Source organism: Dendrobates tinctorius, unplaced genomic scaffold (genome assembly GCF_039654945.1).
Source record: "Dendrobates tinctorius isolate UK_male_01 unplaced genomic scaffold, ASM3965494v1 ptg000127l, whole genome shotgun sequence".
NCBI lineage: Eukaryota > Metazoa > Chordata > Amphibia > Anura > Dendrobatidae > Dendrobates > Dendrobates tinctorius.
This window is the reverse complement of record NW_027361795.1, coordinates 16370125-16442213: the sequence shown is the minus strand read 5'-3', so window position 1 is coordinate 16442213 and position 72089 is coordinate 16370125. Positions and strand designations below refer to the sequence as shown.

At 45.6% G+C, this 72089-nt stretch overlaps 2 non-coding genes and 2 pseudogenes across 2 annotated transcripts; 1 reads left to right on the top strand and 3 right to left on the bottom strand.

The window, feature by feature from the left end:
- Nucleotides 1-24072: 24072 nt before the first annotated feature.
- Nucleotides 24073-24219, bottom strand: LOC141047501 (U2 spliceosomal RNA; annotated as a pseudogene).
- Nucleotides 24220-24474: 255 nt separating this feature from the next.
- LOC141047502 (U2 spliceosomal RNA) lies at nt 24475-24655 on the top strand (annotated as a pseudogene).
- A 41061-nt stretch (nt 24656-65716) lies between these two features.
- LOC141047497 (U2 spliceosomal RNA) lies at nt 65717-65916 on the bottom strand. The gene has a single exon (XR_012219821.1). It is a non-coding gene; the product is annotated as a U2 spliceosomal RNA (small nuclear RNA).
- Nucleotides 65917-66347: 431 nt separating this feature from the next.
- LOC141047506 (U2 spliceosomal RNA) lies at nt 66348-66537 on the bottom strand. Its single transcript, XR_012219826.1, has one exon. It is a non-coding gene; the product is annotated as a U2 spliceosomal RNA (small nuclear RNA).
- Nucleotides 66538-72089: the final 5552 nt, after the last annotated feature.

Sequence of the window (72089 nt, the reverse complement as noted above, 5' to 3'; positions counted from 1 at the left end):
GGTATTATGTAGTGCTGTAATGTGTTGCATATAAAAGCTTTTAAATTGTATGTGTGAAATGAATGTAATTTTCATTACATTTACACATTTCTAGAGCTTCATAGAAGTAATTAACTTTAGGGCATATTTTATATTTGCTGGATATAGTATTACTGTTGCTGAAAAGTGTTACATAAAATAAATTATAATATTTAATTCCCATATTTTAGTTGTCATTATTTCTTGTGAGTAAATATTGCCCTATATTAAATGGAACCTGTCAGGTCTCCCATACCCTCGAATCCAGAAACATGCACGTATGTTTCACTTAATTCCCAGCCTAATCAGCCCTATTTAATGATATTCACTTACATCCGTGTTTAAAAAAAGTATTTATAAGGTCCGCTTTTCTTTTGTTAAATAGGCTTTTAACCAGTTGATGGGGCGTTAGCTTCTCCAGTCTGGTCATCCCTCTTTGCATGTTATCATGCCTCTGTGGTAATTTGCAAGAGCCAGCATCATCATCAGCTCCCAACAAATCTTGCACATGTAACAAGAAGGACCGGACCGGGGGTACCTCTATTGCGCTGGGTCCAGAACTGTCGGGGCTGTCGCCTTTGTTGTCCGGGGAAAAGCGTAGAAACCCAGACCGACCTTTGCACTCGACAGCAGGGAGTGTGGCTATGCCAAAAAAGCCTGAGTGTGCGAAAGAGCGGGGAGACTTGACAGGTACACATAGCACACAGCAGGGGAAGTTTGGTGCTCCGTCCTCTAAGCACCGTGACAGCGAAGACCCATGCTATAGAGTCCCTGCAACCACGTACAAAGAGATGTGCCATGTGCCCGTTGGCCCCTGCACTTGAAGGTGCCAAACGCTCTGGGCCAGTAAATACCGCATGCGTGCCACTAAAGAAGAACCGGGTGACTCAACATGAACTGTGCCCTTTCTCACCCGCATACATCTGTCGAGCTACGTTAAGCTCTGGCAATGTTGGAGATTGCATTTCACTCCGCACGACGAATCCAGGACCCACAAGGACTTGTCGTCACCGCCGGGAACTGGGTTATCAATGCCTTTAGGACAACACCGGATTCATAATGCGCTAACTGCCTTGGCGACAACATTTGAACCTAGGACTCTGCAGTTAGGAAGCCGTCGGACTGATAAGTTAATCCTAAATGAACGGTTGCTTTACTTATTACAATTGTTACCTCACCCCGCACACCCTTTGTGCTAATATCATCTGCTATACTCCTGTTTCTCCCTTCTCCCTGCATGGAGTACCCCCCCTGTTGAAGTAAAATTAACGTTAACCCTTGCTCTGACTCCTGTCCGTTACTGCATCCGGCAACCTGCTCACACTTGGCGTAGTTGGCAGGATGCAGTCCAACAGCATGGAGGCCGCAGACCAAGCAGTTGGGGGGGCCCAGGGTCCAGCATATCCCTGGGGTCGATGTTGAGCAACGTCCCGAAGTTTACTGGGAACAACACTATGCTATGGAGCTGGACTGAGCGGTTGAGGGGAATTATCAGGATGCACCCCATGACCCCTGCATTAGAGGTGGAGGTTGCTATGATGGCTTTAGATGGAGAGGCGAGGGATTCTGTCATGTTATGACCCCCTCGAGAATGAGACACTTTTCACAAAGTGTTACAAATACTGGAGGAAACACACAGAGACCCCACGAACGTAGGGGAGTTATGCATGCGTTTATTTTAATTCAAAGAGAGGGGGAGACGGTGACCCAGTTCATGAACGTGCTACAGGAGATCAACACTGCCATTACTAGAAAAGATGGAGTGGGCGTAGGATCTACTGACATACTACTGCGGGATCAGTTGGTGACAGGCTTGAGAAACGCGCTGCTGAAACAGACCTTGCGAGAGTGTTTTTGGGTAAATCCACACATGAACTTTTCAGAAGTGGGGAGCGAAGCGTGCACACGTGAGCAGGAGCACGGGGTGACAGTCCCGGCGGGAAAGGTCTGTAGTGGAGAGGTATCTGTGACAATGGCCACCGAACCGAGATAGGTGGAAGAGTTGCAGAAAGAAATCAAGGATATACGAGAAGAGTTGTGTGATTCAAAGAAGAATCCAGCAGCATCATCAAACCCACCCGGGGGTAGAACTGTTCCTGAACCTTGTCGTGAAGTGAGAACATCCTGTAGAGAAGAACTCCCTACATGCTACAACTGCGGTGAGATTGGACATTTGGCTTGGGGTTGTGTACCGCGAGGGCGGCCGCTTCAGCACCGTCCATTAAGCAAGGAGGCTCCGAGGCTGGGGGACACCACCCGGAGACTGAACAGTCAAGAAGGAGAATTAGAAGTCCCACAAATCTAGTTTCCATGTGTCTTCTTGCCTGGGCTGAAATGGAAGGTCAGGCCGTTCGCTGTTTGGTTGATACCAGCTCACAGGTGATCACGATGCCTGAAACATACTTCAGATGACATTTCCCCAAAGCGATGAGGCCTGAATGGGGTGGTCTGGATGCAAATCACCATCTGTGGTAAAGACCTGGGTTGGAAGGGAGTGATGCTGACCACCAGAGATGTACGTAATAGGCATGATGTCACTCTAGGGATGAACGTGCTGAAGGAATTCGGAAGTCTCCTCATCGAGTCCCCAGATGTGTTCCTGAAAAAGTGGAGCCCTCGCACTCCCCAAAGGAGAGTGTTACAGCAGCTAATTCATAAGGCCCAAGTCCAAGAAACCTCTAGTGACAGGAAGATGTTGGGAAAAGTGATAGTCCCAGCCGCAGCAAACCTTCTTCTGCCCGTCAAATCGTGCTAACTCTGCCTGTCTGGGCTTGCACCCCTCTGGAAGGAGTCAAGATACAAATAGAGCCAGCTTTTATGGAGCAACTACCTCCAGGGCTCCTCGTTGCACGGACGTTAGCTACTGTGCATGACGGGATGGTTCCAGTGTGATGTGTTAATCGGGGAGAAGGTAATCTCACCTTGCCACCCAGGAGTGAGGTAGTGCAAATTCTGGGCATGCCTGAAGAGGTGATACCACCATAGGCTGTTTAATTGACAGTTAAACAGGGAGATCCCATGGGCTGCTCCTATTGTTCTGGTATGTAAGAATGATGGAACTTTACATTTCTGTGTGGACTATCGTAAACTGAATGCCTGCACTGTGCAAGATTCATATCCATTACCAAGAAGTGAGGAATCATTGTCTGCACTGGGAAGCGCAAAATACTTCTTGTTGTTGGATTTAGCCAGTGGCTATTGGAAAGTCCCTATGATTGAGTACGACCGAGCGAAGACAGCCTTCATATTGGCTATGGGCTTGTTTCAATTCAACCGGATGCCGTTTGGCTTTGCTAACTCTCCTGGTACTTTCCAGCGACTCATGGAGAGGTGTCTAGGTGACTTGAACTTTGAGGCCACTCTCATCTATTTGGATGATATCAATGCGTACGCCGCCACATTCGAGGAACATCCTCAGAGACTGGAACTGGTGTTGAGCCATCTTCAGAGACATGGTGTGAAAGTGAAGCCTCAGAAGTGTAACCTGTTTCGCACCCAGATTGAGTATTTGGGACATTTCATTTCTGCTGAAGGGCTGAGACTGTCCCGTGAGAAAATTGCAGCAGTACAAGATTGGCCCACTCCGAAGACTGTGAAAGATGTTTGTGCCTTTTTGGGGCTCAACGGGTATTATCGGCGATTTGTAAAAAACTTCACTCGCACTGTAAACCCACTGCTGAAACTGTTCAAAGGGGTGCCGTCTGGTGCAAAAAAACAGGACTATTCCTTGGGGAGATTGCCAGGAGAAAGCATTTCAAGCTTTGAAGGTGGCTTTGACTGAAGCGACGGTGTTAGCCTATGCAGACTTCTCTCAACCCTTTATTCTTCACACTGAAGGAAGCCTGCATGGACTCAGAGCTGTGTTGTCCCAGATCCAACAAGGAAAAGAGTGAGTGATTGCCTACGCGAGCCGGTCCCTCCATGAACGGAATCCAGACAATTATAGTTTGTTCAAACTGTAGCTGTTGGCGTTAGTTTGGGCCATGACTGAAGTTTGCAGAATACTTATCTGGCTCTGAATTCCTAGTACGCATCGACAATAACCCTTTAGCCCACATGGAAAACACGAAACTAGGGGCTCTGGAGCAGCACTGGGTGGCTCGGATGGCGAAGTATCATTATAGAATCGCCTACAAAAGGGGAGCTGAGAATACTCATGTAGATGCCTTATCCAGAGTAATACATGAGAAACTTGGGCCCAACCGAGACAACAAACTGGAGGCTCAAGAGGTCCCTGAGATCCGTGATTCTGCAAGGACGTTGGTGGCTACGCAGGGACAGATACAGGCAGTGTCTCAGGAGTGCATACTGGAATGGTCCCGTGACAGTGGGTCTGATTACAATAGGAAGATGGAGAAGTCGCTCAAATGAGAAAGTGGGTAACTCTAAAACAACTTCCCAATCAGAGAGAGAGAGAGAGAGACACGCCTTGTCCACGGGTACTCTGCAGATCCTTCAGCAGTGGGAAAGGCTCCAACTGAAGAAGGGGCTGTTGGACCGAAAGATCAAATTACAACGGGAACTGGGTGTCACCTGACAGTTGGTGAACCCCGAGGCGCTGCTTCATAAGGTGGCCATGGAGGCACATGAAAGAGGAGCTCACTTCTGTCAAGAGAAGACCTTTCAGTGGCTGCAAAGGCTAGTTTATCATTCTCTACTGAAAGCCATGTGGAAGAGGCCTAAAAACTGTGAATTAGCTAAACCTCCAGAGCAAAGAGCTCCCATACAGGTCATCATGACTTCTGCTCCTCTAGAAGTATTGATGATAGATTACCTGATGATAGGTCCGACTCACCACGGATATGAGCATTGTCTGGTGATGACGGACCACTTCACTAAGTTTGCTGTTGTGACTCCAACACAGGATCAAACTGCCGAATCAGCAGCGCATGCCATTTGAAAGAATTTCATTCAAGTGTATGTCTGCCCGAAGAGAATCCACTCCCGATCAAGGCGCCTGTTTCCTAGGGCAAATGATGGAAGAACTGCATCGCCTGTACCAGATCGAAAAATCTAGGACAACACCTTATCATCCTCCAGGGAAATGAGCCTGTGAACGGTTCACTCAAACTCTAATCCAGATGTTAAGAACGCTAGAGGAAGACCGAAGAGTCCGGTGGCCTGAATTTGTAGCTGAGTTAGTGTGGGTGTACAATAACCGAGTACATTGCACCACCAGTTACACTCCATATACCCTGCTGTTCAGCCAGCCTGGAAGAGAGCTGGAGTTGGACCCAGAGGAGGACTACCCATGGATGGGGTGTCCACCTGGGTCCGAGAACATCGCCATTGTCTGCAGAAACTACATCGCCTGGTGCAGACTAAGTTTTGGGAACTTGAGCATCCAGAGACAGCTTCTCTGTGAGGGACAGCTCTCCAAGCCAGGAAGCATCCTTGGGACAAACTGGAGTACCGATGGGAAAAAACCCTGTATCAGGTGAAGCGGAGAATCAACCCTGAAGGGCCCGTCTATGAAATCAACCTGAAGAGGATGACAATGCCCCCACTCGAGTAGTTCACCAGAATATGCTACATCCCTGCTTGTCGAGAGATCCTGACCAAGTAGAAGAGATGTAAAGTGCTCCTGAAATGCTCCCTCCAGCAGTTGCTGATTGTGAGAGGAGAGGGACAGGTGCCTGAAGTTCCTGAAGTCCCTGAAGTGGAGGCTTCGTAGAAACGTGCGGGTCCCCGCCCTCATCTGTTCAGCCTGACTCGACTACTCAACCTGATTTGACTACTCCTTCTGACTTACGGCGCTCTGAACGGGCAACAGCCGGAATACCCCCCTACAGATACGATTAAGATCAATTTATTTGGCAATGAATCGTCCAAGGAATAGAAGAATGTCAACGCATACTACAAGAACTCTTGCCCATGGAATGGCGAGCAAAAGGAGAGGGGAGTAGAAGAAGAAGAACTGTCGGGGCTGTCATCTTTATTATCCGGGGGAAAGCTCAGAAACCCGGACGGACCTTTACACTCAACAGCAGGGTGTGTGGCTAAGCTTAAAAAAGCCTGAGCGTGCGAAAGAGCAGGGAGAATTGGCGGGAACACTCAGCGTGCAGCAGGGGAAGTTTGGTACTCCGTCCTCTGAGCACCGTGACAGCGAAGGCCCATGCTATAGAGTCCCTGCAACCACGTACAAATACTGTGACCAGAGACGTGCCATGTGCCCATTCGCCAACGCACTTGAAGGCTCTGGACCGGGTGACTCACAGTGAACTGTGCCCTTTCTCACCCGCATACATCTGTCGAGCTACGTTACGCTCCAGCAGTGTTGGAGACTGCACTTCAATTCGCACGTACACCCTGCTTCAGAGGCTCGATGAAGCTGTCAATTCTAGATTTGCAAGAAGCTGGCAATGTTTTTTCATGTACTGTTAATTGTGTGCCCTATGAATACATAAAATAAGATGAAAACAAAAGTATTTTTTATTATACCTTCTTTATGTATCATTAGAAAAAAATATTAATCTAGTTTTAGAAAAACAGAACAAATAAAAAGGTGACTAGTACAAATGTTACTTCCCACTGAGGATGTAGGTGAAGTATAAAAGTGAGAACTGTCAGTCCTTTTTGTTCTGGGTACTTAGAGCCCTAGTAACACAATAATTTTTCAAACCACTGATGAATAATCGATAGTTTCAAAAAATTGTTGTTATTTATCTCTGAACAACCTATGCAGCCTTTGAGTAAAACGTTGATCTCTGACCAATAGGTAACATAATTTATGCCTACCATTAGCTCTAGGCAGCAGTAGGTAAAGACAATTTAAATGTCACTTTGACACTTCCCTTCACTCTGCCATACAGAGAGCAACCTACTGCAAATTTATGAGTTAGCTTAAGCTCCCTCTAGTGATGACTGCAAGCGGCAGGAGACTTATAATTTAAAGCACTGGTCTTGAAAACAAATTAATTTTCATCCTTAATCCCTAACTATTTAATGCCATAATTGAAACTATTTTTCTAATATACATGAATTAAAAATTCTCTTTTGTTTCCTAATTACACTAGCTGCTTTTTTTCTACATTTTGGTCACTGCCACAGCCTCTGCCTCCTCTCTGAAAAAAAAGCATCATCATTGACCTGCGTTTCAGGGCTAGTTCCTGTGTAATGTGCACTATGCGATGTGCACAATGACAGTGCACAGATCAGCAGTTTCAAGCTGGCAACAGAGCGCACAGTCAGTGTGCATTGTCAGAACACCACGTGTCTAAAATGTATTTATTATATAAAATAAATATGTTGACTGCACATCTAAGATACCTAGTGTAGCCCATTTAGTGAGATACAGCAAAATGTCAAAATTTCTCGGCAGCAGAAAGCTAACAAAGCAATGAAAAATTTTCCTCACAGTTAAAAAGCTAAACTTCTCTGATTAGACATAGAATTAGTGCATTGCAGAACAGGGGAAAGTACAAAATACCTCTGTGGCTAAATAACAATGTATTGTTGCATCTTTACCTTACAACCATTTTTATAGACATACAGTACATAGAATGAGTGAATATTAGGGAAGACCACTGCTACAAAATACCTCTATTTCTTAATATCAATGTATCATAACCAGAGCCAGACTGGGATGAAATAGCAGCCTTAGCACACAAACCTTATGAGCCCACATACCAAAACATCCCCCGCTCATTGAGGCACAATGCAACATTCAGTAAATTCTACTTTATTTGGTCATGCCCCTCACCATGCCCTTAACCCCTTCACACCCGAGCCTGTTTTTGCCTTCGTGACCGGGCCAATTTTTTCAATTCTGACCAGTGTCACTTTATGAGGTCATAACTCTAGAACGCTTCAACGGATCCTACTAATTCTGACATTGTTTTCTCATGACATATTGTACTTCATGATGGTGGTAAAAATGTTTAGATATGAGCTGCGCTTATTTGTTAAAAAAAATCAAAATTTGGCGAAAATTTAGAAAATTTTGCAATTTTCAAACGTTTAATTTTTATGCCCTTAAATCAGAGAGTGATATCGCACAAAATAGTTAATAAATAACATTTCCCACATGTCTACTTTACATCTGCACAATTTTGGAAACATAATTTTTTCTTTTAGGAAGTTATAAGGGTTAAAAGTTGACCAGCGATTTCTCATTTTTACAACAAAATTTGCAACACCATTTTTTTTAGGGACCACCTCACATTTGAAGTGAGTTTGGGGGGTCAATATGACAGAAAATACCCAAAAGTGACACCATTCTAAAAACTGCACCTCTCAATGTACTCAAAACCACATTCAAGAAGTTTATTAACCCTTCAGGTGCTTCACATGAATGAATGGAATATGGAAGGAAAAAATAAACATTTAACTTTTTTTCACAAACATTTTACTTCAAAACCATTTTTTTTTATTTTCACAAGTGTAAAAAGAGAAAATGAACCCCAAAATTTTTTGTGCAATTTCTCCCGAATACGCAGATACCCCGTATGTGGGGCTAAACCACTGTTTGAGCACACGGCAGAGCTCAGAACGGAAGGAGCGCCGTTTGACTTTTTCAATGCAGAATTGGCAGGAATTGAGATCGGATGCCATGTCGCATTTGGAGAGCCCCTGATGTACCTAAACAGTGGAAACCCCCCACAAGTGACCCCATTTTGGAAACTAGACCCCTTAAAGAACTTATCTAGATGTGTTGTGAACACTTTGAACCCCCAAGTGCTTCACAGAAGTTTATAATGTAGAGCCATGAAAATAAAAAAATCATTTTTTTTCCACAAAAATGATCTTTTAGCCCCCAATTTTTATTTTCACAAGGGTAACAGGAGAAATTGGACCCTAAGAGTTGTTGTCCAATTTGTCCTGAGTACGCTGGTACCCCATATGTGGGAGAAAACTACTGTTTGGGCACACGGTGGGGCTCGGAAGGGAAGTACTGACGTTCTGAAATGCAGACTTTGATGGAATGGTCTGCGGGCGTCATATTGCATTTACAGAGCCCTTGATGTACCTAAACAGTGGAAACCCCCAATTCTAATTCCAACCCTAACCCCAACACACCCCTAACCCTAATCTCAGCCCTAACCATAACCCTAACCACAAATCTAACACCAACACACCCATAACCTTAATCCCTAACCCTAACCCTAACCCTAACCATAACCCTAGCCCTAGCCCTAGCCCTTGCCCTATCCCTAACCTGTGTACCTGCTTTTTTCTTTACTTTTTTTTATTTTTGTGACAAGATCGCTGCGCTGCGATCTGACTCATAGTAATGCCACTTCTCCTCTGATCTCACACTGACAGATGATCAGAGGTGAAGCAGCGTTACTATGTGACAAGATCGCTGCCTGGCACACAGTAACGTGACTTCTCCTCTGATCTCACAATGACAGATGATCAGAGGTGAAGCAGCGTTACTGTGTGACAAGATCGCTGCCTGGCACAGCTGTGCCAGGCAGCGATCAGCTGTGCCAGGCAGCGATCTAGTCACACAGTAACGCTGCTTCACCTCTTATCATCTGTCAGTGTTAGATCAGAGGAGAAGCCGCGTTACAATGAGTGAGATCGCCGGGAAACAAGCAGCTTTCCCAGCGATCGCTCCCATTGGCTGCTGTGACGCTGACATCATCAGGACCTGAACCAATCAGGTCTCGATGACGTCGGGGGTCCCAGCATGCATTGTGCACCGGGATCCCCGCTTTGTAAGGTATGTGGGGGTCCCGGGGGGCACAAAACCGCCGACAGTAGATAAACGTCGGCGCTGCACAAAGCCCAGCAAGCGCCAACGTTTATCTACTGTGGGCGGTTAAAGAAGTTGTTTGAAAAGACATGTATTAATGGAGCTGCAGTGTGCATGATCGACCACCACTCAATTCACACAGGTCTCATCAGAGCCCTGGTTCTGGGGATTGGGAATAAGATTCAATTACTGGGGGGCCCAGCTATCAGATCTCCAGGAATCAGAAAGTTATTCCCTCTCCCAATGATAAGGGATAACTACCAAACTTTAGATAACCACTTTAAACAGATTGTTCAGTATTAATTTTTATTTGCCCATTGGATTGCAGACATAGAAAACAGTAAACACACCAATATTGACCCTCTCCAAGCCCAATGCCATCTCGCCTTCCACAGGACAGAAGTGGTCCTATGCAGTATGCATATACTTGGAATAATACAGACACTGAGAATTACATCCTTACATCCAGTATACAGGACAGGAGAAATGGTACTGTGCAAAATATATATCCTGCATATTCACAAAGTAATACCGATACTGAGTATTACATCTAGTATACGGGACAGGTGAAGAGGTACTGTATGGTGTTTATATACAGAGAATTACACCCAGTATACAGGGCAAGAGAAGTGGTACTATGCAGTTTTATGTGACGGCCAAGCCATGAGCAAGGATAGTCAAGTAGTCCAAGGTCAGAAATCAGGAGGGTACATCATAAACAGAAGGAAGAGACAAAAGTGTAGTCAGGTAACGTTCCGAGGTCAGAATACCAGGAGGATAGCAGATCAGAGCAGAAGGAGTTAAACAGGCAGAAAGTCATAATGAGGTCCAAGGTCAGGCAATAAAAGATAAAAATACAGAACTCAAAGCACAGAGAAACCACGCTAAGCTGAATGTACATCTGGCAGAAATTTGGGAGAAACAGCTCAGTTAAGTAGCATGGCAATCACCTGGGATAATGAACACTTGGAGATAGTCAGCGTCTCCCAGTCTCAGATTGGATAGTCGAGCTGTCAATCAGCACACTGACAGCTCTGCATGTCCCTGTACCAGATTGGATGGCTGAGATGTCAATAACTGTATCTCAGACAGCCGTGACAGTATATATGCAGAATAATGCAGATAATGAGGATTATACCCAATATACAAGTCAGGAAAAATGGTACTGTGCATTTTATATATACAGATTAATACAGGTACTCAGACTTACACCAAGTATACAGGACAAAGAGTGGTACTGAGCAGGTACACAGTGGGGAAAATAAGTGTTCAATACACTGCCGATTTAGCAAATTTTCCCATCAACAAAGAATGGAGAAGTCTGTAATTTTTATAGTAGGTACACTTCAACTGTGAGAGGCAGAATCAAAAAATAAAAACAATGAAAATCACATTGTATGTATTTGAAATAAATAATTGCATTTTATTGCATGAAATAAGTATTTGATCACTTACCAACCAGCAAGAATGCTGGCTCTCACAGACCTGTTAGTTTTTCTTTAAGATGCCCTCCTACTCTGCACTCATTACCTGTATTAATTGCACCTGTTTGAACTTGTTATCTGCATAAAAGACACTCAATCAATCATAATCCACCCACTCCACCATGGCCATGGCTAAAGAGCTGTCTAAGGCCGGTTTCACATTCGCGCTTTTGAGCGCAGCGACGGCCTGCGCACGGCCGCCACTAAGCCCCGCCCCCTGCCCCGCCTCCACCAGTATCTCCGCCTCCGGGCACATGACGTTGCATGCGTCATGCGTCCCCTATCTTCATCACAGAGGGCGCAGTCCGTGCGCAGTCTGCGCACAGTCTGCATTTGGCGGCGCATGCGTCCTTTTGACGGTGCGCTGAGCAGCGTCAAACGCAAGCGGTTGCATTTTGGTTGTACTCGGCGCACCGTCAAAAGGACGCATGCGCCGCCAAACGCAGACTGTGCGCAGACTGCGCACGGCCTGTGCCCTCTGTGATGAAGATAGGGGATGCATGACGCATGCAACGTCATGCGACCGGAGGCGGAGATACTGGTGGAGGCGGGGCATGGGGCGGGGCTTAGCGGCGGCCGTGCGCAGGCCGTCGCTGCACTCAAAAGCGCGAATGTGAAACCGGCCTAAGGAGACCAGCGACAAAATTGTAGACCTGCTCACGAAGGCAGTTTGGTGAGAAGGCAATAACTGTTGGCACAATTATTAGATAATGGAAGAAACACTAGAAAGGTCAGGAATTAGCCCAGAAGTACACTGGAGGACCTGGTCAATAACCTGAAGGGAGCTGGGACCACAGCCTCAAACACAACCTGTCCTGCAGCTGCAATGCAGGTTAGTGCGAGCTCCACCAGATGGCAACTGAGTGGAGGGCTGCACACTCCCAGGGCAGGCCTGCAATGCAGCAGCAAGGCTACCACCACGTGGCAGCAGAACAATCAAACTAGCAGAATCAACAGCAAGCAGTCAAACGTGGTAACAGAGGTCTCAGCAAACACGTGGTCAGAAAATAAGCCAACAGGTCAGAAAACCAGACGGGAGCACGGTAACCAAGGGGAGAGGCCAGAATAGTCAGAGACAAGCCAGGGGGTCAGATAACCGGTACAAGCTAAACGATACTAAAATGGAGGACGGAAACACAGGTCAGGGGGCAAACCAGGCCATACACACAAAGCGGGCATGCATACAGAGAAACACAATCAATCGAGTAACCTAGGTCAGCTGTTCAGGCCGAGGGACCGGAACTATCATCGACACCGGACCTCGATCATGTGGCAGCTAAATAACCGCCCTCAGCCCAGAGAGAGACTGAGCAGACATGAAACATTTTTTAAAGACTGAAACACCGCCATCGCTGCGGGTGACCAATTCTTGATATCAGCCCCCTTTTGTGTCACATCTGTGAGAGGTTTAACTACCTGCGAGAACCCCTTTAAAAATTTGTGATAGTAATTTGCAAACCCTAAGAAACGCTGCTGTCATGTCCGCCATGTCTGTGTCTTGTCCGCCCTGTCCGCCATGTCTGTTATGCCACAAGTTGCCTGGAGCAGTGTGCACGCATGCCTTAAGTCATGGCTGCACTCTGTTGCTGGGTAACCATCCGTCTCTGTCTGACTCTGCATTCCGCTGTATTCCTGGAAACCCCTGATCATGTGACCTTTCCTATGTTCCAGCCCTGCTCTGGTTCTGCAATCCACTGTATTCCTGGAACTCCTGATCATATAACCTGCTCTATGGTTCTACCCAGGCTGTTCTAGCGATGCACTCTGTGATCCTGGAGGATCTGAACCCGAAGTCCCTCCCTGGTCTTGACCCGGAAGTACTGGTGCTATGGTGCTATTTCAGTCCGCACCTCCCTATGGTCAGGGCCTGAGTATTGTGTTGCTTCCCTGCATGGCTGCTTGGTCGCTCCCTCCATTCTGTGCCCTTGCACACTGCCCTGTCATGCGTCTCTGCACACGCTCTGTGCTCGTACTCCGTCTCTTGTCCCGTGCCTTGTCTTGTGTTGTCTCTCGTGCCATGTTTGTCCTTGCCTTGCTTTGCCTTGTAGTTCTTTCGTTGTTCTCTGCATTGCCTGTTTCTGCCATGTCTTGCCTTTGCTATGCTCTGCCTTGTGTTCCTTCCTATGTTCTCAGTCTTTGCTTGTTCTGCCTCGCTCTCTTTCTGTGGTGCTCTGTAGTGCCTCCTGTCACACGCACCATTCCTCCTCTCTTACCTTTTGTGCTCTCTTGCACATTTCTATGTCTAGTCCCCAGGCTCTGCCTTGGCCTGGCTCTTGGCCTACGTTCCGCTGCTAGACCCTGTCCTCTGGTGCTTTCTAGCACACTCCCTGACTAGTCCCAAGGCTCTGGACTTCAGCTTACGCTCCGCTGCTAGCTCCGTTCTTCCTCTGACCTGACTCTGTGCTTCTGCTTATGTTCCGCTCCATGTTCCGTACTCTGTCTAGCTCTGCCTTGTTTCTCACTTTGCCTTGTCTTGTTGCTTCGGGTGCCCTTTGCATGCGCCTGGCCTTCCTAGCCTCCTGTTTGTGCCTCAGCCATGCCCGCCCTAGCCGTGCCCGCCTGCTTGTGCCTCAGCCGTGCTCATCGGTCAGTGACAGCGGTGTCGCCTGCTATGCCTCAGCCGGGTTCACTGGAGTCTTGCCCGCCTGTCAGTGCTGCAGACCGATCAGCTAGCCAGTGCCCCAGCCATTCTCTCTGTGCTTCCTTGCACTTCACGCTGTTTCTGCACTGTGCTCTATGTGCTCTCTATAGCACGCGCTGGTCCTCGCCAGCCCCTTGGCATACCTCCCCGTGCTTCTGTAAAGTACGCGCAGGTCTTGCCATGTACCCTGTCATGCTATCTTGCACGTACAGGCCCTAACCCTGTTCTCGAACCCTGTCCCTCGCGTGTCTCTCTACACGCGCAGGCCTCCGTCCTTGTACCTGTCCCTGGCGTGTCCCTCTACACGCGCAGGCCTCCGTACTTGTACCTGTCCCTGGCGTGTCCCGCTACACGCGCAGGCCTCCGTACTTGTACCTCTCCCTGGCGTGTCCTCTACACGCGCAGGCCTCTGTCCATGTACCTGTCCATGGCATTTCCCTCTACACGCGCAGGCCTCCATCCTTGTACCTGTCCCTGGCGTGTCCCTCTACACGTGCAGGCCTCCTTCCTTGTACCTTTCCCTGGCGTGTCCCTCTACATGTGCAGGCCTCCGTCCTTGTACCTGTCCCTGGCGTGTCCTTCTACACGCGCAGGCCTCCGTCCTTGTATCTGTCCCTGGCATGCCCTCTGCACACGCAGGCCGCCGTCCTTGTACCTCTCCCTGGTGTGTCCTCTGCACGCGCAGGCCTCCGTCCTTGTACCTGACCCTGGCGTGTCTTCTAGCACGCATCCTGCCTCATATCCTGGTATGTCTGCCGGATTCCCGAAGCCTGCCGACCGCTGTCAGAGGTCTGGAACCAGATGCCTACATCCTGATGTTTGTATCCTGTCAGTTCTTGCCAGCTGTCCGGAGTCCGATGTCTTCGCACCCGCCTTGGACCCTGGCGTGCTTTCTTTTACGCACTCTGCCTTGGACTCTGGGGTGTCTCCGAGCACGCACCTTGCCTTGGACACTAGCGTGTCCTAGCACGCATCCCTCCTAGGAACTCTGGTGTGTCCCCTAACACGTACCCTGCCCTGGACTCCGGTATGTTTTCTGCACGTGTTATGTCTGGAACATTTGGCGTGCCCTTGCACGCACCTTGCCATGTTTCACCGTTTGTGCCCTGCATCTGATGCTCTGTTTCTGCCTCACCGTTTGTGCCCTGCATCTGATTCTCTGTTTTGCCTTGTATCTGATTAAAGTGTGTAACCACATTTGCTGAAGAAACTCTGTGACCTCGCTTATGTTTCATATCCTGTCTGTCCTGTTGCCAGACACTCAATAGTGTCTCCTTGACAGGGGGTGGGTTCTCACTAGGTCAGCTCGCCCTAGGTGGGTGGGTGTCACGGCCCAGAGGGTCCACTTTAAGAAGAAAAATGACTCAGCGTAATCTCACACTCGTCACAGAATACTCAGGCCATGGACTCCGCTGGTACCTTGGCCTCTCTTCTGATGAAGAATCTGACCTGGTCTATGTCCTCTGAACTCACTTGGAAAATGGTGGTACCCCAGCCACTCTTCTGATGTGAATCAGACCCGGCCCTTGTCCTCTGAACTCGTTTGGAAATTATGGCAGCCATAGTAAGAAGACTTTCCTGTCTACCCGCAGTCTTCCCCACTGGATCTCCGTGTCTTGTCCGCGGCTCCTGTATTTTGACCAGTGCAGGTGCTCGTTTCAGATGTCGGATCAACGTTGTTTGGAGTGGCTTGTACTAAACTCTGGTTTCTGCCGAAGAATTTTTTTTTCTTCTTTCCAGCCCCGGTAAGAGAGGGCTTAAGGAGAGGGGTACTGTCATGTCTGCCATGTCTGTGTCCTGTCCACCATGTCTGTTATGCCGCATGTTGCCTGGAGCAGTGTGCACGCACGCCTTACCTCATGGCTGCGCGTTGTTGCTGGGTAACCATCCGTCTGTCTGAATCTGCATTCCGCTGTATTCCTGGAAATCCCTGATCATGTGACCTTTCCTATGTTCCAGCCCTGCTCTGGTTCGGCAATCCACTGTATTCCTGGAGCTCCTGATCATGTGACTTGCTCTATGGTTCTACCCAGGCTGTTCTAGCGATGCTCTCTATGATCCTGGAGGATCTGAACCCGAAGTCCCTCCCTGGTCTTGACCCGGAAGTACTGGTGCTATGGTGCTATATCAGACCGCCCCTCCCTATGGTCAGGGCCTGAGTATTGTGTTGCTTCCCTGCATGGCTGCTTGGTCTGCTGGGTCGCTCCTTCTATTCTGTGCCTTTGCACTCTGCCCTGTCGTGCGTCTCTGCACACGCTCCGTGCTCGTACTCCGTCTCTTGTCCCGTGCCTTGTCTTGTGTTGTCTCTCGTGCCATGTTTGTCCTTGCCTTGCTTTGCATTGTAGTTCTTTCATTGTTCTCTGCATTGCCTGTTTCTGCCATGTCTTGTCTTCACTATGCTCTGCCTTGTGTACCTTCCTATGTTCTCAGTCTTTGCTTGTTCTGCCTTCGTCTCTTTCTGTGGTGCTCTGTAGTGCCTCCTGGCACATGCACCATTCCTCCTCTCTTACCTTTTGTGCTCTCTTGCACATTTCTATGTCTAGTCCCAAGGCTCTGTCTTGGCCCGGCTCTAGGCTTCAGCCTACGCTCCACTGCTAGACCCTGTCCTCTGGAGCTCTCTAGCACACTCCCTGACTAGTCCCAAGGCTCTGCCTTTGCCCAGCTCTGGGTTTCGGCCTATGCTCCGCTGCTAGCTCCGTTCTCACTCTGACCTGACTCTGTGTTTCTGCTTATGTTCCGCTCCATGTTCCGTACTCTGTCTAGCTCTGCCTTGTTTCTCGCTTTGCCTTGTCTTGTTGCTTCGGGTGCCATTTGCATGTGCCTGGCCTTCCTAGCCTCCTGTTTGTGCCTCAGCCATGCCCGCCCTAGCCATGCCCACCTGCTTGTGCCTCAGCCGTGCTCATCGGTCAGAGACAGCTGTGTTGCCTGCTATGCCTCAGCCGGGTTCGCTGGAGTCTTACCCGCCTGTCAGTGCTGCAGACCGATCAGCTAGCCAGTGCCCCAGCCGTGCTCTTTGTGCTTCCTTGCAGTTCACGCTGTTTCTGCACTGTGCTCTACATGCTCTCTATAGCACACGCAGATCCTTGCCTGCCCCTTGGCATACCTCCACGTGCTTCTGTAAAGTACACGCAGGTCTTGCCATGTACCCTGCCGTGCTCTCTTGCACGTACAGGCTCTAACCCTGTTCTCGAACCCTGTCCCTGGCATGTCCCTCTACACATGCAGGCCTCCGTCCTTGTACCTCTCCCTGGCGTGTCCCTCTACACGCGCAGGCCTCCGTCCTTGCACCTGTCCCTGGCATGTCCCTCTACACGCGCAGGCCTCTGTCCTTGTCCTCTCCCTGGCATGTCCTCTACATGCTCAGGCCTCCATCCTTGTCCCTGTCCCTGGAGTGTCCCTCTACATGCGCAGTCCTCTTTCCTTGTACCTGTCCCTGGCGTGTCGCTCTACACGCGCAGGTCTCCGTCCTTGTACCTGTCCCTGGCATGTCCTCTGCACGCGCAGGCCTCCGTCCTTGTACCTCTCCCTGGTGTGTCCTCTGCACGCGCAGGCCTCCGTCCTTGTACCTGACCCTGGCATGTCTTCTAGCATGCACCCTGCCTCGTATCCTGGTTTGTCTGCCGGATTCCCGAAGCCTGCTGACCGCTGTCAGAGGTCCGGAACCAGATGCCTACATCCTGATGTCTGTATCCTGTCAGTTCTTGCCAGCCGTCCGGAGTCCGATGTCTTCGCACCCGCCTTGGACACTGGCATGTCTTCTTGCACGCACTCTGCCTTGGACTCTAGCATGTCCTAGCATGCATCCCTCCTAGGAACACTGGTGTGTCCCCTAACACGTACCCTGCCCTGGACTCCGGTATGTTTTGTGCACGTGTTATGTCTGGAACATTTGGCATGCCCTTGCACGCACCTTGTCGTGTTTCACCGTTTGTGCCCTGCATCTGATGCTCTGTTTTTGCCTCACCGTTTGTGCCCTGCATCTGATTCTCTGTTTTGCCTTGTATCTGATTAAAATGTGGAACCACGTTTGCTGAAGAAACTCTGTGACCTCGCTTATGTTTCATATCCTGTCTGTCCTGTTGCCAGACACTCAATAGTGTCTCCTTGAGCCGGCCGTCTGGTCCAGCTGCCATGGTGGCTCTCCCCCTTGGTCTTGCCCATGACACTCCCTGTACAGGGGGTGGGTTCTCACTAGGTCAGTTCGCCCTAGGTGGGTGGGTGCCATGGCCCAGAGGGTCCACTCTAAGAAGAAAAATGACTCAGCGTAAGCTGACACTCGTCACAGCTGCAGACATTTCAAGTCTCGATGTTGAACCCAATCAATAATGGCCTGCACCTTCTTAGGATCCATGCGAAACCCCTCAGCAAACACAATGAACCCCAGAAAAAAGCAGTTCCTGAACAAAGAATGAACATTTCTCTAACTTAGCAAAGACACAGTTCTCCTGTAGCCTTTAGAGAACAGCCCGAAGATGACCAATATGAGCCTGTTTATTGGGCGAGTACAGAAGTATGTCATCCAAATACACAACCATAAAGCTCCCAATAAAGTCAGAGAACACATGACTGATGAAATTCTGGAAGACTGCTGGTGCATTGGTCAGACCAAAAGGCATGACTACGTTCTCAAACAACCCCACAGTGGTGAAAAAACCATTTTTACACTTATCCCCCTTCTGGACCAGGAAAAAGTTATATGCCCCCCCCCCGCAGATCCAATTTAGAAAAGAACTTAGCCACAGACAACTGGTTATACAAATCGGGAATAAGTGGGAGGGGGTAAGTATTTCTCACCGTGATCTTATTCAGCTCCCAAAAATCAAGGCATGGACTTAACCCATCATCTTTTTTTTTAGCAAAAAAGAACCCTGCCAGCACAGGACAAACAGAAGGACAAATGTGCCCCTTGTGGAGACTCTCAAAAATGTATTTCATAGCAGCCCGCTCAGGACCCGCGAGGTTATACAAGTGGGCCTTTGGCAATTTAGCACCTGGAACCAGGTCATAGGCACAATCAAATGAGTGGTGTGGTGGTAAAACTTCAGCCTCCTTTTCGGAAAAAACATCCGCATAGTCCTTTAGGTACTCTGGGATACCTTCCAGACCAATGGACGACAGACACAGTAGCAAGGCATCTTTCAGAACAATTAGTTCAATGTTTAATAATATCCCGGGACCCCCAGTCAATAATCGCGTTATGCCGTTGTAACCAGGAAAACCCTAACACCAGGCCAGCAGAGGTTATCCAAAACAAAACATGACATACGCTCCTGGTGTAAGGCCCACACCCTGAGGGTGAATTCTTCAGAAATAAAGTGTAGAACATCCTTAGTGAGAGCTGTAGAATCAATTGCCATTATTTTTATGGGAGCCTCCAACCTAAATGTCCCTAATCTACAGCTGGCCACTAGCTTAGAGTCAATCAGGTTCAGGAATGACCCACAGTCCACAAAAGCCGGAGTAGGAGAAAAAAAGTTCTCAACACCAAGTTCCACCTTTATCAGTGTCTTTGAAAATGAAGAAAGGGGTATCTGAGAGTCTGGGTGACCTGTTATGATTGAGTCACCGTAAGAGGCAAAAACAGAAATGCTAGCTAAGTCCAGAAAACCAGAGAGGTTGGCAGCTATCGGATTGCAGACCCCTGAACCTATCAACACAACTAGCAGTAGCCGTGGGGGGTTCCTACGATGCCCTAGACCCCTCGATCACAGCCGAAGAATTAAATAGCCTAAAGACAGAAAGGGAAATCTAAACTGCCCCAGAGCAGACCCCAAATCAAAAGGCAGCCCCCCACATATAATGACGGTGAAGCAAGAAGAAAGAACACAACACAGACAGAAAGATAGACTGAGCAAAGACGGGGCCCAAGCTAACTAGATAGGAAAGGACAGGAAGGCTGCTGTCTGCAATCCGTGAAAAACCCTATGAAAATAAGAGCCAACAGACTGACAGTGAAAAAGGCCCTGAAGACGCTAGGCTTCAAAAAGCTATGTCAGTACTCAGGAATATTCTGAAGACAGAGCAACCGGCAAAAGGAGATTCAGCTCACCCCAGCAGGGAATGGCAGAATCCAGAAAAGCAAGGCAAACAAAAACAAAACACAAATGCTAAAAGGCAAAGCAGAAAACTTGGCTTTAGAGGAGCAGGAATCAGACTGGTTTCCTAGAAGTCCACAGAGAAATCACCCGCAGGGCAGAAGGGCGTCGGCAGCCTTATATCCAGTCCGTGACTCCACTCAGCCAGTCATCATCATTAGACTCAGGTGCCTGATAATCAGGCTCATTACCTTCCTTTACCAGAATAGGGAGTTCACCAGACCTCAGTGACGAAGGGGAAAATGAACTCACAACAGTGACCTCCACGATGATCACCCAGACTCAGCCACTTGCTTGTCGGTGGGCAGGAGGGACAGTCCTCTTTCCAGTGTCCGGGATCTCCGCAGTAAAAGCACAGCTTTCCTTCACACCGCCGTCTCCTTTCTTTCTCCTTGAGGTTGATGGCTCCCACCTACATAGGTTCAGATGGTGGCAAAACAGCAGGATTAATAGGAAGTAATGACACCTCTCGCTATGTAATACCTCTCTCCCGTAGCCTCTGATCCGTACGGACAGCCTGTGTCATGGCCTCATCCAGGGAGATAGGTTGGCAGATGAAGAGCCAGGGCATCCTTTAGATGATCAGATAGTCCTCTATGGAACTGATACCTGAGTGCTGAGTCGTTCCAAGACACCTCCGGGGACCATCGCTTGAATTCTGAACAGTACCACTAGGCAGAGAGTTTTCCCTGAGAGAAACTCATAATCGTGTCCTCAGCCACTCTGACCCGATCGGGTTCATCATAAATCAACCCAAGAGCTTCAAAGAATCTTTCAATAGACATTCTCTCAGGGTCAGTGGGGGGGTAAGGAGAAATCCCAAGCCTGTGGATCCTCCCGAAGTAATGACATCACTATCCCCACCCGCTGACTCTCATCAACCAAGGACCGAGGCCTGAAGGAAAACAACAATTTGCAACTCTCCCTAAAAACTTGAAACTTCTACTTTTCCCCAGAAAAAGTGTCAGGGAGATTGACAGAGGGTTCAGGGGAAGGCAAAAACACATCAGGCACACAAGCACTCCGAAACAGTTTTAACCGTCACAGCAAACTCTCTTTGTACCTGCTGGTGAAAGACAAACAAAGCCTTCTGCTCCACAGATTCTGCATCATTTGGGTCAGGCTAGTCACCTGATCCATAAAAGTGCAGAGTGGATCCAAAGCAGAGAAAAAAAATAGACCTCAACTAGATTTACTGTGGGGTTGGTGGTAATGTCATGCAGCTGCAATGCAGGTTAGTGGGAGCTCCACCAGATGACAACAGAGTGGAGGAAGGGCTGCACACTCCCAGGGCAGGCCTGCAATGCAGCAGCAAGGCTACAACCTGGTAGCAGCTGAAAAATCAAACTAGCAGAATCAGCAGCAAGCAGTCAAACGTGGTACCAGAGGTCTCAGCAAACACATGGTCAGAAAACAAGTCATCAGGTCAGAAAACCAGATGGGAGCACAGTAACCAAGGGGAGAGCCGAAAGGGTAGTCAGAGACAAGCCAGGGGGTCAGATAACTAGAACAAGCTAAACGATACCAAAATGGAGGATGGAAACGCAGGTCAGGGGGCAAGCCGGGTCATACACACAAAGTGGGCACGCATACAGAGAAACACAATTATCACCCGAATAATCTAGGTCAGCTGCTCAGGCCGAGGGACTGGAACTATCACCGACACCGGACCTCTGTCTTGTGGCAACTAAATAGCCACCCTCAGCCCAGTGAGAGGTAAATACAATTAACCCCTGTCTGACCTGGATGGGATAAAGACAAAATACCACCCTGGATCATGACACAACCATTATTAACAGACTACGCCTCATGGATTAAAATCCTGTAGGGCACTCAAGGTTTACTTGCTCACGCCAGGGCTGTTTGAAGTTCACCAATGACCATCTGGATGATCCAGAGGAGGCATGGGAGAAGGTCATGTGGTCAGATGAGACCAAAATAGAAGTTTTTGGTATCAACTCAAGTCAATTTGTTTAGGGGAAGAAGGATAAGTACAACCCCAAGAACACCATCTGAACCGTAAAGTATGGTGGGGTAAACATGATACTTCGTGGGTGGTTTTCTGTAAATGGAGTAGGACGACTGCACTGTATTGAAGGGAGAATGGATGAGGTCATGTATCACGAGATTTTGGTCATCAACTTCCTTCCGTCAGTAAGATCTTTAAAAATGGGTCATGGCTTGGTCTTCCAGCATTAAAGATGAGCGAACCTTTCAAGGTTCGGTTTGGTTCATTAAACATCTTTATGTTTGCGGAATGGTTCATCAAACGTACCAGAACCTCACTGAATTCAATGGGAGTCAAAACCAAACAAATAGACAACACCTTAAAGGGTATAAAAGGCTTTCTAAACAGCTCAAATTAGGGGAAGACACCAAGAAAAGTGGCATCAATTATCTCAGAGTACAACTAGTAGTATTATTGCACAGCATGGATGCATGGGACAGGGTCAGCATTTCTAACAGGTGGATGATTGACAAATGTAGGCCTGGTGCTCTGAGATGTCTGCCAAATTCAACCAATACACATGAAGACCCAACTTGGAGTCCAAATATTTACAAAAATTATGTTCAGACACCAGGAAAAGTGGAATCAATTGACCCACAGTAGAAATTTGATAATGGCACAGCCACAGTCAGACAAGGGCCATGCATGAGGTATCAGGGTTTGGGTCAGCATTTAGAGATTTGAATTGAAGTTTCAATTAAGACAATGTGGGTGACGGCACGGTGTAAGCCTTCTTTTCTGGGAGCCCTGATAACTTGTAAAGGGGTGACCCTGTTCATCATGTGACTGCTCTAGTCTGAACAAGTACATCTGTGTCACATGCGGCACACTAAAGTGTTAGTACCCTACTGCTATTTAATGTGTGTTATTTATTGTGATGTGGTGTATTTAATATGTCTAAGATTAGGGATAAGATAGGGCATAAGTTAGTATAGAACAACAGTGGGGTTAGTTTGTAGGATCGTGTGCTGACAGGGGGGTGGTCCCTTTCCGCTGCGTGAAAAGACTGGAGTCAGAAGCAGATGGAAGTTCAATCAGGTCCTCTTTATTGGGTGCCTCCTCTGACATCCACAGCAAACAACAGCTCCTGCACACTGGCCTGGGTACCTATCACCTCCTCCATTTCCTTCCCAATGCGATGGCCCTTTAGGTTCCTTCACTGTGCCTGTATAAGTCACCGGCCACAGCACTTCCCCTAGTCGAGCCCGTCCATCTGCTGCGACACCGACTGCCTCTTCTGTGTCCAGCTGTCTGGTACCCCAGGTGTCCTCTGTCTGCAGCTGTCCTGTCAGGGCCACCCCTGACTGACTGACTCTAACCCTGGGACTCTCCCTCCTTTTATTCTCTTTCTTTCGAATTCCCTTTCTCAGTACCAATAACTCCGCCCACCATGACTTTGTGTTTCCTAGCTTCAGCTGCTGTTAGGTCCTTTGCTCACTGTCCTGTGTCTCCCTTTAGTGGTCAAACTCAGTACTCCACTGTCTCTGGCTAATTCTATCTGCTTTTCCCACACATATATGCAAGTTACAGTTTAAGCATTGTACACTGCACATATACAGTGTATATATATATATATATTATATATATATATATATATATATATATATATATATATATATATTTAAAAGTAAATTTCAAAATTTAAAAGTTGGCAGGCCACAAAAGGGTGACAATGTTTCAAAATAGCCATCAGTGAGTCAGGAATGTGTTGGAAATTAAATAACTTAACTACCCATGGGATATTTGAATTAAGGCGGGAAGTAATGAGGGCAAGGGGCTGCAGGCCTTGTAGCAGGTGGGTGTGCAGAAATGTATCTATCCAAAGCGAAACACATAACTGCAGCTTATCACACCTGTACCTACCAAGCAGCAAAGGCCGAGATAGATAAATATTTAAATTACAGATTGAATACAAGACAATGCCTTCCATATAGAGGTGAATAATACTTGACGTAGCAGAGTTGGTCAAGTTAAATCAAGCCAAAGGAATTTGAAACGTGCAATATGGACCAAGAAAAAACTAATGCAGAGCAACCAAAGTTGAAAAAAGCATTCAAATATTGCTTTGAAAAGACAACTTGTTTTGGTTTCAATTCAATTCAGTCTGTTTTTAGAAACCGGTTTAGAGAGAGCGCACCATCCCCGCAGATACTGCAATGAAGGGGCGATACATGGAGTGAATAGAGCAAGCTATTTTTCCATCTCCCTGCTCTAAAAATCCATTTAATATATGGGGACGTATCAGATATTAAACTGATAAGAACGAGAGTGGTTCGCCACCCACCCCCCCAACTGTATGCTGAGGCTCCCTGTGATAGAATGTATTCTATTCTTGGAACACTTTGAAGCGTCACAATGGGCCAATTAAAAAATTGGATCACGTGTCACAATGGGCCAATGGAACAATTGGATCACGTGTCACAATGGGCCAATGGAACAATTGCATCACGTGTCACAATGGGCAGCCCAGAGTATTTAACAGCTGCGTGGCAGAAGCCAGCTTCAGTCTGCTGAGGGAGCCTCAGCAGAAAGTTGAGAGGTGGTGGGGGGAACCACGCTCGTTCTTATCAGTTTAATATCTGATACGTCCCCTATCTGGGGACCATATATTAAATAGATTTTTAGAACAGGGAGATGGAAAAAAACTTGCTCTGTTCACTTCATGTATTGCCCCGTCATTGCAGTATCTTCAGGGTTGCAGTATCTTCAGAAAAAAGCAAAACAAGCTAAGCCACAGAAAACCAGAGTGGTTGGTAACTATGCAGATTGCAGATCCCTGATCTTACCACACAACTAGCAGTAGCCGTGGAGCGTGCCTACGATGAACCTAGATGCCTCGTCACGGCCGGAGGACTACATAAGCCTAAAGCAAGAAAAGGGAAAACTAACTGCCACAGAGCAGACCCCAAAGGAATAGATAGCCCCCACACATGTATTGACGGTGAAACAAGATGAAGGCACAAACACAGGCAGGAAAATAGGCTGCGCAAATGATGGGGCCCAAACAAACTAGACAGGAAAGGAAAGGGAAGACACTGTCTGCAACCTGCAAAAAACCGTACAAAAATAATGTCCAACACTTCTGATAGAAAATTAACCCTGAAGTCACTAGACTTCTCCCACTATATCAGCACTCTGAAATATTCTGAGACAGAGCAAAAAGAGACCGAACTAGTAAGGGACAAAAAGCCAATTGGCAAAATACAGATAAATAAGAGTGAAAATTCAGTTCAGCCCCCAGCCGGGGCTGGCAGACCACACAAAAAACTAAATAGACCAACAAAATCAAGTGTGAACATTAGCAGAAAAACTTAGCTTTAGATGACTGGAACAGAGCTGAAAACCAAGAGCTGACAAGCCAGAAGGAATCACCAGCAACTGAATAGGGCGTCAGCTGTCTTAAATCCAATCTGAGAATCCGGAGATCCAATCGTCATCCTCATTCTCAGGTGGCAGATCTCCACTGATCAAACCAGCTGCACCACCTCCTGTCACCACCAGAGGGAGTCCAGAAGGGGATCTCACAACTGGTGAACCAGAGAATGAACTCACAACAGTACCCCACCCTTGAGGAGGGGTCACCGAACCCTTATCCACGCCACCAGGCCGATCAGGATGGGCCTGGTGAAAAGCACGAACCAATCTATTGGCATGAATATCGGAGGCAGAGACCCAAGAATTATCCTCCTGACCATTACCCTTCCATTTGACCAAATACTGGAGTCTCCATCTAACCAAACGAGAATCCAGTATTTTCTCTACCTCATATTCCACATTGCCTTCGACCAACACAGGGCCAGGAGGTGCTGCCATAGGAACCACTGGCTCAACAAACCACTTCAACAGAGATTTGTGAAATACGTTATGGATCTTGAACGTAACTGGTAGAGCCAATCGAAACGAAACAGGATTAAGAATTTCCAAAATCTTATAAGGACCAATAAATCTTGGCTTAAATTTAGGAGATGAAACCTTCATAGGAATATTCTTAGACAACAACCAAACCATATCACCCACTTTAAACCGGGGACCAATGATCCTATGCCGGTTGGAAAATCGCTGGGCCTTTTCCTGAGAGAGTGACAACTTATCCACCACTTGGTCCCATATCTGCTGCATTCTTTTAACCACAGTGTCCACACCTGGGCAGGACGAAGATTCCACTTGCCCTGAAGAGAATCGAGGATGAAACCCAAAATTACAGAAAAAGGGTGACATCAAAGTGGCAGAACTAGCTCTATTGTTTTGTGCGAATTCGGCAAAGGGCAAAAATGAGACCCAATCATCCTCATCAGCAGATATAAAACATCTCAAATAAGACTCCAAGGTCTGGTTTGTTCTCTCAGTCTGTCCATTGGTCTGGGGATGAAACACGGAGGAGAAGGATAACTGAATTCCCAGATTGGAACAAAAGGCTTTCCAGAATCTGGAAACAAACTGGACTCCTCTGTCGGACACAATGTTCTCAGGAATCCCATGTAACCGAACCACCTGTTGCAAAAACAAGGGCACCAACTCAGCAGAAGATGGCAACTTTGGGAGTGGTACAAGATGGACCATCTTCGAAAATCTATCACAAATCACCCAGATAACAGTCATTCTCTGAGAGACAGGAAGATCAGAAATAAAATCCATTGAGATATGGGTCCATGGCCTCTTGGGCACCGGCAAGGGCATCAGCAACCCACTAGAACGAGAACAGGGTTTAGACCAAGAACAAGTCCCAGAGGACTGTACAAAATTCCTGACATCACGAGATAAGGCAGGTCACCAATAGGACCGACTCACCAAATCTCTGGTACCAAAAATACCTGGATGACCAGCCAATGCGGAGCAATGAATTTCAGACATCACTCTCTTTCTCCACTGGTCAGGAACATACAATTTTCCCATAGGGCAACACTCAGGTTTATCCTCCTGAAATTCCTCCAGGGCGTGTCTCAAATCGGGCGAAATGGCAGAAAGAACTACCCCCTCACCTAGGATGGTAGTAGGCTCGGTTACACTAAGAGAATCAGCAAAGAAACTCCTAGAAAGGGCGTCTGCCTTAACATTCTTAGTGCCCGGAAGATAAGAGACCACAAAATTAAAACGCGTGAAAAACAAGGCCCATCTAGCCTGTCTAGGATTCAAGCATTTGGCCGACTCCAGATAAATCAAATTCTTGTGATCGGTGAGGACCACAACTTGATGTCTAGCTCCCTCCAACCAATGTCTCCACTCCTCAAATGCCCACTTCATGGCCAACAATTCCCGATTCCCCACGTCATAGTTGCGTTCAGATGGGGAGAACTTTCGAGAAAAGAAGGCACAGGGATTCATCTTAGAAGTCACAGGGTCTTTTGGGGACAAAACAGCTCCTGCACCAATCTCAGAAGCATCTACCTCCACCTGAAATGGAAGTGAGACATCAGGTTGCCGTAAAACTGGAGCTGAAGTAAATCTCTGCTTAAGCTCCTGAAATGCTGAGATAGCCTCAGGGGACCAATTCAGCACATTAGCGTCCTTCTTGGTCAGATCAGTGAGTGGTTTGACAATACCAGAAAAATTACCTATAAATTTACGATAGAAATTAGCAAAACCCAAAAACTTCTGGAGGGTCTTCAAAGAAGTAGACTGAACCCAATCATAAATGGCCTGTACCTTGGCCGGGTCCATTTCAATAGTCGATGGAGATAAGATAAATCCGAAAAATGAAATCCTCTGTACACCAAAGAGGCGGGGCGTGTCCTGCTGGTGGATGGGGTGAGACGTCCATTGCAGAGCTCCTAGGGACTTCTGAAGAAGCGAAGATTTAAAGCGACTATCTGGAGGCATCCAGTACTGGAAAATCCTTCCTTGGACTTCAGGCGTCCCCTGGACCGTGGGGATATTTCCCTATATTCACCTATTTAACGGAATATAGAAGAATAGGAGTGCGGCCTGCAGTGAGGAAGCAGCGGTGAAGCCTGAGTCTCCGGTGATCCGGAGCAGATAACAAGTCACCCTGTTTTAATGAGGTCAGACTGACTGGAAGAGGCCTCCTCCTAGCCTACAAGATCCAGACTCCCTCCTTGAATAACTTGAGATCCTGCAAGTCGGGTTTTGCGACTTATCTAAGTTGTTTTAAGAGAAAATCATCGGCGGTGGGGGGAGCTAGGGGATCCGGCTCCTGAATGACAACCGCTGCTAAATCCAGAACCCGCTGTGAACTTCAGCTTGCTACGTGTACCTGCAGTTTGAGACTGCACAGGAGCCTGTTCCCCTGGATCTGGACTATCCCTCTGAACAATTCAAGACCGGGCACGCCGAGATCTGGTGAGTTTTCAGAAAGTTCTACACTAAAATCATCGGCGGTGTCAGGAGCTGGAGGAGCCGATTCTTTGTATCGGTTCATATACGACAACTGAGGCTGCTTCTTGGATCCGCTATGGATTTTTGGTTGTAACGGACATCTATGTTGGTAGATCACTTGGGAGCCTGTCCCTTTGGGTCTGAACAACCCATGGGAGAGATTTAAGACTGGGCACGCCGAGAACTGGTGAGTTTTTGGAATGTTATACATTAAAATCATCGGCGGTGTCAGGAGCTGGAGGAACCGGTTCTTTGTGCCGGCTCTTAAACGAAGGCAGTGGCTGTTTCTTGGATCCGCCATATTTCCTGGGCAACCACGGGCATCTGCAACTCTGGTTCCAACGGGAGCCTGCTTATCCGAATAAAGATCATCTCCCTGAACAATTCAAGACCAGGCACTTTGAGATCCTTTAAATATTCAAAAAGTTCTTTGCTAAAATCATCGGTGGGGTAGGAGCTGCAGGAGCTGATTAATAGCTGTGGCCGCCGCCCCCTAGATCCGCAGCTGAAGTTTGAAAACAGTGGACATCCCTGACTTTGGATCAGGTGAGTGCCTGTTTCATTGAACTTGGACCTTCCCTCCGAGTGTTTTGAGCTTGGGCACGCCAGGCTCCACCGATTTCTCGGAGAGTTCTTTATTAAAGCCATCGGTGGTGGGAGGTACTGAGAGAGCCGGTTCTTGACTGTCGGCGGCTGCTGTTTCGAGACCCGCCGTGAGTTTCTGCTGCAGCGACCACCTGTGGATTATTACTGTGGATCTGACCGGTTCCTCTGGGCTCTTTGGAGACAGGGGCGCCGGGTTTGATTACCTCTTGGTGAGAAACAGATTGAAATCGTTGGCGGTGGAGGCTCTTGTGGGAACTGGCTCTTGAGCCATAGCTACACCGGTTTCCTGGATACGCAATTTTTTTTATGCTTATTGTGGATATATGCTATTCTGAATTAGGAGGGATACCTTTCAAGAATTGGGGCCTTCTGCTATGGGGTTTGGGATTTGATACTCAGGAAAATCATTACAGTCCTTAGTTTTGGGGAATTGTTTTCCCTAAATGAGAAAACTTTCAGAGTCATTGCATTTATTGATACTATTTGTGACCTTGAGTCTTAGGTTGTGCCAGGGACTAAAGAGATTATTTTAGACTAATTTTATGTTGGATACTTCTCTTTTGGGTTGGGATATATAAAAGTACTATTTTCTCCCACATAGGTTAATCAATATTGTATTTGGCTCATATTTGTTTCTAAAAAGCTTTGGTCTATAGATTCATAGTCTTTGAACCATTTTATTTTAAAATTGAGGAGCTTCCAGGTAGAGTAAAACGATTTTGTTCGCTTATTTGGGAGTTTTTTTTTCAACACTGCTGTTTGATAATTTTAAAATGAGTCAAAGAAATACTAAACCGAAGCAACAAAGAGACAAATCTAGATCAAGGACAGACACTACTAAATTAGATGAGGCTCTACTTGTTAACCCCCCTTCTTCCCCGAAATCTCCTAGAATTTCAATTGATCAAAAAGGAGATGTGAATACGTTACTGCTACAAGAGCTTGATAGTATTCAGATAGAGATGGATATCTCAGCTGTCAGTAAACAAAAGGGGGTAATAAGGGAGGTAAATCCGTTTTATCTGAATCTGATGAGGAATTTTATGAAACTTCTCCTTCTGAAAGTCCTGATAAAAGCAGACCCAGGTTGGAAAAAAACAATCCACAGGAAGATGACTCTTAAAGAGCTAATTGTGGCCATGGATAAAAAATTAGAACTTACTCTTAGTAAGCATACTGAGCTTTTACAGACTAATTTAAAGGTGATGAATACCAGAATTGATAAAAACGAAAAAAAGATAGAGACTTTGGAAAAATCCTCAGTTTCTATGCAAAAGGAACAAACGAATACTCAAAGAGGTACAATTTTTGCGTAACAAGGTGGCTGACCTTGAGGATCGTAGCAGAAGGAATAATAAAATAAGGGGTATCTCGGAAAAAATAACTCAAAATAATCTACAAAATTATGTCAAAGAACTTTTGATAAAAATGTTACCCTCTATCCCGGATATGGAATTAATGATAGACAGGATCCATAGACTCCCCCCGCCCACAATCTGTACCATCTGAACTTCCTAGGGACACAATTTTGAGGTTCCATTTTTTCTCAACTAAAGAAAAGCTTCTAAACTATCTTAAAATTAATAAGCAGTTTCCTCAACCATTTGACCATATTAAAATATTTGCTGATCTCTCTAAAGAGACAATCCAATTAAGGAAAAACTTTAATGAGATCACTACACTTCTACAAAAAAAAGGGATATTATACAGGTGGGGTTTCCCAGTTAAACTCCTGATTAATCATGAGGGAAGAGTTGTTTCAATTCTTTCTGTCAAAGAGGGTATGTCCTTTATTGCAACGCTGAATAAAGAAGGGGGACCGCCTGGATGAATGCAAGGATGTATATTTTGTTATGTCTCCATATTTTAACATGCAGAGGCCCTGAGAGGCTTTCACAAACTTTCCCAGTTTAGGAAGAGTATCTGCAAGTTGCAGAGTCTTCCTCTTTATTTGTATTTTGTATTTTACATATTTTGTACTTTTGTATTGTTTGTATTGTTTATATTTATGGTTAAGATTTTATCGTTTAATGTGAGAGGGTTAAATAGCCCAGTCAAAAGGTATTATACATGGAGGGAGATTAGAAACAGTAAGGCGGATGTTATTTGCCTTCAAGAGGTTAAGTTGGCGAAGGTAGGGCATCCCAAGATCGAAAACAAAAACTTTCCGCATATTTTTAAATCTTTAAACGAGAAGAAAAAGGCAGGAGTACTTATTTTAATTAGAAACACAGTCGCATTTGAACTCATCAGCGAATACTCTGACTCTGCAGGAAGGTACTTAATTTTAATTTGCTTGATTGATAATCATCTTACTACAATAGTAAATATTTACGCGCCCAGTGATGGGCAAATGCGTTTTTTTATCGATCTAGACAAAAAAATTGAAGAGATTAAAAAAGGCACCACTGTTCTAATTGGAGATTTTAATATTGTCCCAAATGGCTTAATTGATTCAACATCTCCCACTAGGTCTTCATTTCCGGAGCTTAAACAATGGCTTAGTAATCACGAATATCTTGATGTCTTTAGATGTTTGAACACATCTTCTAGAGAATACACCCATTTTTCTGAAGCACATAAGACCTTTTCCAGGATCGACCTTTTTTTGACAGATTCTCTCTCAATTTCAAAGTTTAAAAAGATAGAGATTCTACCCAGATCTTTCTCAGACCATTCCCCGATTGTTGCCGAGGTAATTTTGGGAAGTTGGACTAAACCATGCTTTTTATGGAAGTGTGATTCTGTGCTTTTTTTTAATCCAAACTCAAAAAAAGAAATTGAAATAGCTCTAAAAAATTATTTTGCAGAAAATGACATTAACAATATGAGTCCTTTTACGATTTGGAACGCTCATAAAGCGGTAATTAGAGGGGTCATGATCTATTTGACTTCTTCCAAGAAAAAGCAAAATAGGGAAAAAATTTACAAATTACAATTGGATCTTAAAAATAAAGAAAAAAATTTGCAGAAATCATCTTTACCCCCACCTAATATCCATTCAGAAATTCTTCAATTAAGATTGGAATTAAGGTCAGCTTTATTCAACGAATATGATAAGTTTGCTAAGTCCATGAAATCTAATTATTACTCGTCATTCAATAAGCCAACAAAACTTATGGCCCAAAAATTTAGAGCAATGAGAATTAAAAGTAAAATTAATAAAATAAAACACAATGGATCTCTCTTAGAACACCCTAAAAAAATTGTTGATGCTTTTGCAACTTATTATTCCTCGATTTATAACCTTAAATTTAACACAGATATTCCACAACCTGATAGTATGGAGATAGATAATTTCCTTTCCCCTTTGGATCTACCAAAAATTAGCCAGCAGCAATTGACTAGTCTTGAAGCTCCATTTTCAGCGTTTGAGGTTATGGAAGCCATCAAGTCACTTAAAAAGAAAAAAATCACCTGGCCCTGATGGTTACTCCAACGAGTACTACCAAGCCTTTACCTCTATTTTATCTCCATATTTATCACTAATGTTTAACGAAGCGATTCGGGTTGGTGAATTTCCACCCGAGATGCTACGAGCCAACATAACTGTAATACCTAATCCTAAAGGAGATTTAGAGTTGGTAAAAAACTACAGGCCTATTTCCTTAATAAACACGGATGTAAAAATCTTTTCAAAAATTATAGCAAGTAGGTTAAAGAAAATTCTCCCCGATACAATTCACAAAGACCAACTTGGCTTTATTGAAGGACGTCAGACTAGTGATGGCACAAGGAGAACTTTTAATATTATAAATTTTATCAAAAAAAAGAAGATACCCTCTCTCCTCCTAGCTCTCGATGCCGAAAAGGCGTTCGATAGAGTCAATTGGGATTTCTTAGTGGCCACTTTAAGAAAATTCGGTTTTAATGATAATGTAATAAAAATGATTATGGCATTGTATACCTCTCCATCTGCAACGGTTTATGCTAATAACCATATTTCTAAACAGATTTTAATCACTAATGGGACTAGAGAAGGGGTGTCCTCTGTCTCCCCTTTTATTTGCTTTGGTAATGGAACCGCTTGCAGAGGCTATTAGTATAAAAAAAAAGAGGTACAGGGGATTCAAATAGGTGATAATCAGCTTAAAATAGGCCTTTTTGCAGATGACGTAATTCTCAGTTTGTCGGATCCATTGAATTCTATAAAAGCTGTTCTGCCAATTTTTGAAAGCTTTTCTAGAGCTTCTTACTATAAAATAAATGAGGCTAAATCCAAAATTTTAGATTTTTTTTAAATGACTCAACTGTTTTGGGTATTAAAGGTATTTCCCAGTTTGAATGGGAAAAAGAGGCCATCTTGTATTTGGGCGTTTCAATTACTAGGGACTTTCGAAAGACGGTGGAGCTTAATATGCAAAATATAACTAAAATTACACAAAACAAGTTAAATAGTTATTCAAAACATGAGATTTCCTGGTTAGGAAGAATCGTTCTATTCAAATTATTTCCTTTACCGAAACTCCTTTATATTTTTAGAGCAATCCCACTTTTCATTCCTTTGAAATATTTGAGAAAGCTACAAACTATTATTAACAAATTTATCTGGAATGGAAAAAGAGCCAGGGTGGCTTCTCATATATTGATGAGAAGTAAACAGGACGGCGGATTAGCTCTTCCCAACTTAGTTAACTACTATTATTCTAGTTTGATTAAACAATCCCTTTTTTGGATTAATACACATAATATCCCAGCATGGGTAGAAATTGAGAGATTTCAAGTAAAAAATATTCCGATGCTAAGGTCGATCTTGGATTGTCTCACGTCTTCAACTCCAATGCAATACGATTCCCCAACAATCTCAGCTACTTTGGGGGCATGGAAACAATTGGCTAAGCCTCAAATTCACAAAAATAAAAATCAGAGATATGAGCAGCTCAAGGATGTTTCTTTGAGTTTTTTTTTGGATTACTAATTAACAAAGAACTACCGACTTCTTGGAAAAAATCCAATATTAAAATAGTAGGTGATCTACATAATGGTAAAAAATTTAAAAACAACAAAACTCTAGTCTCTCAATTTGGATTTTCTCCTCCAGATTTAACTCTTGTATCTTTACTGAAGAAACAGATCTTGAAATTCTTGAGAAAGAAATCATACATTACTGAGGCTACTAGCAGATTATTATGTAACTATGAGAATAAACTTTATTGGAAAATGAGTAATATTTGCGAGCTTTTAAATAACTCTGAAATCACAGAGAAAACATTGTTCATGTTAAATTGGGAGAAAGATTTAAATATACAGATCCCTCTGGAACAGTGGAAACAAGCCTTTCAACTCACGTATTCATCAAACATATGTGCTTCCTTGCATGAGTCATTTTACAAATTAGCTTCTAGGTGGTATTTTACCCCTATGAAACTAGCTAGAATCTTTCCAGGTAGGTCTCCTGACTGCTGGAAGGAATGTGGTTTTCCAGGTACCCTGCTACATGTATTTTGGGAATGCCCTAAGATTAAAGCATTGTGGTTAGAAATAATCAAAATAGTTGAAACATTGACCAAACAAAAAATTTCTATATCTCCACAAATGGCATTATTATCTATAGATATTGATGTACTCCATCCTTCTCACATTCATACGGTTATCCATTTATTTTTGATAACTAAAAATGCCATTGCGTCTTTGTGGAATGAAAATGCAATTCCTAAGGTGAGCGACATTTTGGACAAAATGTCGCTGCATTACTCGTATGAGAAAAGTCATGCTTTGGCGAACAACTATTTTGTAAAATTTGACAAAAGATGGAGATCTTGGGCGGATTTTGCCTCTGGTAGAAATATGTCTTGAATAGTGTTGTGCATTCTGATACCGCAAGTATCGGGTATCGGCCGATATTAGCTCTATCGGAATTCCGATACTTAGTTCCGATACTTTTTTCATATCGAATACCGGAATCGGAAGTTCCCATAATGCTAGGAGCCCGCTCGATTTGATTCAGCCAATGGGGATCCTCAGAAGTGTGGGCACATCCTGTTAGGCATGTAGGCATGTTAACTACTGGCATGGCTGTGATTGGCTGCTGAAATGATGTCATGATGCACTATAAAAAGCGCTGAAGCCGCCATTTCTGGTCACTCTGCTGTGAATTCAGTTAGGGACAGGCTGCTGTTGAAGACTGTGAGGGACAGTTAGAAATAGCGATTCCACAAAACATATAGTGCTTAACCCAGGCTACATAAACCACCACTGTAGCTTGCTTTTCCCTAGCAGCGCTGTTTTCACAGCTGTCTGCAAGGGCTGTGTGAGTGCAGACCCACGCTGTGTAGTGTGTCCTGCAGGCACGTCTGCTTGTAGGCCGCCCAGCGTGTGTCTCTGCCTCATACACATTTTTCTTTTATTGCTGCTTTTTTTTTCTCCTGTATAATGTGCTTCCATACGTATCCATATACGTTGGTTGCAAACACTAAAGGAGTGGACAGCGGAGCCTTTCAGCAGCCTTTCAGTGCTATAGCCCATTTCTCTGCACTGTTTTTGGCTGTCTGATAGGTCTCTCTGTGTGTGAGTGCAGCTCACGTTGCAGTGTGTTCTACAGCCACCGCTAGCTGTAGTCCGCTCAGCGTGCGTCACTGCCTCATACATAGTCCTTTTTTTGCAGCTAATTTAGCCAGATTTTTGCTCCTATATTAGTGTGCTTCCAACCGCATCCATTGTCATTGGTTGGTTGCAAACACTATATAGGATTAGATAGAGGAGCCTTTTTGCTGGCTTGTGCCCTTCAGGGCCAGCCAGGCTAGTATCACCCTATTTTTTGGAGCCTCATCAATTGCATTGTAGGTTAGCTTCCTGCATTGTAATCGCTCCAAAAAGTTTGTGATACTATAGCTTTCAAACTTTGGTCACATCCTTTCCTTCCCCCCCCCCAAAAAAAAAGAAATAAAGTTCACCAAACACTCCACTTTACAGTTGTCTAGGCCACATTAGATCATATTAAAGTGTAGTACACACACTCTTAGCCAAATTAGTGTTTCTTATACTGGTTAGCAGGTGTTCAGGAATAAGAACACTAAGCCACCCCTTTTTTACTTTTCTGCCTATCTTTATCAGTCTACCAAGATGAAGAAGGCAGGGAGTAAGGCACGTGGTCGTGGCCGTGGAGTTTCAGCAGGGAGAGGACGGGGGGATTCAGCAGAGAGAGGACGTGGGGATTCGGTGTCTGCTGCGGCCACCAGTGACCCGGCATCCCCCACTTTTACGAGGCAACAGTCCTTCATGCGCAGCTTTGTAGGACCTCGCCGTACCCCACTGCTGCGTGACGAACAACTTGAAGCCGTTGTCGGATGGATGGCAGCTAACGCATCCACTTCAATGACTTCCGCATCCTCCCAAGGCCAGAGCACTGAAGAGCAACCATCTGTCTCTTCACCACCTGCCAAATTGCCCAGGCAGTCTGAGAGCCCTGGACAGGAGCCATCTCAATCTTTACTTCTGCTCTCAGAATCTGTTGACTTGGAAAGAGGTGGCCAGCCAAGCAGCATTCTAGAGTGTCAAGAAGAGGGAGTATGCAGTGATGCGCAACTGCTTTGTCCCTCTGAATCTGAAGAGGCGGGTGGGCCAGTGCCTATTGTCAGCACACCTCAGTGCTCATCTGATGATGATGAGACTCAGTTGCCAATTTCTGGTGCGTACGGTGCTGGCGAGACAACCCAGGACCAGCCGGTGCTTGAAGAGGGGAGTGGAGATGATGAGGTCCTTGACCCATCATGGCGTCAGCCACAGGAAGGTGGTGGGAGCAGCTCTGAGGAAGAGATTCCCCGAACGGCCAAAAGAGGAGGGAGAGGGCGGGGGCAGACTTGGTTGCCTGTAGCCTCCACTTTGGCACCCGTGAGGAGCAATCCTCTTCCAAAACACAAAACGGGCGCTCCCAGGACTTGCAGTGCGTGGTCTTTTTTTGACACAGTTGCAGATGACATTTGCTTTGTCAAATGCAAGCTGTGTCATCAGAAAGTGAAACGAGGGAAAAATGTGACCAACCTCAATACCACAAATATGTGGAAACATGTGCGTACCAAGCACGAGGTGGAGTTACACAGACACACTGAAGATGTAGGCCAACCTTCAGCAGCACCTACCACCTCTTCAGCTCGTGTTGGGGCCTCTTCCTCCAGCTCACACACAGCTGGTTCGGCTTCCTCACTGGAACGCCATGGAAGAACCACTGCCACTATTGTCCAGAGACCCAGTGAAGTTCCACCCACTGAACCACGTTCGCAGTCATCAGCACACTCCCAGGCCACTCACCAGCAATCGGTAGCACAGGCATGGGAGAAAAAGCGGCCATACTCGGCAAACCATCCCCGAGCACTGGCTCTGAATGCCGGCATTGCCAAACTACTGACCCTTGAGATGCTGTCATTCAGGCTGATGGAGACTGACACCTTCCGGAACTTTATGTCATTGGCAGTTCCACAATACAATGTGCCCAGCCGCTTTTATTTCAGCAGGCAAGCTGTCCCTGCCCTGCAAAAGCATGTGGAGGGAAAAATTAAAAATGAGCTACTAAATGCCGTCAGTATAAAGGTCCACCTGACCACCGATGCGTGGACCAGTAGCCATGGACAGGGACGATACCTTTCCCTCACTGCCCATTGGGTCAATGTTGTGGAGCCAGATACAGATCTGGAGAGTGGCTCTGTACGTATTCTGCCAACTCCAAGGATTGCAGGAATGCAGTCTGTACATATTGAGTCCTCCTCCTACTCTAGTTCCTCGGAATCAGCACTGCGTGAGCCTGTTAGGCCAGATATGAGCACAGGTGTGGCCAAACGTCAACAGGCCGTCCTTAAATTAATTTCTTTGGGGAATCGGAGCCACACAGCACAGGAGCTCTGGAATGCCATCAAGCAGGAGAGCGATGTGTGGTTTGTGCCAGCGAATCTCCAGCCAGGTTTGGTAGTGAGTGACAATGGCCGAAATCTAGTGGCAGCTCTGGGCCTAGGCAACCTCACTCACATACCATGTCTGGCACACGTGCTCAATTTGGTCGTGCAGAGCTTTCTGAGGGACTATCCGGATCTTGATGCACTGCTGCACAAGGTTCGCCTAGAGTGTGCTCACTTGCGGCGTTCCAGCATGGCAAGATCGCGCATTGCATCTCTGCAACGCCGATTCCGCCTGCCAGAACATCGCATCATATGTGACCTCCCCACCAGGTGGAATTCAATGTTACATATGTTGGAGCGGTTGTGTGAGCAGCAGGCAGCAGTAATGGAGTACCAGCTGCATCAGGCGCAAACAAGTCGCACTGTGCGCTGGACACACTTCACCACCACTGAGTGGGCCACTATGAGGGACATCTGCTAAGTTTTGCGTGCCTTCGATGACTCCACGCGGATGGCCAGTGCAGATGATGCACTAATCAGCATGACTGTCCCCCTCATCTGTCTGCTTCAAAAAACCTTACAAGCACTAAGTGAGGAGGTTTTTGAAAAGGTCGAGGATGAGCAGTCAGAAATGCCATCTGCTTCTGGCAAGTCTGCGCAACGTGCTTCCACACAAAGGCCCAGGCAGGGGACACTTAGTGAGGAGGATGACGAGGAGTCAATGGAGGAGGAGGAACACATCTCTCCAGAGGAGGGAGGTACACAAGGCTCTAGTAGTCAGTGTGTACAGCGAGGGTGGGGTGATGCTGAGCAGGCAGAGATGCTGCCTCAAGCTGGGGACAGCGTTTCCGGTCCAGTTGGCAGTCTGCAGCACATGGTTGATTTCATGCTGCAGTGCTTGTTAAATGACCGCCGCATCGCCAACATTCTCCACACGGCTGATTATTGGGTGTACACCCTCCTAGATCCTCGCTACTGGGACAACTTACAAAGCCTCATACCACAGTTGAACCGGGAGCGAAAAATGCGGGAGTACCAAGAAACACTTGTGCAGGCCATCATGTTCTCCATTCCCCCCACAAGTGTTGCTGGTAGTGCTTTTCAAAGCAGCCATGTGGGTAGAGGCAGTGGAGGAAGCTCTGCACAAAGAGGTAGCAGAGGCAGTGCCGCAGGACAAGGCAAGGCCAGTATGGCCCAAATGTGGAAAAGTTTTGTGGGACCGCCACAAACGGCTACACCATCACAGACGGCTCCAGTCAGCAGGAGGCAACGTTTCCGTCAGATGGTGACAGACTACTTGTCGTGCCCTGTTAGTGTTCTCCCAGACGGCTCTTCCCCGTTCAAGTATTGGGTCTCTAAGCTGGATACATGGCCAGAGCTTAGCCAGTATGCATTGGAGGTGCTGGCTTGCCCTGCTGCAAGTGTATTATCGGAACGTGTCTTTAGTGCTGCAGGTGGCGTGATAACAGACCGTCGCACGCGACTATCCGCCGATAATGTTGACCGGCTTACTTTTGTGAAAATTAACAAGGCCTGGATCTCACCTGAATTTGCCAGTCCTCTTCCAGAATAAATAATTGGCTGGCAACAGGATCCAGGTCTCCTGTTGTGTTCATGTTTCTATGACCTGAACTTTATTTCCTGGGCTACAGCAACGCCCGTTGTTGCTCAGAAGTGCTGTCCACACAGACAAAACACTCGCTCATGTGTAAGTGGGGTTCGGTAACGTCAGCTGATCCCCTGCTGTGTGTATGGCAAAGTGTCCTGCTCCCTCCACAGTCAAACAACCTCAGATTTACACCTGGCTCCTAGTAGGCCTCGGCCTGCACCCTGATTGTCCCTGGGCTCCAACAACGCCAGTTGGTGCTCGGAAGTGCTGTCCACACAGAAAAACACACTCGTTCATGTGAAATTGGGGTTCGGTAACGTCAGCTGATCCCCTGCTGTGTGGAGGGCAAACTGCTGCTGCCTCCAAATTGTAACTACTTCAGATTTAAACATTCTCTGATTTGGCCTCTGTCTCCACTCTGTCTCTAGTATTTCCCCTGACCTCCAACACCGCCAGTTCCTGCTCACAGTTGCCGTCCACGCATTCCACACGTGTTCCTGTGTTACTGGGGTTCTGTAACGTCAGCAGATCCCCCAATATGTGTCCGCCACTGTCTCCTGCGCTGTCCACCTTCCCACTGCAAGCGGTGGGAATGTGGACAGAGCAGGAGACAGTGGCAGACACACATCAGGGGATCTGCTGACATTACAGAACCCCAGTAACCCAGGAACACGTGTGGATTGGGCAGACGGCTGCTGTACGCATAAACTGGCGGTGTTGGTGGTCACGTGAAATCCTGGAAACAGAGTGGAGACAGATGCCTAATTGGAGCACGTTGACAGTCTGTTGTAGCCTACAAACAATCAAAAACTGCCACCAAGTAGGCCTCGGCCTGCACCCTGGTTCTCCCTGGGCTCCAACAACGCTAGTTGGTGCTCGGAAGTGCTGTCCACACAGAAAAAAACACTTGTTCATGTGAAAGTGGGGGTCGGTAACGTCGGCTGATCCCCTGCTGTGTGGAGGGCAAAGTGTCCTGCTCCCTCCAAAGTCAAAATACCTCAGCTTTACACCTGGCTCCTAGTAGGCTTCGGCCTGCACCATGATTGTCCCTGGGTTCCAACAACGCTAGTTGGTGCTCAGAAGTGCTGTCCACACAAAAAAAAACACTTGTTCATGTGAAAGTGGGGGTCAGTAACGTCAGCTGATCCCCTGCTGTGTGGAGGGCAAACTGCTGCTGCCTCCAAATTCAAACAACGTCTGATCTTAAACTGCCTCCAAGTAGGCCTCAGCCTACAAAATGACTATCCCTGGGCTCCAACATCATCAGTTGTTGCTCGGAAGTGCTGTCCACACAGAAAAAAACACTAGTTCATGTGAAAGTGGGGGTCGGTAACGTTGGCTGATCCCCTGCTGTGTGTATGGCAAAGTGTCCTGCTCCCTCCAAAGTCAAAATACCTCAGCTTTACACCTGGCTCCTAGTAGGCCTCGGCCTGCACCATGATTGTCCCTGGGCTCCAACAATGCTAGTTGGTGCTCGGAAGTGCTGTCCACACAGAAAAACACACTCGTTCATGTGAAAGTGGGGTTCGGTAACGTCAGCTGATCCCCTGCTGTGTGGAGGGCAAACTGCTGCTGCCTCCAAATTCAAAATACCACAGCTTTACACCTGGCTCCTAGTAGGCCTCGGCCTACACCATTATTCTCCCTGGGCTCCAACAACGCTAGTTGGTGCTCGGAAGTGCTGTCCACACAGAAAAACACACTTGCTCATGTGAAAGTGGGGGTCGGTAACGTCGGCTGATCCCCTGCTGTGTGGAGGGCAAAGTGTCCTGCTCCCTCCAAAGTCAAAATACCACAGCTTTACACCTGGCTCCTAGTAGGCCTCGGCCTGCACCCTGATTATCCCTGGGTTCCAACAACGCTAGTTGGTGCTCGGAAGTGCTGTCCACACAGAAAAACACACTCGTTCATGTGAAAGTGGGGTTCGGTAACGTCAGCTGATCCCCTGCTGTGTGGAGGGCAAACTGCTGCTGCCTCCAAATTGTAACTACTTCAGATTTAAACATTCTCTGATTTTGGCCTCTGTCTCCACTCTGTCTCTAGTATTTCCCCTGACCTCCAACACCGCCAGTTCCAGCTCACAGTTGCCGTCCACGCATTCCACACTTGTTCCTGTGTTCCTGGTGTTCTGTAACGTGAGCTGATCCCCCAATGTGTGTCCGGCACTGTCTCATGCGCTGTCCACCTTCACACTGCAAGTGGTGGGAATGTGGACAGAGCAGGAGACATTGGCAGACAAACATCAGGGGATCTGCTGACATTACAGAACACCAGTAACACTGGAACACGTGTGGATTGGGCAGATGGCTACTGTATGCATAAACTGGCGGTGTTGGTGGTCACGTGAAATCCTGGAAACAGAATGGAGACAGATGCCTAACTGGAGCACGTTGACAGTCTGTTGTAGCCTACAAACAATCTAAAACTACCACCAAGTAGGCCTCGGCCTACACCATGATTGTCCCTGGGCTCCAACAACGCCAGTTGGTGCTCGGCAGTGTCTTTGGCACGGGTACTCCCTGTTGCCCAGCCTGTTTTCAGCACGCCTGCTGTTTCCGGATAGTGTCAAGGTCACTATGCCACCCATCCGTTATCCTGTCGTCTTGCGGTCGGGTTAGCCGACTCTACGGTGCCTGCAGTTTAGGTGACTCCTATGTGGGCTGCGGGAACTGGCACTGAAGGCTGGATCCGTAGTGCCAATGGGACATGGACCCCCTGTAGGACTGTGGGTTTCGGTAACTGCGGCCGGCTTGCGGCCTGGCTACTTTGCTTTGAATGGGTACCTTCTGCTACCCACCCGGGTTCCAGCACTGTCTGCTGGTTCTCGCCAGAGCCTTTGGCCTAGGTGCCTCCATCTCGGTATCCGAAGTCCAGCACCGTCAGCTGGTCCTTGGTAGTGCTTTTTAGCACAGGTACCTTCTGCCTAGTAACCGTGGTCCAGCACCGTCAGTTGGTCCTCGGTAGTGCCATTGGCTCTTGTTCCTTCTGCTACCCATCCGGGTGCCAGCACCGTCTGCTGGTTCTCGCCACAGCCTTTGGCCTAGGTGCCTCCATCTCGGTATCCGAGGTCCAGCACCGTCAGCTGGTCCTTGGTAGTGCTTTTTAGCACAGGTACCTTCTGCTTAGTAACCGTGGTCCAGCACCGTCAGTTGGTCCTCGGTAGTGCCATTGGCTCTTGTTCCTTCTGCTAGCCATCCGGGTGCCAGCACTGTCTGCTGGTTCTCGCCAGTTTCTCAGCCTTCTTGTACCTTCTGCTACATTTCCAAGATCAAGCTTTTTGAAATTGTCTTTGGTAATCCTTATTGATCTCCATGACGACGACCCTGATGACGACGACCCTGAAGACCACACCAAAGAAGACCAGAAATATGACCCTAAATAATAAGACCAAGAGGACAAAGAACATGAAGACAACCACCAAGATACAGAACAAAAGACAGAAGAACAAGAAGCAGAAGAAGCAAAAGCAGAAGAACAGAAAGCAGAAGAACATTAAGCATAAGACTAAAAATCAGCATAGAAGAAATCAAAATTATAAGCAGAAGAAGACTAAGCAGTAAATGGGGGTGAGTCCGTTCCTCCTCGTGGTGCCCCTGGAAAATGCCTGCTGCTGCAGGCCAAACTGAACGCGGACAAATCCTGTTGTAAATCTTTAGTGACAGGCAGAACGTAAGGTGTAATCTTATAACTTTTATAGATAAGTACTACAGGAATGCCTGTCACCATAAGAAAATGAAGACAAAGAAGAATAGGAAGAAGATGAAGAAATAGCATATTAAAATTGATAATAGCTGAATAAGAAGAATATGAAGAATGGAAAAAAAAATTAATGGGAAGAAGATGAAGAAGAAGAAGATGAATAAGGTGAAGAAAAAGTTGATGAAAAAAATGCTACTGCTGCGGATCATGAAGGAGAAAGTGTGGGAGAAGTACAAAAGAACGTGAAGAGCATGGAAGTTGTGAAACATACATATCTGACAAAATATAAAAAAGGTTAACATAGTCAATATCTTTTTAACTCCGAACGTACGGAAAAAAAAAATTGGAATTAATGCTATGCCATGTGATTTGAATAAACCACTATGCTTTTAATGTCTCCTCCACCTCCCACAATACATTCTACATGATTCTTATTTGTTTTCAATTATGTAGAATTAGCCAAAAAGGAAATAAAGGGCTTTTTTTAATTCCGATACCGGAAGTCCCATTGACTTGAATGGGACTTCCGGTATCGGAATCGGCGATACCCGATATTTTTTTCGTATCGGGCGATACCATCCGATACGATATTTTTGGGTATTGAACGGTATCGCTCAACACTAGTCTTGAACTCTGTTTGTTCTCCTTCCATGGTATAACTAACAAAATAATATAACAAATTTTAAACTTGATTGAACAAATATATCCTCTCTAATGGATACAGTATTGTGATATTTATATTACTGTTAGTGTATTACTATATCTCATTGGATGTCAGTATATATAAATATATTACTGTTAGTCAGTTTAAATACTTAATTTTTTTAAGATAGCCCTACTGGTTATTTTGAAACGATCTATTACTGTTAATTGTAACCTACTGTAATATGATGATGACACAATATTACTGTTAATATTTAAAATTCAATAAAGTTTGTTGAAAATGTACACCAAAGAGGCATTTCAATCCCTTAACAAACAAGGAATTCTCCCTCAAAATCTTGAACACAGTCCGGACGTGTTCCACATGAGAATCCCAATCACTAGTATAGATCAAAATATCATCCAGATAGATGATCAAAATCTTATCCACAAAGTCACGGAAAATATCATTCATAAAGGCCTGGAAGACAGAAGGCCCAAAAGGCATCACCAGGTACTCAAAATGTCCCTCCGGAGTATTAAACGCCGTCTTCCTTTCATCCCCGTGCTTGATGCGAATAAGATTTTACGCCCCCCTGAGGTCAAGCTTAGTAAACCAGCAGGCACTCTTAACTCTGGAGAATAAATCAGACATCAGAGGTAACGGGTACTGATATTTAACCGTCATCTGGTTAAGGGAACGATAATCAATACACGGTCTTAATGAACCATCTTTTTTGGCCACAAAAAAAAAGCACCTAAAGGTGACGAGGATGGTCTAATATGACACTTCTCCAATGACTTCTTAATATAGGATTGCATAGCATCATGTTCGGGTACTAATAAGTTGAAAAGCCGACCCTTGGGAGATTTACACCCAGGCATCAACTCAATTGCACAGTCATAACTCCTATGAGGAGGCAAAGACGCAGACTTGCTCTCACTAAATACATCAGAAAAATCGGCTAGATAATCAGGAATATCATGAGACTGAGGAGAGGTGGAGAAAACAGGAGCGTCCCCTAAGAACACACTGACAACCCCAACTCACCACAGACCCAGATTTCCAATCCAAAACTGGATTAAGAGTTTGCAACCAAGGAAAACCCAGAACAATAGTATCATGCAAATTATGCAGCACCAAAAATTTACAATTTTCTTGGTGGTCTGGGGCAACCCGCATCGTCACCTGGGTCCAAAACTGAGGTTTATTCTCTACCAAAGGTGTAGCATCAATACCGCTCAAAGGAATAGGCATCCGCAGAGGTGTCATGGAAAAACCACAACGTTTAGCAAAGTCCAAATCCATCAGATTCAACGTTGGTCCTGAATCCACAAAAGCCTTCATGGAAAATGTGGATAAGGAGCAGATCAGAGTAATTGCCAAAAGAAACTTAGGTTGTATACTGCCCACAGCAAATGTGTGTGCAAAACGTTTCTCTCGTTTTGGGCAGACAGAAATAGTATGAGAGACGTCGCCACAGAAAAAACACAGCTTATTATGCCTTCTAAACTCCAGATGTGTGACTGTGCCAAATTTTGTGGCTGTAGCTGCGACAGTGCGGATGCCAATCCCGGACATACACACATACATACATACATACACACACTTGAGCTTTATATATTACATATCTAATACATAAAGCTCAAGTGTGTGCATCTATGTATGTATGTATGTGTGTATGTCCGGGATTGGCATCCGCACCATCGCAGCTACAGCCACAAAATTTGGCAGTGTCACACGTCTGGACCCCGAGAGTTTCATAGGCTATGTTGTGAGACGAAATTTTAACCCCGCGCGTTCCAGTTCACCAAACAATTTTGCCCCTATCTACATAATGGGGAAAAAGTGTGTGTGTATCAAGCCCCATCCCTCATTATGATGTCATAATGGTTGCCATGGCGACTCTGATGTCATCATAGGTTGCAAGCCCTGCCGCTCATTATGATGTCATAATGGTTGACTATGGGATGGAGGATGTGTGATGGGTATATGGGCACTGGACTATGGGATGGAGGATATGTATGATGGGTATATGGGCACGGGACTATGGGATGGAGGATGTGTGATGGGTATATGGGCACTGGACTATGGGATGGAGGATATGACATAACCGTCACCATTGCAACCTATTAAGAAATCATCATCAACATGGCAACCATTGTAACAGCATCTTCACCATTGCAACCTATTATCACATTAGCACCAGGTTTGCGTGTGCCCTGGGCCAAAGAGTGTCAGTGCGCCCCTTTAACACATACCACAATTCATAATGATCTGATACAGCACAGAAATATAGGTATAGTACTATGAAAAATACTTCACTGCTTACTTGACATGACTGATATTATCTATTTTAAATTTTACAATAGCTCAAAAAATGGACAGTATATTACTCCATACAGTATTATGGCCACTACGTAGTTTGCCATACAGAATAATGAGCCCCATATTTCTCCATACAGAATAATTGGCCTCCATATAATGTTCCATACAGTATATGATGCACTCCACATAATGCTACAGTATATGTTGGTCCCCGTGGATGATGCTCCACTGTCTTATGGGCCCAAATAATGCTCCATAGAGTCCATATAATGTATAATGGGCCCCATTTCTAATGCTCCAGTGTATAATAGGCCCCGTAAATGCTGCTCCAGTGTCTAATGTTCCCCATTTGGAATGCTCCAGTATATGTTGGTCCCCATGGACGATGCTCCAGTGTGTTATGGGCCCAAAAAAAATGCTATATATATTATGGGCCCCATTTCTAATGCTCCAGTGTATAATGGGCTCTATAAATGCTGCTCCAGTGTCTGATGTCCCCCATTTGGAATGCTCCAGTATATGATGGGACAAATGGATGATGCTCCAGTGTATGATGGGCCTCATATATCATTCTCCAGTGTATATTGCTCCCCAAAAAATGCTCTTAACATTTAAAAAAATTAAATACCTCTCCTCGCTGGTCACTGCTCTACTCTGGACTCCTCAGCATTGCCATTTTAAAGCTAACTGCACTTGTACTGTTTCAGTAGAGGGCATACAGACGTGATTTCATCGCGCTCTGTAACCTGAATGTCACTGCCTGGAAAGGCGGAAGACGTCACAGCGGTGGAGCAGGGAGAGGTAAGTTTTGCAAGTGCTGTGGCCCTGAGCAAGCATGGGGGGGCCCACTTGTGGGCGACAGCACTGGCACAGGGCCCTTCATATTATGACAGTATGTCTGACGGCGAGTGGGCCCTCCCACCGGCAGCGACACTTTTGCATACTGTGAGGGGGCCTGTGGCACTGCTGTTGCCCACGAGTAGGACCCCCCCACCTGCTCAGGGAACCGGCACTTTTATCTGCACCTTCCTCTGTGTCACTAAGTAAGGTGGTATAGTATGCGGGAAGGGGCACCCGAGTTTCATCAGTGTCACATTCTGGCTATATAGAGTGCGAGAGGAATGTAGTGCTGTGGGTGAATGTACCAGCGGAATCATCAAGCAGTGGCTGTGCATCAGTGCACACCATCTCTGATTCATGTTGGACTAGGGAATTCAGGATTTGACTTGATAAAACAGGCATGGCATGTGAAAAGAGCTCCATGGAGTAATCTGAAGTGTGGGCTGCCGCATCCTTCACTTGTAGTGGGGGTGAAGGAGACAAGGAAAGGGGTGGTTCCTGACCAGAAGCCTGCACTGATGACTCTGTGCTTGCAGTTTTTGTAACTTCAGAAGTAGAGGCAATAGAGCTGGAGGCTGTTTCGGTAATGTAAGCCAAAACCTGTTCCTGATGCTCTGGCTTTAAAAGCAGTTTACCTACTCCCAGAAAAGGGAGCCTTAAAGGCCTTCTTGTGCCAGCTGATGATGCAGGCTCAACACCTCCCCTTCCTTAGCTGCTAATGTGCTTTTGGCAACACCTCCACCACCTTCAGTACTAGCTGGCCCCCACATTTACGGAGTGTCACACACACACGCTCACTCTGTTGAGATGTGACCGTAATAAATAAGAACACCAGATATCCGATACTGTTTGAGAATCAGACAGCAGTCAGTACGGTTTAAGGAGAAATGGAAATGTCCGTATATGTATTTATGGAGTGTCACACACACGCTGACTCTATGTAGATGTGACCATAATAAAAACACCAGATACCGATACTGTTTGAGAATCGGACAGCAGTCAGTATGGTGTATGGAGAAATGGAAATGTCTGTATATGTATTTACGGAGTGTCACACACACACGCTGACTCTGTGGAGATGTGACCGTAATAACTAAGAACACCAGATATCCGATACAGTGTGAGAATCGGACAGTAGTCAATACAGTGTAGGGAGAAATGGAAATGTCCGTATATGTATTTATGGAGTGTCACACACACGCTGACTCTGTGGAGATGTGACCATAATAACTAAGAACACCAGATATCCGATAATGTTTGAGAATCGGACAGCAGTCAATACGGTGTATGGAGAAGTGGAAATGTCCGTATATGTATTTATGGAGTGTCACACACACACGCTGACTCTGTGGAGATGTGACCGTAATAACTAAAAGCACCATGTATCCGATACTGTTTGAGAATCGGGCAGCAGTCAGTATGGTGTATGGAGAAATGGAAATGTCTGTATATGTATTTACAGAGTCACACACACACGCTGACTCTGTGGAGATGTGACCGTAATAACTAAGAACACCAGATATCCGATAATGTTTGAGAATCGAACAGCAGTCAATACTGTTATGAATGAGTCACCGAAGCAGGAAAAAACAAAAATACAAGCTAAGTCCAGAAAACCGGAGAGGTTGGTAGCTATCGGATTGCAGACCCCTGATCCTATCCACAACAACTAACAGTAGCCGTGGGGGGTTCCTACGATGCCCTAGACCCCTCGATCACAGCCAGAGAACTAAATAGGCCTAAAGAAAGAAAGGGGAAATCTAAACTGCCCCAGAGCAGACCCCAAAGCAATAGGCAGCCCCCAACATATAATGACGGTGAAAACACTAACACAGATAGAAAGATAGGTTGAGCAAACGATGGGGCCCAAGCTAACTAAAAAGGACAGGAGAGAAAAGCTGTTGTCTGCAATCCGTAAAAACCCTACCAAAAAATGTCCCAACTGTCTGATAGGAAAAACAGGCCCTGAAGTCGCTAGGACTTCAAAAAGACTATATCAGCACTCAGGTAAATTCTGAAGACAGAGCAAAGAGACAAACTGATCAGAGACAAAAATGGAACTCAGCACACCCCCGACCGGGGATGGCTGAACTCCAAAAAACAAAGTAAACAAAACAAAACTAATAAGTTCAATAGCAGAGCAAAAACTTATCTTTGGGAAGCAGGAATCAGACTGGTCTCCAAGAATCCAGCAGAGAAATCACCAGCGACTCAGAAGGGCGTCGGCTGCCTTATATCCAGTCAGAATTTCCTGTTACCCAGTCATCATCTACCAGATCAGGTGTTTGGTAATCAGCCTCACTACCTTCCTTCACCAGAAGAGGGAGTTCATCAGACATCGACGGTGAAGGGGAAAATGAACTCACAACAGTACCTCCCCCTTGAGGAGGGGTCACCGAACCATCATCCACGCCACCAGGGCGATCAGGATGGGCCCGATGAAAGGCATGAACCAATCTTTCAGCATGAATATCGGATGCAGGGACCCAAGAATTATCATCCTGGCCATAACCCTTCCATTTAACCAAATACTGGAGTCTCCGTCTAGCCAGGCGAGAATCCAGTATCTTCTCAACCTCATATTCCACATTACCTTCAACCAATACGGGGTCAGGAGGTGCCACCACAGGAACTACTGGCTCAACAAACCTCTTTAACAGAGACTTATGAAACACGTTATGGATCTTAAATGTAACAGGAAGAGCCAATCAAAAAGAGACCAGATTAAGAATCTCCAAAATCTTGCAAGGTCCAATAAATCTAGGTTTAAACTTTGGAGAAGCCACCTTCATAGCGATATTCTTTGATGACAACCAAACAATATCACCCACCTTAAACTGGGGACCAATGATCCTATGCCGGTTGGAAAACCGCTGGGCCTTTTCCTGGGAGAGAGACAACTTATCCACCACTTGCTCCCAGATCTGGTGCATTCTCTCCACCACAGTGTCAACACCTGGGCAGGCAGAAGACTCCACCTGCCCTGAAGAGAATCGAGGATGAAACCCAAAGTTACAAAAAAAAGGTGACATCAAAGTGGCAGAACCAGCTCTATTATTTAAAGCAAATTCGGCCAAGGGCAAAAATGAAACCCAATCATCCTGATCAGCAGAAATAAAACATCTTAAATACGACTCCAAAGTCTGGTTTGTTCTCTCCGTCTGCCCATTGGTCTGAGGGTGAAACGCAGAGGAGAAGGACAACTGAATTCCCAGCTTGGAACAGAAAGTCCTCCAAAATCTAGACAAAAACTGAACTCCTCTGTCAGATACAATGTTCTCAGGAATCCTGTGCAAGCGAACCACCTGTTGCAAAAACAAGGGCACCATCGCTGAGGAAGATGGCAACTTAGGGAGTGGTACAAGAAGGACCATCTTAGAGAATCTATCACAAATCACCCAAATAACAGTCATTCTCTGAGAGACAGGCATATCAGAGATAAAATCCATTGAAATATGGGTCCATGGCCTCCTGGGCACCGGCAAAGGCATCAACAACCCACTAGAGCGAGAGCAAGGTTTAGACAGAGAGCAAGTCCCACAGGACTGCACAAAATTCCTGACATCACGAGACAAGGCGGGCCACCAAAAAGACTGACTCACCAAATCTCTAGTACCAAAAATACCTGGATGACCAACCAATGCAGAGCAATGAACTTCAGACATCACTCTCTTCCTCCACTGGTCAGGAACATACAATTTTCCAATGGGACAACGCTCAGGTTTGTCCTCCTGAAACTCTTCCAGAGCTCGTCTCAAATCGGGCGAGATGGCAGAAAGAACTACCCCCTCACCTAAGATGGTAGCAGGCTTGGTTACAACCGGAGAATCAGCAAAGAAACTCCTAGAGAGGGCGTCTGCCTTGACATTCTTAGTGCCCGGAAGAAAAGAGATCACAAAATCAAAACGTGTGAAAAACAAGGCCCACCAAGCCTGTCTAAGATTCAAGCGTTTGGCCGACTCCAGGTAAATCAAATTCTTGTGGTCAGTAAGGACCACGACTTGATGTTTAGCTCCCTCCAACCAATGTCTCCACTCCTCAAATGCCCATTTCATGGCTAACAGTTCCCAATTCCCCACATCATAGTTACGTTCGGATAGAGAGAACTTTCGAGAAAAGAAAGCACAGGGATTCATTTTAGATGTTACAGGATCTTTTTGGGATAAAACAGCTCCTGCACCAATCTCAGAAGCGTCCACCTCTACCTGAAACGGGAGTGAGACATCAGGTTGCCGCAAAACCGGAGCAGAAGTGAACCTTCGCTTCAGCTCCTAAAAGGAAGAAACAGCCTCCGGATACCAATTCAGCACATCAGCACCCTTCTTAGTCAAATCAGTCAATGGTTTGGCAATACCAGAAAAATTAGCTATAAATTTACGATAAAAATTAGCAAAACCCCAAAATTTCTGGAGGGCCTTCAAAGAAGTGGGCTGAACCCAATCATAAATGGCCTGTACCTTGGCCGGGTCCATTTCAATAGTTGACGGAGACAAAATAAATCCCAAAAATGAATTCCTCTGTACACCAAAAAGGCATTTCGATCCCTTGACATACAGGGAATTCTCCCTAAAAATCCAGAACACAGCCCGAACATGTTCCACATGAGAGTCCCAATCCTTGGAAAAGATCAAAATATCATCCAGATAGACGATCAAAAATTTATCCACCAAGTCTCAGAAAATATCGTTCATGAAGCACTGGAAGACAGAAGGGGCATTAGTGAGCCCAAAAGGCATCACCAGGTACTCAAAATGTCCCTCCGGAGTATTAAACGCCGTCTTCCATTCATCCCCATGCTTAATGCGAATAAGATTATACGCCCCCTGAGGTCAAGCTTTGTAAACCAGCAAGCACCTTTAACTCTGGAGAATAGATCAGAAATCAGGGGTAATGGATACTGATATTTAACAGTAATTTTGTTGAGGGAATGATAGTCAATTCAATGCCTTAATGACCCATCTTTCTTAGCCACAAAAAAAACCCAGCACTTAAGGGTGAAGAGGATGGTCTAATATGACCCTTCTCCAACGACTCCTTAATATAGGATCGCATAGCCTCGTGTTCGGGTACAGATAAATTGAAAAGTCGACCCTTTGGAAATTTACACCCAGGGCTCAGCTCAATTGCACAGTCATAACTCCTATGAGGAGGCAAAGACGCAGACTCATTCTCACTAAATACATCATAATAATCAGCCAAATAGTCAGGAACATCATGCGACTGGGGAGAGGTGGAGAAAACAGGAGCATCACTAAGGGCACACCGACAACCCCAACTCACCACAGACACAGATTTCCAAACCAAAACTGGATTATGGATTTGCAACCAGGGAAACCCCAGAACAATGGTATCATGCAAATTATGCAACACCAAAAATCTGCAATTCTCTTGATGGTCTGGGGCGACCCGCATTACCACCTGGGTCCAAAACTGAGGTTTATTCGTCGCAAGAGGAGTAGCATCAATACCCCTCAAAGGGATAGGCGTCCGCAGAGGTGTCATGGGAAATCCACAACGTTTAGCAAAATTAAAGTCCATCAGGTTCAGAGCTGCTCCCGAATCCACAAAAGCCTTAGCGGAAAATGTGGACAGAGAGCAGATCAGAGTAATTGCCAGAAGAAACTTAGGTTGAACACCACCCACAGCAAATGTGTGTGCAAAGCGTTTCTCTCGTTTAGGGCAGACAGAAATAATATGCGCGTCATCACCACAGAAGAAACACAACTTATTACGCCTTCTGAACTCCTGACGTTGCGCCCTAGACAAAACTCTATCACATTGCATAGGTTCAGACATTTGTTCAACAGGTGGCAACACCTCTCATGCGGTTTTGCGTTCACACAAACGCCAATCAACCTGAATGGCTAATGACATAGAATCGTCAAGACCAGAGGGAACAGGAAATCCCACCATAGTATTTTTTTACGGTTTCTGACAAACCCTTCCGAAAGAGAGCTGCCAAGGCACCATCATTCCAGGTAGTAAGGACCGCCCACTTTCGGAATTTTTGACAGTACAACTCTGCAGAATCCCGACCCTGGCTCAATGCCAACAGGGCCTTTTCAGCCTGATCAATAGCATTAGGTTCATCATACAACAACACCAAGGCTTGAAAAAATGCGTTCACATTAGTAAGAATAGGATCATCAGGTTTCAAAGAAAACGCCCAATCCTGGGGATCGCCGCGCAGCAAAGAGATGACAATTTTAACCTGCTGCGTGGAGCTCCCCGACGAGTTAGGCTTCAAGGCAAAAAATAATTTACAATTATTCTTAAAATTCAAAAATTTAGACCGATCCCCAAAAAACACATCAGGAGTAGGGATCTTTGGTTCAGCAGCATGTGAATGAGCAAGATAGGCGGAAATTCCCTGCACTTCAGCAGTGAGCTGATCCACACGATCAGACCATTGCTTCATCTCCATTGAGAAAGAAAAAAAAAAATTCCCCCTACGGCCTCAGAGACATAGAGGAAAAAATAAACACAAAAAAAAATCTGACAAACTCTTTTTTTTTTTTTTTTACAATTCTCTCCTGCTATTGAGTACCCTAGATCTGCACAGTATGGCTGGTGATTCTGTTATGAATGAGTCACCGAAGGAGGAAAAAACAAAAATACAAGCTAAGTCCAGAAAACCGGAGCGGTTGGTAGCTATCGGATTGCAGACCCCTGATCCTATCCATAACAACTAACAGTAGCCGTGGGGGTTCCTACGATGCCCTAGACCCCTCGATCACAGCCGGAGAACTAAATAGGCCTAAAGAAAGAAAGGGGAAATCTAAACTGCCCCAGAGCAGTCCCCAAAGCAATAAACAGCCCCCAACATATAATGAAAAACCAGGGGAAGAGTCTTGAGGAGATCATTTGCATATTCCCAGTGCCTTCTGGGATAAGTGAAGAGTCTCCGCGAGCTCAACGATCACTGGGTTTTGGCCGTTTGCAGCTGAAAAGAGGAAATCGGAAAACCAGGGGAAGAGTCTTGAGGAGATCATTTGCATATTCCCAGTGCCTTCTGGGATAAGTGAAGAGTCTCCGCGAGCTCAACGATCACTGGGTTTTGGCCGTTGCAGCTGAAAAAAGGAAATCGGAAAACCAGGGGAAGAGTCTTGAGGAGATCATTTGCATATTCCCAGTGCCTTCTGGGATAAGTGAAGAGTCTCCGCGAGCTCAACGATCACTGGGTTTTGGCCGTTTGCAGCTGAAAAGAGGAAATCGGAAAACCAGGGGAAGAGTCTTGAGGAGATCATTTGCATATTCCCAGTGCCTTCTGGGATAAGTGAAGAGTCTCCGCGAGCTCAACGATCACTGGGTTTTGGCCGTTGCAGCTGAAAAGAGGAAATCGGAAAACCAGGGGAAGAGTCTTGAGGAGATCATTTGCATATTCCCAGTGCCTTCTGGGATAAGTGAAGAGTCTCCGCGAGCTCAACGATCACTGGGTTTTGGCCGTTTGCAGCTGAAAAGAGGAAATCGGAAAACCAGGGGAAGAGTCTTGAGGAGATCATTTGCATATTCCCAGTGCCTTCTGGGATAAGTGAAGAGTCTCCGCGAGCTCAACGATCACTGGGTTTTGGCCGTTTGCAGCTGAAAAGAGGAAATCGGAAAACCAGGGGAAGAGTCTTGAGGAAATCATTTGCATATTCCCAGTGCCTTCTGGGATAAGTGAAGAGTCTCCGCGAGCTCAACGATCACTGGGTTTTGGCCGTTGCAGCTGAAAAGAGGAAATCGGAAAACCAGGGGAAGAGTCTTGAGGAGATCATTTGCATATTCCCAGTGCCTTCTGGGATAAGTGAAGAGTCTCTGCGAGCTCAACGATCACTGGGTTTTGGCCGTTGCAGCTGAAAAGAGGAAATCGGAAAACCAGGGGAAGAGTCTTGAGGAGATCATTTGCATATTCCCAGTGCCTTCTGGGATAAGTGAAGAGTCTCTGCGAGCTCAACGATCACTGGGTTTTGGCCGTTGCAGCTGAAAAGAGGAAATCGGAAAAACCGCGTGCCTATCGGCGCGCGAATTTGGGCTCATCTTTCATCGTTTTTAAGAAATCTCAAGATGGAAGAGGCCAGGAGCCATTTGGTGAGCTGCATTTCTTGCTACATGTTCACAGACTTACCAGTGGAAAAGCCAAACTTCACATGCCACAAATGCAAGCTTGTGTCCCTGTTGGAGGAAAAGTTGCAAAATCTCGAAGAGAGGTTAGCTACGTTGAAGATCATTAAGGAAGGTGAAGTGTTCTTGGACAGAGCAGAATTATCTCTTCATGTTACAGAAAGAGAAGAAATTCGAAGTGCACCTGAAGAAACAGAGGAATGGAGACATGTGACCCAGAGAAGCAGGAGGATCAGGAGGCAGTCAGCACCCATACTGCTCAGAAACCAGTACCAGGCTCTCACGCAGGAAAACAATGAAGAAATACATCAGGATAAGACTTTGCCAACAAGCAGCAACCTTGTACGCCTTCAGAGTCCTCCTGGATGGAGAAAGAAAAATGTTGTGAAGAAGAAACGGAGAGTGGTGGTCATGGGGGATTCCCTGTTGAGAGGAACTGAGGCCGCTATCTGCAGACCGGATATAACTTCAAGAGAAATGTGTTGTCTTCCAGGTGCAAAAATTAAAGATGTGTCTGACAGGATATCAGGACTCTTCAGACCTACAGATGACTACCCATTCCTGCTACTACATGTGGGGACAAATGACACTGCAAGAAACGACCTGGAAACCATCTGCAGAGACTTTGAAGACTTAGGCAAGAAAGTGAAAGAACTGGGAGCGCAGGTGGTCTTCTCTTCCATCCTCCCAGTGGATGGCCATGGAACAAGGAGGTGGAATAAGATTCTGCAGGTGAACAACTGGCTACGTCGATGGTGCCGTCAGCAACGATTTGGATTTCTGGATCACGGAGTGAACTACTTATACGATGGACTACTTGCTAGAGATGGGGTGCACCTTACGAAGACTGGTAAGCATGTATTTGGAAGTCGCCTTGCTACACTTGTAAGGAGAGCTTTAAACTAGAACAACATGGGAAGGGAAGCAAAAGACCAGAAAAAGCCATACACCTGACAAATGCTATTGAGAACTCTGCTATTAGAAGTGGAAAGGAAGAACAAAGACGAAAGAATCTAATTAATAAAAATATTGGAGAAAGAGAAACCAATCACAAACTAAAATGTTTCTATACTAATGCACAAAGCATGGGCAACAAACAAGGAGAATTGGAACTACTAACACAGGAAAAGAAATATGATGTCATTGGAATCACTGAAACTTGGTGGGACAATACACATGATTGGAATACAAGACTAGAAGGATACAACTTATTTGCAAGAAACAGACTTGATAAACGAGGAGGAGGTGTCGCATTGTATGTTAGAAACGCGTATATCTGCACAGAGATTGAAGCTTCAGAGACTGGGAGTTCTGTGGAAACTGTTTGGGTAAGAATACAAGGACAGAACAATGGAAAGGACACCATTGTAGGCATTTACTACAGGCCGCCTGTGCAAGCTGAAGCTATGGATGAACTCTTTATGCATCAAATGGCCAAGTTCTCCAAAAAATATGACATAGTTGTCATGGGAGATTTCAACTATCCAGACATTTGTTGGGAATCTCTCTCAGGCAAAACTAACAGGTCAAGGAAATTCTTATCCTCTCTTGCTGACAACTTTATCTTCCAAAAGGTAAGGGAGAAAACAAGGGGAACTGCTACCTTGGATCTAATCCTTATAAACAGGGAGGAAATGGTTGAGGAGGTAAAAGTGGCTGGGACCCTAGGAGGTAGCGACCATGCTATTTTAGAATTTTGGATAACTAGAGGCGGAAGACCTGTGAAGACTCAGACGTCAAGGTTAGATTTCAGAAAGGCAGATTTTAAGGGATTCAGAAAGAGAATTGGAGGGATCCAATGGCTGGATATCCTTAAAGACAAAAATGTCCAGGAAGGATGGGAAATCTTGAAAAATGAAATTCTCAAAGCACAGTTGTTAACAATTCCGAAAAGAGGGAAGAATAGGAAGCATTTAAGGAAACCAGGATGGATGAACACAGAACTTAAGCACATGCTAAAAAGGAAGAAAAAAATGTTTATAAAATGGAAAGAGGGAGGCATATCTAAAGAAGAATATAATGCTGTCTGCAGAACCTGCAGGGCACAAATCAGATTATCTAAAGCTGAAAATGAATTGAGGCTTGCAAGAGATGTCAAAAGCAATAATAAAGGATTTTGGGGATATGTCAAAAGTAAAAGAAAAGTCAAAGATGCTATAGGATTTTTACAGGATGAAAATGATGAATTGGTAAGACAGGATGTTGAGAAGGCTGAACTTTTAAATTCCTATTTTGCATCTGTTTTCTCTCAGAAAGGAAATGTAACATCAACTGTTATTCACTGTCCTATTAAGGGAATAGAAGAATCCAGGATATCTATAAACAGAAAGATAGTGAGGAAACACTTAGCTAGCCTAAATGAATTCAAGTCTCCAGGTCCAGATGAATTACACCCCAGAGTACTGAAGGAGATAGCAGAAGAAATTTTTGAACCCCTCTCTATAATCTTTGAAAATTCTTGGAGAACAGGAGAAGTGCCAGAAGACTGGAGAAGAGCAAATGTTGTTCCTATCTTCAAAAAGGGGAAGAAGGTGGACCCAGGTAACTGTAGGCCGGTGAGTCTGACTTCTATACCAGGAAAGATCTTTGAACAAATTATTAAACAACATGTATGTCAATACCTGGATAAGAATGAAGTGATTAAACAGAGTCAGCATGGGTTTGTAACTAATAAGTCATGTCAGACTAACTTAATTTCCTTCTATGACGGTATCACTGATTGGGTGGATCAAGGAAATGCTGTAGATATAGTATATCTTGACTTCAGCAAAGCATTTGACAAAGTCTCTCATACAATCCTTATTGAAAAAATGATTAAGTATGGAATGGACAAGGCAACTGTTAGGTGGATTCATAACTGGCTTAGTGATCGGACCCAAAGAGTGGTCGTAAATGGCTGCACATCCAGTTGGAAGAATGTCTCAAGTGGGGTACCACAGGGCTCTGTCCTGGGCCCTGTATTGTTCAACATCTTTATCAACGATTTAGATGAAGGAATTGAGGGTAAACTGATTAAATTTGCTGATGACACAAAGCTAGGAGGGATAGCTAATACTAGAGAAGAGAGAGAGAGGATTCAAAAAGATTTAAATAAACTGGAGAAGTGGGCAGCAACTAACAGAATGGTTTTTAACAGGGAGAAATGCAAAGTACTACATCTGGGCAATAAAAATGGAAAAAGCATATATAGAATGGGAGGAATAGGGCTAAGTGACAGCACATGTGAAAAAGACTTGGGTATACTAATAGATCACAGACTGAATATGAGTCAACAGTGTGATGCAGCAGCAAAAAAGGCAAATGCAATTCTAGGATGTATTAACAGAAGCATACAGTCTAGATCACGTGAAGTCATTATTTCCCTCTACTCCTCTTTGGTCAGACCTCATCTGGAATATTGTGTCCAGTTTTGGGCACCACATTTTAAAAAAGACATCAACAAACTGGAGCAAGTTCAGAAAAGAGCGACCAGAATGGTGACCGGTCTGCAAACCCTGTCTTATGAGGAAAGGTTGCAGGATTTGGGAATGTTTAGTTTGCAAAAGAGAAGACTGAGAGGAGACTTAATAGCTGTCTACAAATATCTAAAGGGCTGTCACATTGTAGAAGGATCAACTTTATTCTCATTTGCACAAGGAAAGACTAGAAGCAATGGGATGAAACTGAATGGGAGGAGACACAGATTAGATATTAGAAAAAACTTTTTGACAGTTAGAGTGATCAATGAGTGGAACAGGCTGCCACGAGAAGTGGTGAGTTCTCCTTCAATGGAAGTCTTCAAACAGAGGCTGGACAGACATCTGACTGGGATGATTTAGCGAATCCTGCTTTGAGCAGGGGGTTGGACCAGATGGCCCAGGAGGTCCCTTCCAACTCTACGATTCTATGATTCTATGATTCTATGACGGTGAAGCAAGATGAAAACACTAACACAGATAGAAAGATAGGTTGAGCAAACCAAGCTAACTAAAAAGGACAGGATAGAAAAACTGCTGTCTGCAATCCGTAAAAAACCCTACCAAAAAATGTCCCAACCGTCTGATAGGAAAAACAGGCCCTGAAGTCGCTAGGACTTCAAAAAGACTATATCAGCACTCAGGTAAATTCTGAAGACAGAGCAAAGAGACAAACTGATCAGAGACAAAAATGGAACTCAGCACACCCCCGACCGGGGATGGCTGAACTCCAAAAAACAAAGTAAACAAAACAAAACTAATAAGTTCAATAGCAGAGCAAAAACTTATCCTTGGGAAGCAGGAATCAGACTGGTCTCCAAGAATCCAGCAGAGAAATCACCAGCGACTCAGAAGGGCGTCGGCTGCCTTATATCCAGTCAGAATTTCCTGTTACCCAGTCATCATCTACCAGATCAGGTGTTTGGTAATCAGCCTCACTGCCTTCCTTCACCAGAAGAGGGAGTTCATCAGACATCGACGGTGAAGGGGAAAATGAACTCACAACACAATACGGTGTATGGAGAAATGGAAATGTCCGTATATGTATTTATGGAGTGTCACACACACACGCTGACTCTATGTAGATGTGACCATAATAAAAACACCAGATATCCGATACTGTTTGAGAATCGGACAGCAGTCAGTATGGTGTATGGAGAAATGGAAATGTTCGTATATGTATTTACAGAGAGTCACACACACACGCTGACTCTGTGGAGATGTGACCGTAATAACTAAGAACAGCAGATATCCTATACTGTTTGAGAATTGGACAGCTCAATACAGTGTATGGAGAAATGGAAATGTCCGTAAATGTATTTACGGAGTGTCACACACACGCTGACTCTGTGGAAATGTGACCGTAATAACTAAGAACACCAGATATCCGATAATGTTTGAGAATCGAACAGCAGTCAATACAGTGTATGGAGAAATGGAAATGTCCGTATATGTATTTACGGAGTGTGTCACACTCGCTGACTCTGTGGAGATGTGACCGTAATAACTAAGAACACCAGATATCCGATACTGTTAGAGAATCGGACAGCAGTCAATACGATGCATGGAGAAATGGAAATGTCCGTATATGTATTTATGGAGTGTCACACACACACGCTGACTCTATGTAGATGTGACCATAATGAAAACACCAGATATCCAATACTGTTTGAGAATCGGACACCTCTATACGGTGTATGTATGGAAAAATGTTAATGTCCGTGTATTTTTTATGGAGTCACACACATATAGCATGTATTTGTCCTTGATACCAGCCGATACACGGTAGTGTGTGAGGAGCGTACACCTCTATGCGGTGTGTGAAAAAAAATTACGCTCAGTATCTACTGTGCAGAAAAAAAGGAATAAAAGGATTTTTGCTTTTAAAAAAGCAGTCTGCACAGCAGTGTGCAAACAGCAAGGCAGCTATCAGGGAGCCTTATAAGGCAACCTAATAACGAACAGAGCTGCTGCACAAAAAAGAGTGAAAAAATGAACACTTGCTAACTGTGCAGAGAAAAGGAAAAAAAAAGTTTTTGCTTTTAAAAAAGCACTCTGCACAGCAGTGTGCGAACAGCAATGCAGCTATCATGGAGCCTTATAAGGCAGTCTAATAACCAACAGAAAGCAAAAAGAAGCCATGTCTAAAATATAATAATCTTTATTGAGATATAATTAAAAGGAATTATATATAAAAATATCAATGTGGTTACTAAAAGGGAGGGCACTACAAAAAATTACCACATCAAGAGGTAACACGCACAAAAATATCCAAAATATATGTATGCAGAGAATGCTTGAATAAATGCTAATAAACAAATATTAGTGCATAGAACTTGTTACTTATTTAAATAAATGCAAGTGCATTTCTCAGAAAAATAAGTTATTATTGTTATTATTATTATTATGCATTTATATAGCGCCATTTATTCCATGGCGCTTTACATGTGAAAAGGGGAAATATAGACAAGTGTAATATATACAAAAGTAATATACAAGTGTAAGACAAGGGACAAGGGAAACACAAGTACATAAGGAGAGGGGACCCTGCCCGCAAGGGCTCACAGTCTACAGGGATGGGTGAGGATACAGTAGGAGAGGGTAGAGCAGGTCGTGCGGTGGTTCAGTAGACCGAGGATCTTTGCAGGCTTCAGGTTCTTCTTGAAGGTTTCCGTTGATGGTGAGAGTCTGATGTGTTGCTGTAGGGAGTTCCAGAGTATGGGGGAAGCACGGGAGAAGTCTTGTATGCGGTTGTGGGAAGAAGAGATAAGGGGGGAGTAGAGAAGGAGATCTTGGGACGATCGAAGGTTGCGTGGGGGTAGGTACCTAGAGACCATGTCACAGATGTATGGAGGAGCCAGGTTGTGGATGGCTTTGTATGTCATGGTTAGGGTTTTGAATTGGATCCTCTGGGCAATAGGAAGCTGTAGAAGGGCCTGGCATAGGGGGGAGGCTGGGGAATAGTGGGGAGACAGGTGGATTAGTCGGGCAGCTGGGACTGGAGCAGTGCTAGAGTTCTAGAGGGGAGGCCAGAGAGTAGGAGGTTGCAGTAGTCGAGGTGGGAGATGATAAGAGCATGCACCAGTGTTTTTGTGGTTTCGTGGTTGAGGAATGAGCGGATCCGGGAAATATTTTTGAGTTTGAGGCGGCAGGAGGAGGCGAAGGCTTGGATATGTGGTTTGAAAGAGAGCGCAGAGTCGAGAATCACCCCAAGGCACTGGGCATGCGGGACTGGGGAAAGAGAGCAGCCGTTGACATTGATGGATTGGTCTGGTGGAGGGGTAGAGTGAGATGGGGAAAGATGATGAATTCTGTTTTGTCCATGTTCAGTTTGAGAAAGCGAGCAGAGAAGAAGGCTGAGATAGCAGACAGACATTGTGGGATGTCAGTCAGTAAGGAGGAGAGGTCGGGTCCAGATAGGTAGATCTGCGTGTCATCGGCATAGAGGTCACACTGCAAACCGTGGGATTCTATGAGCTGTCCCAAGCCGAAGGTATAGATGGAGAATAGTAGGGGTCCTAGGACAGATCCTTGGGGAACACCGACAGACAGGGGGCGAGGTGAGGAGGTGGTGTGTGAGAGGGAGACAGTGAATGTACGGTCCGTTAGGTATGATGAGATCCAGGATAGGGCCAAGTCTGTGATGCCAAGAGATGAGAGAATCTTTAGCAGGAGGGAATGGTCTACAGTGTCGAAGGCAGAGGACAGGTCCAGGAGAAGGAGGACAGAGTAGTGTCGCTTGCTCTTGGTGGTTAGTAAGTCGTTAGTGACTTTAGTTAGGGCAGTTTCAGTTAAGGGATGCGGTAGGAAGCCAGATTGTAACCGGTCAAAGAGGGAACAGGAGGAGAGGTGGGAGGACAGTTCAAGATATACATGCTGTTCCAGTAGTTTTGAGGCATAAGGGAGAAGAGATATCGGGCGATAGTTAGACACAGAGGATGGGTCAAGGGAGGGCTTTTTGAGGATGGGTGTGATTGAGGCATGTTTGAAGGATGAGGGAAAGACACCATTTGTAAGTGAAAGGCTGAATAGGTGTGTTAGAGATGGGATGAGGACTGTGGCCAAGTTAGGGATGAGGTGGGACGGGAGTGGGTCGAGGGCACAAGTGGTGAGGTGTTATCTTGACAGAAGGGTGGAGAGCTGATCTTCTGTCATGGTGGAGAAGCTGTTTTTTTCAGAACAGGGCTGAGCGGTTAAGAGGGGCATTGGGGGCTGCGGGCCAAAGTTTTGTCTGATCGTGTCGATCTTCTGCTTAAAGAAGGAGGCAAAGTCTTCAGCAGAGATGAGAGGAGGGGGAGGAGGTGCTGTGGAGTGGAGTAGAGAATTGAAAGTGTGAAAGAGCTGTTTAGGGTTATGAGACAGGGAGGATATGAGAGATGCGAATTAAGTTTGCTTTGCGGCAGAGAGCGTGGACTTAAAGCTGGCAAGGGACTGCTTGTATGCGCTGAAGTGCTCAGTAGAATGGGTTTTCTTCCATCTCCGCTCAGCGGCCCTGGAAACCTGTCTCAGGTCTTTGGTCAGGCTGGTCAGCCAGGGCTGCCTGTTGATTGTTCGAGTTTTGCTCTGTGTGAGGGGGGCAGCCGAATCAAGAGTTGCTGTTATTGTGGTGTTATAAAAAGTGGCAGCAGCATCTGTGTCGTGAAGGGAAGCTATGTCTGTAAGAGGGAGAAGGGATTCAGAGAGAGATTGTAAATTGAGGTGTTTGAGATTCCTGCGAGGGTGAGCGAGTTTATGGAGCGGGGGTTGCTCAGTGGGAGAGGAGAGGGTAGAGAATGTCAGTAGGTTGTGGTCAGACAGGGGGAGGGGTGAGTTATTGAGATTAGTGAGGGAACAGAGGCAGATGAAGATAAGGTCCAGCGTGTGACCATCTTTGTGAGTGGCCACAGAGGACCATTGAGTGAGGCCAAGGGAAGCCATGAGCGATAGAAGTTTAGAGGCAGCCAGGGAGGAAGTGTCAATGGGGATGTTGAAGTCACCCATGATGATGGTGGGGATGTCAGCAGAAAGGAAATGGAGCAGCCAGGTGGTGAAGTGGTCGAGAAAGGTGGAGATGGCTGGTTCTGGGGGGAGATAGATGACAGCCAGCTGGCGGGGGAGTAGATGTGGACGGAGTGCATCTCAAACGAGGGAAGAGTAGCGGAGGGTGGCAGAGGAATTGGGGTAAAGGAGCAGGTATCAGACAGGAGCAAGCCAACTCCTCCACCATGTTCATTGCTGGGGCAAGGGGTGTGAAAGAGATGGTATCCGCCATAGGAAAGCACAGCTGGAGAGGCTGTGTCAGAGGGCGTGAGCCAGGTTTCAGTGATGGCGAGGAAGGAGAGTTTGTTGGTGATAAAGAGGTCATGGATAAATGATAGCTTGTTGCAGACAGAGCGTGCGTTCCATAGGGCTCCAGGTAAGGGGGTTGGGGGAGTGGGGGCTGGATGAATAGGTATGAGGTTGTCATGGTTACGAAGACATGTAGAGGATCGTGGCAGGGTGGTAGAAGTGAGTGTAGGGATGTGTTGAGGAGGGCCAGGATTTGGGGATACGTCGCCAGCAATAAGGAGTAGTAGACAGAGCATTAGAAGGTGGGAGGAGGATAGGACATGATGTGGCCGTGCATGTCTGGAGAAAAAGGATTGTATGGGGAGGAACAGTTGTGAGGAGAAGGTTAGGTGGCTGGGGAGAATGAAGTTAGAAAAAAAGTACAAATGTGCATAAGTTTACATAGAAAAAAATAGGGCATCATATGTTCAGCATAGACAAATACAAAGCAAACCAGTAGCAAACCTCAATAGGCATTTTCCAAGAATATAGCAATGTAAACAAGCCAATTAGCATAAACAGGGGTGGACAAATAGGGTGTCATATAGCCAGTATATGCCTGTGCAAAGTATGGTGGCAATAGACCCTAAAAGACATTGCCAAGCAGAAAATAGGTATAAGATAAGAGGGTATGGTCAGTGCATATTACCTCAGGGTGCGGGCAGGAGGACCCCGACACGCATTTCACGGCAGCTTTATCTGAGAAATGCACTGGCATTTATTTAAATAAGTAACAAGTTCTATGCACTAATATTTGTTTATTAGCATTTATTCAAGCATTCTCTGCATACATATATTTTGGATATTTTTGTGCGTGTTACCTCTTGATGTGGTGATTTTTTGTAGTGCCCTCACTTTTAATAACCACATTGATATTTTTATATATAATTCCTTTTAATTATATCTCAATAAAGATTATCATATTTTAGACATGGCTTCTTTTTGCTTTTTGGATGATTTATTATTGAAGCTGTCTATTTCCTAGGCTACCCTGATGTTTTGAACATTTAATAACCAACAGAGCTGCTGCACACAAATATATCCTCCCCTGTCATTGCAAACTAAGTGTTGTGTTGTACAGTGACAATCGCTATCAGCAGAAGGAATTTTTTTAACTTTGTCCCTGCCTAAACACTCTCCCTATTGAGAATGATCAGCAGCAACCTCTCCATATGCTAAGATAGGCAGAAGTAAGATGGCGGTCGGTGGTCATGGCCTTTTATAGGCACAGTGATGCCACACAAAGCCAGCCAATAACTTATGCCCTTCTCTAACATGGTGGGGGCCGCTGCCGACGTAATCGCGTTGCCCACAGTGTGCGTCCTTCATGAATGGCTGAGAATAGGAGCTGGAAAGATTGTGGGAACCACGATTTTGGCGCTCAAGTCGGCGACCACATGGCCGACCTCACGCTCTGGTCGGGTTTCGATCGGCGAAACCCGACTTTAGCAAAAGTCAGCAGATTCTAAATTTGGCCGACCCGTTTCGCTCAACTCTATTCAAAATTTAAAAGTAAATTTCAAAATTTAAAAGTTGGCAGGCCACGAGAGGGTGATAATGTTTCAAAATAGCCATCATTGAGTCAGGAATATGTTAGAAATTGAATAACTTAACTACACATAGGATACTTGAATTAAGGCGGGAAGTAATGAGGGCAAGGAGCTGCAGGCCTTGTAGCAGGTGGGTGAGCAGAAATGCATCTATCTAAAGCAACACACATTACTGCAGCTTATCACACCTGTACCTACCAAGCAGAAAAGGCCGAGATAGATCATTATTTAAATTACAGATTGAATGATTGAATACAATACAATGCCTTCCATAAAGAGGTGAATAATACTTGATGTAGCAGAGTTGGTCAAGTTAAATCAAGCCAAAGGAATTTGAAATCTGCAGCGTGGACCAAGAAAAAACTTATGCAGAGCAACCAAACTTGAAAAAAGCATTCAAATACTGCTATGAAAATACAACTTGCTTTGGTTTCAATTCAATTCAGTCTGTTTTTGGAAACCGGTTTAGAGAGAGCGCACCATCCCCGGTGATACAGCAATGACGGGGCAGTACATGGAGTGAATAGAGCAAGCTCTTTTTCCATCTTCCTGTTCTAAAAATCCATTTAATATATGGTCCCCAGATAGGGATGTATCAGATATTAAACTGATAAGAACGAGCGTGGTTCCCCCCAAATGTCTGCTGAGGCTCCCTCAGCAGAAAGCTGGGTGCTGCTGCGCAGCTGTTAAAATCTCTGGGCTGCCCATTGTGACACATGATCCAATTGTTCCATTGGCCCATTGTGACACGTGATGCAATTGTTCCGTTGGCCCATTGTGACACGTGATCCAATTGTTCCATTGGCCCATTGTGACGCGTCAAATTGTTCCATGAATAGAATACATTTTATCACAGTGTTCCATTATTTAAATTACAGATTAAATACAATACAATGCCTTCCATATAGAGGTGAATAATATTTGATGTAGCAGAGTTGGTCAAGTTAAATCAAGCCAAAGGAATTTGAAATGTGCAGCGCGGACCAAGAAAAAACTAAAGCAGAGGAACCAAAGTTGAAAAAAGCATTAAAATATTGCTTTGAAAAGACAACTTGCTTTGGTTTCAATTCAATTCAGTCTGATTTTGGAAACCGGTTTAGAGAGAGCGCACCATCCCCGAAGATACTGCAATGACGGGGCGATTCATGGAGTGAATAGAGCAAGCTCTTTTTCCATCTTCCTGTTCTAAAAATCCATTTAATATATGGTCCCCAGATAGGGGACGTATCAGCTATTAAACTGATAAGAACGAGCATGGTTCCTTCCACACAGCCCCCCTCCCCCAACTGTCTGCTGAGGCTCCCTGTTATGAGCTCATTTTCTCCTTCACCTTTGATGTCCCATGAACTCCCTCTGCTGGTGAAAGGAGGTAGTGAAATTGATTTGGATGGGAAAAACCTGTAATCTGAACAGGTGGAGTGTGATTGGACATCCGGAATCTCTGAGTGGATATAAGGCCGCCGACGCCCTGCTGGGTTGCTGGTGATCCTCTCTGCTCTGAGCTCTGGCCTCCAGTTTAGTCCTGTCTACTAAAGCTAAGTTTTTGCTCTGCTATTGTTCCATGAGATTTTGTCTGTTTACTTAGTGTTTGTGTTCAGCCAGCCCTGGTTGGGACTGGCTGAACTCCATTTTTGTCTCTGATCAGTTGATCACTTTGCTCTGTTTTCAGAATATACTTGAGTGCTAATATAGTGATTTTGAAGTCTAGTTGCCTTTCTTTCCTGTCCTATCTAGTAAGTGAGGGCCCCATCGTTTGCTCAGCCTGTCTTTCTGTCTGTGTTTGTGTTTTCATCTGTTTTCACTGTCAATACATGTTGGGGGCTGTCTATTGCTTTGGGGTCTGCTCTGGGGCAGTTTAGATTTCCCCTTTCTTTCTTTAGGTTTATTTAGTTCTCCGGCTGTGAACGAGGTGTCTAGGACCACTGTAGGAACACCCCACGGCTACTGTTAGTTGTTGTGAATAGGATCAGGGGTCTGCAATCCGCTAGCTACCAACCTCTCCGGTTCTCTGGACTTAGCTTGTATTTTTGTTTTTTCCTCCTCCGGTGACTCATTCATAACAGAATCACCAGCCATACCGCAGATTCTAGGGTACTCAATAGCAGGAAAGAATTGTAAAAAAAAAAAAAGTGTCAGAATTTTTTTTTTATGTATATTTTTTCCTCTTTTTCTCTGGGGCCATAGGAGGAATTTTCTTAATGGAGATTAAGCAATTGTCTGATCGTGTGGAGCAGCTGGCTGCTGAAGTGCAGGGAATTTCCGCCTATCTTGCTCATTCACATGCTGCTGAACCAAAGATTCCTACTCCTGATGTGTTTTTTGGGGATCGGTCTAAATTTTTGAATTTTAAGAATAATTGTAAATTATTTCTTGCCTTGAAGCCTAACTCATCAAGGAGCTCTGCGCAGCAGGTTAAAATTGTCATCTCTTTGCTGCGCGGCGATCCCCAGGATTGGGCGTTTTCTTTGACACCTGATGATCCTATTCTAACTAATGTGGATGCATTTTTTCAAGCCTTGGGGTTGTTGTATGATGAACCTAATGCTATTGATCAAGCTGAGAAAGCCCTGTTGGCATTGAGCCAGGGTCAGGATTCTGCAGTTATACTGTCAAAAATTCCAAAAGTGGGTGGTCCTTACTACCTGGAATGATGGTGCCTTGGCAGCTCTCTTTCGGAAGGGTTTGTCAGAAACCGTAAAAGATACTATGGTGGGATTTCCTGTTCCCTCTGGTCTTGACGATTCTATGTCATTAGCCATTCAGGTTGATCGGCGTTTACGTGAACGTAAAAGTACACGAGAAATGTTGCCACCAGTTGAACAAATGTCTGAACCTATGCAATGTGATAGAGTTTTGTCTAGGGCGCAACGTCAGGAGTTCAGAAGGCGTAATAAGCTGTGTTTTTTCTGTGGAGATGCCTCTCATATGATTTCTGTCTGCCCTAAACGAGAGAAACGTTTTGCACACACATTTGCTGTGGGTGGTGTTCAACCTAAGTTTCTTCTGGCAATTACTCTGATCTGCTCCCAGTCCACATTTTCCGCTAATGCTTTTGTGGATTCGGGAGCGGCTCTGAACCTGATGGACTTGGATTTTGCTAAACGTTGTGGGTTTCCTATGACACCTCTGCGGACGCCTATCCCTTTGAGGGGTATTGATGCTACTCCTTTGGCGAAGAATAAACCTCAGTTTTGGACCCAGGTGGTAATGCGGGTCGCCCCAGACCATCAAGAAAATTGCAGATTTTTGGTGTTGCATAATTTGCATGAAACCATTGTTCTGGGATTTCCCTGGTTGCAATCCATAATCCAGTTTTCGATTGGAAATCTGTGTCTGTGGTGAGTTGGGGTTGTAGGTGTGCTCTTTGTGACGCTCCTGTTTTCTCCACCTCTCCCAAGTCGCATGATGTTCCTGATTATTTGGCTGATTTTTATGATGTATTTAGTGAGAATAGGTCTGCGTCTTTGCCTCCTCATAGGAGTTATGACTGTGCAATTGAGTTGAGCCCTGGGTGTAAATTTCCCAAGGGTCGACTTTTCAATTTATCTGTACCCGAGCACGAGGCTATGCGATCCTATATTAAGGAGTCGTTGGAGAAGGGTCATATTAGACCATCCTCTTCACCCTTGGGTGCTGGGTTTTTTTTCGTGGCCAAGAAAAATGGTTCATTAAGGCCTTGTATTGACTATCGTTCCCTCAACAAAATTACTGTTAAATATCAGTATCCGTTACCCCTGATTTCTGATCTATTCTCCAGAGTTAAAGGTGCTTGCTGGTTTACCAAGCTTGACCTCAGGGGGGCGTATAATCTTATTCGCATTAAGCATGGGGATGAATGGAAGACTGAGTTTAATACTCCGGAGGGACATTTTGAGTACTTGGTGATGCCTTTTGGGCTCACTAATGCCCCTTCTGTCTTCCAGTGCTTCATGAATGATATTTTCCGGGAGCTTGTGGATAAATTTTTGATCATCTATCTGGATGAAATTTTGATCTTTTCCAGGGATTGGGACTCTCATGTGGTACATGTTCGGACTATGTTCCTGATTTTGCGGGAGCATTCCCTGTATGTTAAGGGATCGAAATGCCTTTTTGGTGTACAGAGGATTTCATTTTTGGGATTTATTTTATCTCCGTCAACTATTGAAATGGACCCGGCCAAGGTACAGGCCATTTATGATTGGGTTCAGCCCACTTATTTGAAGGCCCTCCAGAAGTTTTTGGGTTTTGCTAATTTTTATGGTAAATTTATAGCTAATTTTTCTTGTATTGCTAAACCATTGACTGATTTGACTAAGAAGGGTGCTGATGTGCTGAATTGGTCTCCAGAGGCTGTTTCTTCCTTTCAGGAGCTGAAGCAGAGGTTCACTTCTGCTCCGGTTTTGTGGCAACCTGATGTCTCACTCCCGTTTCAGGTAGAGGTGGATGCTTCTGAGATTGATGCAGGAGCTGCTTTGTCCCAAAAAGATCTAGTAACATCTAAAATGAATCCCTGTGCTTTCTTTTCCCGAAAGTTCTCCCCATCCGAACGCAACTATGATGTGGGGAATCGGGAACTGTTAGCCATGAAATGGGCATTTGAGGAGTGGAGACATTGGTTGGGGGGAGCTAAACATCAAGTCGTGGTCCTTACTGACCACAAGAATTTGATTTACCTTGAGTCGGCCAAACGCTTGAATCCTAGACAGGCTAGGTGGGGCTTGTTTTTCACACGTTTTGATTTTGTGGTCTCTTTTCTTCCGGGCACTAAGAATGTCAAGGCAGACGTCCTCTTTAAGAGTTTCTTTGCTGATTCTCCTATTGTGACCAAGCCTGCTACCATCATAGGTGAGGGGGTAGTTCTTTCTGCCATCTCGCCCGATTTGAGACGTGCCCTGGAAGAGTTTCAGGAGGACAAACCTGAGCGTTGTCCCATTGGAAAATTGTATGTTCCTGACCAGTGGAGGAAGAGAGTAATGTCTGAAGTTCATTGCTCCGCATTGGCTGGTCATCCAGGTATTTTTGGTACTAGAGATTTGGTGAGTCGGTCTTTTTGATGGCCCGCCTTGTCTCGTGATGTCAGGAATTTTGTGCAGTCCTGTGGGACTTGCTCTCGGTCTAAACCTTGTTCTCGCTTTAGTGGGTTGTTGATGCCTTTGCTGGTGCCCAGGAGGCCATGGACCCATATTTCAATAGATTTTATTTCTGATATGCCTGTCTCTCAGAGAATGACTGTTATTTGGGTGATTTGTGATAGATTCTCTAAGATGGTCCATCTTGTACCACTCCCTAAGTTGCCATCTTCCTCAGAGTTGGTGCCCTTGTTTTTGCAACAGGTGGTTCGCTTGCATGGGATTCCTGAGAACATTGTGTCTGACAGAGGAGTTCAGTTTGTTTCTAGATTTTGGAGGACTTTTTGTTCCAAGCTGGGAATGCAGTTGTCCTTCTCCTCTGCGTTTCACCCTCAGACCAATGGGCAGACGGAGAGAACAAACCAGACTTTGGAGTCGTATTTGAGATGTTTTATTTCTGCTGATCAGGATGATTGGGTTTCATTTTTGCCCTTGGCCGAATTTGCTTTAAATAATAGAGCTAGTTCTGCCACTTTGATGTCACCTTTTTTTTGTAACTTTGGGTTTCATCCTCGATTCTCTTCAGGGCAGGTGGAGTCTTCTGCCTGCCCAGGTGTTGACACTGTGGTGGAGAGAATGCACCAGATCTTGGAGCAAGTGGTGGATAAGTTGTCTCTCTCCCAGGAAAAGGCCCAGCGGTTTTCCAACCGGCATAGGATCATTGGTCCCCGGTTTAAGGTGGGTGATATGGTTTGGTTGTCATCAAAAAATATCTCTATGAAGGTGGCTTCTCCAAAGATTAAACCTAGATTTATTGGACCTTACAAGATTTTGGAGATTCTTAATCTGGTCTTTTTTCGATTGGCTCTTCCTGTTACATTCAAGATCCATAACGTGTTTCATAAGTCTCTGTTAAAGAGGTTTGTTGAGCCAGTAGTTCCTGTGGTGGCACCTCCTGACCCTTTATTGGTTGAAGGTAAGGTAGAATATGAGGTTGAGAAGAAACTGGATTCTCGTCTGGCTAGATGGAGACTCCAGTATTTGGTTAAGTGGAAGGGTTATGGCCAGGAGGATAATTCTTGGGTTTCTGCATCCGATATTCATGCCGAAAGATTGATTCGTGCTTTTCATCGGGCCCATCCTGATCGCCCTGGTGGCGTGGATGAGGGTTCGGTGACACCTCCTCAAGGGGGAGGTACTGTTATGAGTTCATTTTCTCCTTCACCTTTGATGTCCAATGAACTCCCTCTGCTGGTGAAAGGAGGTAGTGAAATTGATTTGGATGGGAAAAACCTGTCATCTGAGCAGATGGAGTGTGATTGGACATCCGGAATCTGTGAGTGGATATAAGGCCGCCGACGCCCTGTTGGGTTGCTGGTGATCCTCTCTGCTCTGAGCTCTGGCCTCCAGGTAAGTCCTGTCGACTAAGGCTAAGTTTTTGCTCTGCTATTGTTCCATGAGATTTTGTCTGTTTACTTAGTGTTTGTGTTCAGCCAGCCCTGGTTGGGACTGGCTGAACTCCATTTTTGTCTCTGATCAGTTGATCTCTTTGCTCTGTTTTCAGAATATACCTGAGTGCTGATATAGTGATTTTGAAGTCTAGTGACTTCAGGGCCTTTTCTATCAGACGTGTTGGACATTATTTTTGGCAGGGTTTTTGCGTGATTGCAGACAGTTGCTTTTCTTTCCTGTCCTATCTAGTTAGTGAGGGCCCCATCGTTTGCTCAGCCTGTCTTTCTGTCTGTGTTTGTGTTTTCATCTGTTTTCACTGTCAAAACATGTTGGGGGCTG